General features: G+C 38.7%; 1 protein-coding gene across 1 annotated transcript; it reads left to right on the top strand.

Moving 5' to 3' along the window:
- The first annotated feature begins 3,126 nt into the window (after positions 1 to 3,126).
- On the top strand, positions 3,127 to 41,001 carry LOC121453779 (cytochrome P450 2C26-like). Its single transcript, XM_041660687.1, has 9 exons — positions 3,127 to 3,335; positions 11,449 to 11,611; positions 12,083 to 12,232; positions 23,375 to 23,535; positions 26,829 to 27,005; positions 31,219 to 31,360; positions 36,058 to 36,245; positions 39,467 to 39,608; positions 40,550 to 41,001. The coding sequence occupies exons 1-9, from the start codon at positions 3,168 to 3,170 to the stop codon at positions 40,729 to 40,731; spliced, it is 1,473 nt and encodes a 490-aa protein (XP_041516621.1). The 5' UTR covers positions 3,127 to 3,167; the 3' UTR covers positions 40,732 to 41,001.
- The last annotated feature ends 19,947 nt before the right edge of the window (positions 41,002 to 60,948 follow it).

Here is a 60,948-nt window from a genome sequence, read left to right as displayed (position 1 = left end):
AATGTTGGGATCTGAACTTGGGTTCCCTGCAAAAGCAAAATGTGCTCGTAACTGCTGAACAACATTTCCAGCCAAGGAATTATGTATTTTTAAACTTAGAGAGACATGCACAGAATATTTTCACTGCAGTTGCAAAAAATTTGAACAAACAAGTAAGAGTATCAAAGAAGGGATTGCAGTTGAGATTGCAATTTGCTCACAGCATTTATTATTTCATTTTCCTTCATGTACAATAACATTAATGTGAATTAATTAAAGGGTTCATTTGTGCAAAGAATCCCACTTGTTTTAAATGTGCGGTGCTCAAATAGGGGTTGAAATTATGCTAGGCATGTATCTCAAAAGCAAAAAGAACAGTTTTGAACAAATACAAATTTAGAACAAATTTGTTTTGCATCATTGGCAAAATAAAACTTCTCTTTAATATATTATCCATAGTGAACTATATCTCAGGAATGTTTATCATCATATAACAAAATCTCTATCAAATTTGATCATAATATAAATTAGACTAGTTAGAAACAGTTATTTACAACAACATATACATTTGAATATTGTAATTATTAATCGCATTCATTACGTGATTTGTTTTTAAGATGTGCATATTTTTGTTCTCTAATTAAGGTACAAAAAAGTGTTCAGTCCTTTGAATGCAGCACAGCTCTATTTACATAAATAGCTAGATGAGTTATCGGTTGCTAGGTAACAGTATTATCATAAACTCCATAGCTTTAAAACGACAAATATCAGCACATAGATTCTGTGTCTTAGGAGCAGGTACACTGCTTTATCTGGGCCATCTTCTGGGCTGGAATTAATGTTTCAGCATGGGATGAGGCGTGATCTGATGCATTTTAACTCATTTGATTATCTGAGCCATACTGACACCCAAAGAGGTAATTCATCTACAGGACCACTGTCAAGGGTTGTGATCATGGATACCACCCTAGAATCTTATCTACTATCAATGATGCCTACAAAACGGAATAAACATTTAGAATAAAGTATAGAACAAACTTCTTTTTTGGTTTATTACATATGAATTTGTCTCACATTAGAGAGATGTTTAAAATATTTTTATATATTCATTGTGGAGCATTACTCTTGATGCTTTCTTTGATCTTATTTATTTAATGGAAAGATGTTTGGTGTACAAAACATTTTAACTTCCAATGGCTTTTTAAAAAATTATTCTTGCGCATGTTTTATTCACTCATAATCATGATCATGAATTTTTGGTTGTTCTGAGAGAACACAATATTAAGCATAGATGTGTAATAATGTTCTTTAATATCCTTATTTATTATAAGCAGCTTATATGCTCATACTAATCTAAGAAAAACAAATGCAATTGCATTTAATAAAATGACATTTCGTTCTTTGGCTATGTCTTCACAAGGAAAGAAAAATATATAAAGATCTATCAAGTACAGCAAAATTTCCTTGGAGAGGTCAAAACTATCTGTTCATACTTCATTTCAGTTTGCTTATGAGATGGCATATGCCGCTCTGTCATCATTTGCATACCCTCATAATTAGCTTTAGTATTAGACAAATTTGAAATAAAATAGTCCATTCCAAAGAGCCCTTCAGTGATTGTATACATACCAAAATATAAATCTTCTACATTGCTCCATTTTCTAACGCAATTAAAAATTGTTCTCTATTAATTCTTAAAAGACTAACTAGCAATCTAGTTTCATACCACCATCTGCAAACCTAAAAGGAGGCTCTAGATTAAGTTTAAAGAAAATATTTTTAGCAGCAAAACTGATTTTGTATCTGCCACAATTGGGAAAATTTCAAAAACCAAAAATGTGAAGCTACTTGTTGAAAATCACTAATACAAGACAATTTCTCTGTCTGCGTTATGCACATACACATATTCATGTGTATTTATTCAGGTACACCTATGAGTATGATATGTTACTTTGAAAGACTTTGGGGCAAACACCATGTCCCTGCCTCTGCATTGCCATGGTAAATGGCTCCACTATTTGTTGTTTACTCAAAGAACGCGTTGTGAGCCAGAGAGGAAATGTCTGTAATATTTTTATTAAAAGAAGTTTGTTGTTGAATATTTACATATAAGCCAGGTGAACAAAGAAGGTTGGTCTGTCTTTTGGGGTTGTGGTAGTCCCATACCTTTTCTACAGCCACCAGTCTGTGATCAGGACTTTAAGATTCTGCCTGACTTCAGGGAGGTTAACCATGAAGGTATAACTCTCCAGCATTTTCAATAAGGCCTGTTACCATCTACTGTTTTTTTCCCCACAAAGGATATTTGTGTTAAATTTTGCTTCCTGGCTTTGGATCCTGAATGATGAGGGAAGTCCTAAGGAGAGTCTGCTTTCCACCAAAACAACGTTCAGGTGTATTATGATATAAATAGCGACCTGTTGTTTAGTAATATGATGTTATAATATGTTACTTTTGCTCATGTTTCATTTGTTTAACTTTGTGAAGCTGTGATACTTTATCTGTTTAGAAAACCTGAGAGTTTAATCAAGATCTGAGACAGGAGAAAGGATAGACAGGGTTGTCAGGCAGAGAGATTATATAGAAGAAGAAATCTTGGAGAAAGGAAGGAGTGAGAGATGGAGAAGGACATGGGGGGCAGCCGTCCAGCTACAAACACTTACCTTGGGGTCAGAGTGAAAGTAAGATTTACAGAAGTAAGAGAACAGGGAAAGTCCAGAGGCAAAAGGTAAACAGGATAATATAAGTTAAGAAAAGCTGGTAGGAAACATGCCAAGCTAAAGCTGGACATTTATAACTAACTATAAGCCACCATATGATTTATTTAGGAGCTGGTAGGCAGACTTCCTGCAAAGAGCCAAAAGTGTGAAACATCAAACTGTAGTCAATGGTGTAAGGTGTATCTGTCCCATGGCTGCACAGACTCTATTTTTATTAGCACTATTTGAACACCAATCTGTTCTGTTAACCAGAAATTCAAATGGATACCCTGTAAAGAGGGGAAAGTGTAACGACCATCTTATTTTTATTTCGATCAGAAGGACAAAGTCTGCTTGAGAAAGAGAGAGGTTAAAGGTTATCTGATTGACCAGCCAGTGCTGTTCCAAAGAAGACATATTGATTCAGCAGGTAGTGTTATAAAAGCTCCATGCTGGCTGAGCACAGCTGTGTCAGGCAGAAGGATCTCCATGGATGCAGTTGTGGTCCTGGTGCTCAGCCTCTGCTGTCTGCTTCTCCTCTCACTCTGGAGACAGAGCTCTGAGAGAGCGAAGCTCCCTCCTGGCCCCATCCCTCTCCCAGTTCTTGGCAACTTCCTGCAAATAGATGTGAAGGACATCAGCCAGTGCTTGACCAATGTAAGTATTCTCTGTGCTCCTCCAGCACCTTGACAAAGAAGATAAACTGACAGTTGCTTTAGATGAAAATCTAGTATCAGAGGCAATATAGTTATAAATAATTACAAAGTCAAAACTCTTGCGAAGTATTGTGTAACTTATGACACTTTTAGGTGACCATTGTCGGGAATTCAGTAATGAGTGAGGTTTCAGGTGAAAGGACATTTACTTCTTCACATTTTATAAAACAAAAAATTCCACAAAATTGCAAAATTTGTGAATATTTCCTATCTTAACAAAACAAAAAAAACACATCTTTTCCATTATTTTTGGATGAAGACCAATAGTGAGTAATGATTTATTCAATAAGTCATTAATAATAATGAAATAATAGAATTTTAGAAAAACATTTTATTCTAATTACATCTATTTGATGTTGCACTCTAACAAAGTAACTGATTCCTAATTTAACTAAATACCAAGGACAAGGAATAACACAAGAAATGCAACAGAGAAGCCAAGATTTCAACATATTTGGTGATGTTTGTATCCAGCCAGAGAAGGAAATATTTTTTTCCATGAAATATTGCATGCCTATGGTGCAGCTCCCTTGGTGCCCACTCTCTGTGTTTGTAGTAGCATTATGCCAAATCTGGTTCCTCAATAGAATCAACTGTAGTGACTTACAGATTTGTATTTTGAAAGTAAGTGGGCCTTTACATTGCTGCTTTATTGTTGCATCATTTTGTCTATTCCACTGGACCACTTGCCTATATTTGTGAGTACCAGACAGTTTCTATCAATTATTCTATAATATAATTTGGTATCAGTTATTGTTATATCTCAAACAGCATTTTTTACACCTTAGGAGTGACTTGACTATTCTTGGTCCTTTAGGTACTGTCATCTCCTCTTTATCTAAACCTGTAAATATGGCACCAGATATCTGATGTATAGCATTAAATTCATAAATATAGTAATATGAGTTTAGTAGTATGTGTGTTTGTTATTCGGTTTCTGTTTCTTCTCTGATCTTCTGACTGCAGTGGCCTGTGGTTGAGGAAAGTGTCTCCACCCCTGTGGGCTGGACTTCTGTAGGTCGGAGTGGAATGGCCTCTGTTCAAAGAGGGAGTTTCTGCCTGAGTTGGAGACTGGGACATGGTGGGAAAGATGGGAGGGTTGATGGTAGGTATGTTGGGCAGGCGCTGAGACAGAGGGGGCAGTCAGCAGGCATGTATATTTCCTGTATGGAGTTCTAGTGGTCAGCGTCCTGCTGAATGTTTTGGTGTGAAAATTCATTGTAATCCTTGTATGAGAACTACCTGAGTATTGAACCATTATATGGTTTTCTTTCTTTCTTTTTTTTTTTTTGATGAAAAACCAGTTAGACATTTTATTTATTTTTTTTTTGAGCTTCATTTTTTTTATTGAGAAAAGGAAGAAAAAAAAAACAAGTTTCCACCTCCTCTCAGCCTCCCATTTCCCTCCTCCTCCTCCCACACTTCTCCCCCTCCTCCCATCCTTCTCCCCCTACTCCCACTCCTCTCCCTCTCCCTCTCCAGTCCAAAGAGCAGTCAGGGTTACCTGCCCTGTGGTAAGTCCTAGGTCCTCCCCCCTCTGTCCATATCTAGGAAGGTGAACATCCAAACTGGCTAGGATCCCACAAAGCCAGAACATGAAGTAGGATCAAAACCCCGTGCCATTGTCCTTGGCTTCTCATGAGCCCTCATTGTTCGCCATGTTCAGAGAGTCCAGTTTTAACCCATGCTTTTTCAGTCACAGTCCTGCTGGCCTTGGTGAGCTCCCAATAGATCAGCACCACTGTCTCAATGGGTGGGTGTACCCCTCGTGGTCCCGACTTCTTTGCTCATGTTCTCCCTCCTTCTGCTCCTCATTGGGGCCTTGGGAGCTCAGTCCAGTGCTCTAGTGTGGGTCTCTGTCTCTATCTCCATCCATCACCAGATGAAGGTTCTATGATGATATGCAAGATATTCGTAATGATTGCTCTAGGATAGGGTCATTTCCGGTTCCCTATCCTCAGCTGCCCAAGGAACTAACTGGGAACCTCATCTTGGGCACTTGGGAGCCCCTCTAGGTTCAAGTCTCTTGCCAACCCTAAGGTGGCGCCCTTAACTAAAAATTGTGCTTCGGTGCTCCCCTATCCAACCTTCCTTTATCCCAATCTTTTTCCCCCAAGTTCCCCCCATCCTTCCCTACTCCCTTATCTCTCCCCATTTCCCCTTACCCCCATCCCACCCCACCCCCAAGATCCCAATTTTCTCCCCGGCAATTTGGTCTACTTCCCATAGCCAAGAGGATAACTATATGTTTTTCCTTTGGTTCAACTTCTTACTTAGCTTCTTTAGGATCACCAATTGTTTACTCCGTGACCCTTATTTATGACTAGAAACCAATTATGAGTGAGTACATCCCATATTCATCTTTTTGGGTCTGGGTTACCTCACTCAGAATAGTGTTTTCTATTTCCATCCATTTGCATGCAAAATTAGAGAAGTCATTGTTTTTTACCGCAGCATAGTATTCTAATGGGTAGATATTCCACACTTTCTTCATCCATTCTTCTATTGAGGGGCATCTAGGTTGTTTCCAGGTTTTGGCTATTACAAATAATACTGCTATGAACATGGTTGAACAAATGCTCTTGTCTTATGATAGGGCATCTCTTGGGTATATTCCCAGGAGTGGTATTGCTGGGTCCAGGGGTAGGTTGATCCCGAATTTCCTGAGAAACCGAAACACTGATCTCCAAAGTGGTTGCACAAGATTGCACTCCCACGAGCAATGGATGAGGGTACCCCTTTCTCCACAGCCTCTCCAGCAAAGGCTATCATTGGAGTTTTTTATTTTAGCCATTCTGACAGGTGTAAGATGATGTTTCAAAGTTGTTTTGATTTGCATTTCCCTGATGGCAAAGAGGTTCAGCATGACCTTATGTGTCTTTTCGCTATTTGAACTTCTTCTGCTGAGAATTCTCTGTTCAGTTCAGTGCCCCATTTTTTAATTGGGTTAATTAGCATTTTAAAGTCTAGTTTCCTGAGTTCTCTATATATTTTGGAGATCAGACCTTTGTCTGTTGCGGGGTTGGTGAAGATCTTCTCCCAGTCAGTAGGTTGCCTTTTGTCTTAGTGACAATGTCCTTTGCTTTACAGAAGCATCTCAGTTTCAGGAGGTCCCATTTATTCAATGTTGCCCTTAATGTCTGTGCTGTTGGGGTTACACATAGGAAGCTATCTCCTGTGCCCATCTGTTGTAGTGTACTTCCCACTTTCTCTTCTATTAGGTTCACTGTGTTCTGACTGATACTGAGGTCGTTAATCCAACTGGACTTGAGTTTTGTTCATGGTGATAGATATGGGTCTATTTTCATTCTTCTACAGGTTGACATCCAGTTATGCCAGCACCATTTGTTGAAGATGCTTTCTTTCTTCCATTGTATACTTTTGGCTCCTTTATCAAAAATGAGGTGTTCATAGGTTTCTGTGTTAAAATTTGGGTCTTCTATATGATTCCATTGGTCGACTTCTCTGTTTTTATGCCAGTACCACACTGTTTTCACCACTGTAGCTCTGTAATAGAGTTTGAAGTCAGGGATTGTAATGCCTCCAGACAATCCTTTATTGTATAGGATTGTTTTTTTTTGGCTATCCTGGGTTTTTTGTTTTTCCATATATAGTTGATTATTGTCCTCTCAAGATCTGTTAAGAATTTTGATGGGACCTTGATGGGGATTGCATTGAATCTATAAATTGCCTTTGGTGGAATTGCCATTTTTACTATGTTGATCCTCCCAATCCAAGAGAAAGGGAGGTCCTTCCATTTTCTGGTACACTCCTCAATTTCTTTCTTCAATGCCTTAAAGTTCTTGTCAAATAGATCTTTCACTTCCTTGGTTAGAGTTACCCCAAGATATTTTATGCTGTTTGTGGCTATGGTGAAAGGTGAAGCTTCTCTGATTTCCCTCTCTGCTTCCATATCCTTTATGTATAAGAGGGCGACTGATTTTTTGGAGTTGATCTTCTTTCCTGCCACATTACTAAAGCTGTTTATCAGCTGTAGGAGTTCCTTGGTGGAGTTTTGGGGGTCGCTTATGTACACTAGCATATCATCTGCGAATAATGAAAGTTTCACTTCTTCCTTTCCAATTTGAATCCGCTTGATCCCCTTATGTTTTCTTATTGCAATTGCTAGAACTTCAAGCACTATATTGAAGAGGTATGGCGAGAGTGGACAGCCTTGTCGTGTTCCTGAGTTTAGTGGGATGGCTTTGAGTTTCTCTCTGTTTAATTTGATGTTAGCTGTTGGCTTGCTGTATATAGCTTTTATTATATTTAGGTATGACCCTTGTATCCCTAATCTCTCCAAGACTTTTATCATAAAGGGATGTTGAATTTTGTCAAATGCTTTTTCAGCATCTAATGAAATGATCATATGATATTTTTCTTTCAGTTTATTTATATGATGGATTACATTGATAGATTTCGTATGTTGAACCAGCCCTGCATCCCTGGGATGAAGCCTACTTGATCATAATGGATAATTTTTCTAATGTGTTCTTGGATTCGGTTTGCCAGTATTTTATTGAGGATTTTTGTGGCGATGTTCATGAGTGAGATTGGTCTATAATTCTCTTTCTTAGTTGAGTCTTTGTGTGGTTTTGGTATCAGAGTAACTGTAGCTTCATAAAAGGAATTTGGCAAGGCCCCTTCTGTTTCTATATTGTGAAATACATTAAGGAGTAATGGTATTAGGTCTTCTTGGAAGTTCTGGTAGAATTCCGCATTGACACCATCTGGTCCTGGGCTTTTTTTGGTAGGGACGTTTTTGATAACCTCTTCTAATTCTTCGCGAATAACAGGTCTATTTAGATTGTTCACCTGGTCCTGGTGTAACTTTGGTATATGGTATTTATCTAAAAAAGTGTACATTTCCTTTACATTGTCCAGTTTTGTGGCATATAGGCTTATGTAGTAAGACCTAATGATTCTCTGAATTTCCTCTGTGTCTGTGGTTATGTCCCCTTTTCCATTTCTGATCTTATTAATTTGCAAATTCGCTCTCTGCCGTTTGATTAGTTTGGATAGGGGTTTGTCAATCTTGTTGATTTTCTCCAGGAACCAGCTTTTTGTTTCATTTATCCTTTGTATTGTTTTCTCTGTTTCTATTTTGTTGATTTCAGCCCTCAGTTTGATTATTTCCAGTCTTCTACTCCTCCTAGGTGAGTCTGCTTCTTTTTTTTCTAGAGCTTTCAGGTGGGCTGTTAAGTCTCCAATGTGAGCTTTTTCTGTTTTCTTTAAGTGGGCACTTAGTGCTATGAACTTTCCTCTTAGCACTGCTTTCATAGTGTCCCATAAGTTTGAGCATGTTGTTTCTTTATTTTCATTGAATTCCAGGAAGACTTTAATTTCTTTCTTTTTTCTTCCTTAATCCAGGTATGGTTCAGTAGTTGACTGTTCAGTTTCCATGAATTTGTAGGCTTTCTGAGGTAGCATTGTTGTTGAATTCTAACTTTAATCCCTGATGATCTGATAAGACACAGGCGGTTACTAATATTATTTGTAATTGTGGATGTTTGCTTTGTTACTGACTATGTGGTCGATTTTTGAGATAGTTCTATGGGTTGCCGAGAAGAAGGTATATTCTTTCCTATTTGGTTGGAATGTTCTATAGATGTCTGTTAAGTCCATTTGATTCATTACCTCCATTAATTCTCTAATTTCTCTGTTAGGTTTCTGTCTGATTGACCTGTCAATTGGTGAGAGAGGTGTGTTGAAGTCTCCTATTATTTGTGTGTGAGGTTTGATGGCTGCCTTGAGTTTTAGCAATGTTTCTTTTATGTACGTGGGTGCTTTTATATTACGGGCATATATAATCAGGATTGAGACTTCATCCTGTTGAACTGTTCCTGTTATGAGTATAAAATGCCCCTCTCCATCTCTTCTGATTGATTTAAGTTTTAAGTCAACTTTGTTAGATATTAGTATGGCCACACCTGCTTGTTTCTTAGGTCCATTTGCTTGATAAGCCTTTTCCCAGCCCTTTACTCTGAGTAGGTGCCTGTCTTTGTGATTGAGGTGTGTTTCTTGTAAACAGCAGAATGTTGGATCCTGTTTTTTTTTTTTATCCAATCTCTTAGCCTGTGCCTTTTTATAGGTGAGTTGAGTCCATTGACATTAAGTGATATTAATGACCAGTGGTTCTTAACTCCGGTCACTTTTTTAGTCGTAGAGTTTGTGTGTTTCTCTTCTTTGATTTGTGTTGGTGAAGGGTCTCTATATGTCTGAGTTATTGTGGTCATTGTTGGACTCCTTGGTTAGTGATTTTCCTTCTATTACTTTCTGTAAAGCTGGATTTGTGGCTGTGTATTGTTTAAATTTGTTTGTATCCTGGAAAATTTTATTTTCTCCATTTATAGTGATCGAAAGCTTGGCTCGGTATAGTAATCTGGGCTTGCATCCATGGTCTCTCAGTTTCTGCAGTACATCTATCCAGGACCTTCTGGCTTTTATGGTTTCCATGGAGAAGTCAGGTGTAAGTCTGGTAGGTTTGCCTTTATATGTAATTTGGCCTTTTTCCTTTGCAGCTCTTAATATTCTTTCCTTATTCTGTATGCTTCGTGTTTTGATTATTATATGGCGAGGGGATGGTTTTTTTTTTGATCCTGCCTATTCGGTGTTCTGTATGTTTCTTGAACCTTCAAAGGAATATCTTTCTTTAGGTTGGGAAAGTTTTCTTCTATAATTTTATTAAATATATTTTCTGGACCATTGAGCTGCACTTCTTCTCCTTCTTCTACTCCTATTATTCTTAGGTTTGGTCTTTTTATTGTGTCCCATATTTCCTGAATGTTTTGTGATGAGAGTTTGTTGGACTTGCTGTTTTCTTTGATCAGTGTGTTTATTTTCTCTATGGTATCTTAAGAATCTGAGATTCTTTCTTCTAACTCTTTTATTCTGTTGGTTATGTTGTTTCTGTAGACTCTGTTTGTTTACTTAAATTTTCCCTGTCCAGCCGGCCCTCTGTTTGTGTTTTCTTCTTTGCCTCCATTTCAGTTTTCAAGTCTTGAACTGTTTCCATTATCTGTTTGATTGTTTCCCCCTGGTTTTCTAGGGTATCATTCACTGATTTATTCAATTCTACAAACTTTCTGTTATATTTCTCATCCATTTGTATAAGGGCATTTTTTACATACTGTTTAAGGGCGTCAATCACTTTCATGAAGTCAATCTTTTCTACTTCTTCTTGATTAAGGTGTTCATGTCCTCCCATTGTGAGGTTGCTCGTTTCTGGTGGCTTCAGGTTGCTTTTCAGCTTGTTGGGCAAATTCTTGCCTTGGCGTCTGCCCATCTCTTCTTCCAAATGCTCCCTTATGGATCTTCTTTTAGTGGATCAGGTCTCCTTGCCTACCCACGCTGGCTCTCCCCAATGTTGGCTTTCCCCAACGCTGGCCCTCCTGGTGCCCCAACGCTGGCTCTCCTGGCGCCGAGAGATCAGGCCTCTGTGCTGATGGAGCAGCTAGCAAACAAAGCGCCTACCCTGCTTGGTGCAGGCAGGCCATGGAACCAAAGGAACTCCCACCTGCTTGGCTGCCCTGAGGATTCGGACCCAGTGCCCAGACAGGCTGGGCTGGGTGATGTAATGTGCCGAAAGAGGGCGGTGGGGCCGAAGTGGGGAGGGTTCTGGATGGAAGCTGGGTGGTCTAGGAAGAAAGAGGCGGTATGCCGGTAGTAGAGGCCCTGCAGAGATCCCAAGAAGGATAGGGGAACAAAGAACCTCTGAGCTCCCTGTCCCAGGCTGGCGCTGCTAGGCCAGAATCTCACCCCAATGCTGGCTCTCCTGGCGCCGAGAAATCAGGCCTCCGTGCTGAAGGGGCAGCTCGCAAACAAAGCGCCTACCCTGCTTGGTGCAGGCAGGCCATCATTATATGTTTTTCTGAAGGTGATCAGTAAAACCATTATATGATATAAATAGGCTTCACAACCATTTGAAATTGAGCTTTGCCTGACTAAAAATATTAAAGTACAGTGTGTGATATTATCAATGTGAATGAGGTTGACTCCATGGAGATTAACATGGCTTTTTTGCTAGTATTTACATTTTTCTTTTCTATTTTTAGTTCTCAAAAGTCTATGGCCCAGTGTTCACTCTGTACTTTGGCATGAAACCCACTATAGTGTTGCATGGGTATGAAGCAGTGAAGGAAGCTCTGATTGATCATGGGGAAGAGTTTGCTGGAAGAGGAAGCTTTCCAGTGGGTGAAAGAATTAATAAAGGTCTTGGTAAGTTACTATACATGTTCATATGAGGGATGCAGTGTTTCTGTTGAAAGTGAAGACTGAAAGGAGGGGTGGAACTTCTTCCCCTAGGTACAGGTTGGACCTCTCTGTGGTTTCCACCCATCAAATCTCTCATTTGTTCCTAGAATATTTTTCTAGTGCTTTACCATTTATTTTTTATGATATTTTATTTTTTATAAAAACTATCTTTTTTCAATGTACATACCAATCACAGTTCCCACTTCCTCTCTTCCTCCTACTCCTTCGAACTTCCCCTCCACCACACCCTCATCCACTCCTCAGACAGTGTAAGGCTTCACATGGGGAGTCAACAAAGTCTAGCACATTGCTTCGAAGCAGGACCAAGGCCCTCTCCACTATATGTAGGCTGAGCACGGTATCCCTCTAAAGAGAATATATTTCTGAAAGCCAGTGCAAACAGTAGGGAGAGACCCTGTTTTTCCATTTCTTTAGGCATTATTTTGAGCAATGGAAACAGATGGAAAGAGATAAGGCGCTTCACTCTCACAACTCTGAGGAATTTGGGCATGGGCAAAAGGAACCTTGAAGACCGTGTTCAAGAGGAAGCACAGTGCCTTGTGGAGGAACTGAGGAAAACCAATGGTAAGTGCAGATTTCTGCATTTGCATTTTAGTCAAGGTGTGTGTGTATGTATGTGTGATGTTGATCACACCTATTCTAAAATTTTCTTTGTTTTTAAATCAGAAACGATGAATATATGTTTCATGCTAATTTTCTTTTTAGTTGAATAATTGTGCATTTCCAGGAGCACAAGTGTACTTTGTCTTTGTGGATCGTTCCATCATGGAATAACTGCTATTGATAATAGTGGCAGAGCCCAATCAAAGGATATTTGTTTTCATTTTCTTGGATTACAGAGCTTTGAGGAAGTTAACTAAGCAGTACAGGGACTCTTCTAGGCCAATGTTTACAGTCCTGGGTAACATGCAATTTACACTTTCCTTTTCTTAGCCTGGTATAATAGAATTTTCATCAATTATTTTGTCTGCTGTAGCATGATCTTAAAATTGTATTTTCATTTGTTTAAAAATTATTAACTACATTGAGAATTTTATACAATGTGTTTTTATCATGATCATCCACTATCTCTACTGAGACACACCCTAGTTTTCTATCTATTCTACTTGGTGTTGTCTATTTAATAATCACCTAACATGATTTGTGCTTGACCTATAAGATTTTTTTTTATTGAGAAAAGGAGAAAAAAAAAACAAGTTTCCACCTCCTCCTAGCCTCCCATTTCCCTCCCCCTCCTCCCCCCCTACGCCTCCTCCTCCCACCCTTCTCCCCCTCCCCCCACTCCTTTCCCCCTCCCTCTCCAGTCCAAAGAGCAGTCAGGGTTTTCTGCCCTGTGGTAAGACCTAGGACCTCCCACCTCCGTCCTTATCTAGGAAGGTGAACATCCAAACTGGCTAGGATCCCACAAAGCCATCACATTACGTAGGATCAAACCCCCGTGCCATTGTCCTTTGTGTCTCATCAGCCCTCATTTTTCGCCATGTTCAGAGAGTCCAGTTTTATCCCATGCTTTTTCAGTCACAGTCCAGCTGGTCTTGGTGAGCTCTCAATAGATCAGCTCCACTGTCTCAGTGGGTGGGTGCATCCCTCGTGGACCCGACTTCTTTGCTCATGTTCTCCCTCCTTGTGCTCCTCATTGGGACTTTGGGAGCTCAGTCCAGTGCTCCAGTGTGGGTCTCTGTCTCTATCTCCATCCATCACCAGATGAAGGTTCTATGATGATATGCAAGATATTCATCAGTATTGCTCAAGGATAGGGTCATTTCAGGTTCCCTATTCTCAACTGCCCAAGGAACTACCTGGGACCTCAGCTTGGGCACCTGGGAGCCCCTCTAGGGTCAGGTCTCTTGCCAACCCTAAAGTGGTTCCCTTAACTAAGAATTGTGGTTCCGTGCTCCCCTGTCCAACCTTCCTTTATCCCAATCCTCCTGCTTTCCCAAGGCCCGACCTCCTTCCCTTCTAACTTTTCTCTCCCCATCTCCCTTACCCCCAACCCACCCCACCCCAAGATCCCAATTTTCTCCCCGGCAATTTGGTCTACTTCCCTTAGCCAAGAGGATAACTATATGTTTTTCCTTGGGTTCACCTTCTTACTTAGCTTCTTTGGATTCACCTGTTGTAGACTCCGTGACCCTTATTTATGGCTAGAAACCAATTATGAGTGAGTACAACCCATGTTCATCTTTTTGGGTCTGGGATACCTCACTCAGGATAGTGTTTTCTATTTCCATCCATTTGCATGCAAAATTCGAGAAGTCATTGTTCTTTACCGCTGAGTAGTACTCTAATGTGTAAATATTCCATACTTTCCTCATCCATTCTTCCATTGAAGGGCATCTAGGTTGTTTCCAGGTTCTGGCTATTACAAATAATACTGCTATGAACATAGTTGAACAAATGCTTTTGTCATATGATAGGGCATCTCTTGGGTATATTCCCAAGAGTGGTATTGCTGGGTCCAGGGGTAGGTTGATCCCGAATTTCCTAAGAAACCAAAACACTGACTTCCATAGTGGTTGCACAAGATTTCATTCCCACCAGCAATGGATGAGGGTACCACTTCCTCCACAACCTCTCCAGCAATGGTTATCGTTGGTGTTTTTGACTTTAGCCATTCTCACAGGTGTAAGATGATATCTCAAAGTTGTTTTGATTTGCATTTCCCTGATTGCTAAGGAAGTTGAGCATGACCTTAAGTGTCTTTTGGCCATTTGAACTTCTTCTGTTGAGAATTCTCTGTTCAGATCAGTGCCCCATTTTTTAATTGGGTTAATTAGCATTTTAAAGTCTAGTTTCTTGAGTTCTCTATATATTTTGGAGATCAGACCTTTGTCTGTTGCGGGGTTGGTGAAGATCTTCTCCCAGTCAGTAGGTTGCCTTTGTGTCTTAGTGACAGTGTCCTTTGCTTTGCAGAAGCTTCTCAGTTTTAGTAGGTCCCATTTATTCAATGTTGCTCTTAATGTCTGTGCTTCTGGGGTTATACATAGGAAGCGATCTCCTGTGCCCATCTCTTGTAGGGTATTTCCCACTTTCTCTTCTATCCTTTTCAGTGTGTTTGGGCTGATATTGAGGTCTTTAATCCATTTGGACTTGAGTTTTGTGCACGGTGAAAGATGTGGGTCTATTTTCATTCTTCTACAGGTTGACATAAAGTTGTGCCAGCACCATTTGTTGAAGATGCTTTCTTTCTTCCATTGTATACTTTTAGCTCCTTTATCAAAAATGAGGTGTTCATAGGTTTCTGTGTTAAAATTTGGGTCTTCTATACGATTCCATTGGTTGACTTCTCTGTTTTTATGCCAGTACCACACTGTTTTCATTACTGTAGCTCCGTAATAGAGTTTGAAGTCAGGGATGGTAATGCCTCCAGAATATCCTTTATTGTATAGGATTGTTTTGGCTATCCTGGGTTCTTTGTTTTTCCATATAAAGTTGATTATTGTCCTCTCCAGATCTGTGAAGAATTTTGATGGGATCTTGATGGGGATTGCATTGAATCTATAAATTGCCTTAGGTAGAATTGCCATTTTTACTATGTTGATCCTCCCAATCCAAGAGCAAGGTAGATCCATCCATTTTCTGGTATCCTCTTCAATTTCTTTCTTCAATGCCTTAAAGTTCTTGTCAAATAGATCTTTCACTTCCTTGGTTCGATTTACCCCAAGATATTTAATGCTGTTTGTGGCTATCGTGAATGGTGAAGCTTCTCTGATTTCCCTCTCTGCTTCCCTATCCTTTGTGTATATGAGGGCGACTGATTTTTTGGAGTTGATCTTGTATCCTGCCACATTACTAAAGCTGTTTATCAGCTGTAAAAGTTCTTTGGTGGAGTTTTGGGGGTCGCTTAAGTACACTATCATATCATCTGCGAATAACGAAAGCTTAACTTCTTCCTTTCCATTTCGAATCCCCTTGATCCCATTATGTTGTCTCATTGCTATTGCTAGAACTTCAAGTACTATATTGAAGAGGTATGGAGAGAGTGGACATCCTTGTCGTGTTCCTGAGTTAAGCGGGATGGCTTTGAGTTTCTCTCCGTTTAATTTGATGTTAGCTGTCTGATTGCTGTATATAGCTTTTATTATATTTAGGTATGACCCTTGTATCCCTAATCTCTCCAAGACTTTTAACATAAATGGATGTTGAATTTTGTCAAATGCTTTTTCAGCATCTAATGAGATGATCATATGGTTATTTTCCTTCAGTTTATTTATATGCTGGATTACATTGATAGATTTTTGTATGTTGAACCAGCCCTGCATCTCAGGAATGAAGCCTACTTGATCATAATGGATAATTTTCCTAATGTGTTCTTGGATTCGGTTTGCCAGTATTTTGTTGAGGATTTTTGCGTCATGTTCATTAGTGAGATTGGCCTGTAATTCTCTTTCCTGGTTGAGTCTTTGTGTGGTTTTGGTATCAGAGTAACTGTAGCTTCATAAAAGGAATTAGGTAATGACCCTTCTGTTTCTATATTGTGAAATACATTAAGGAGTATGGGTATTAGCTCTTCTTGGAAGTTCTGGTAGAATTCCATATTGAAACCATCTGGTCCTGGGCTTTTTTTGGTAGGGAGGTTTTTGATAACAGCTTCTAATTCTTCGCGACCAACAGGTCTGTTTAGATTGTTCACCTGGTCCTGGTGTAACTTTGGTATATGGTATTTATCTAAAAAAGTGTCCATTTCTTTTACATTTTCCAGTTTTGTGTTATACAGGCTTTTGTAATATGATCTGATGATTCTCTGAATTTCCTCTGTGTCTGTTGTTATGTCCCCCTTTTCATTTCTGATCTTATTAATTTGCAAATTCTCTCTCTGCCGTTTGATTAGTTTGGATAGGGGTTTGTGAATCTTGTTGATTTTCTCCAGGAACCAGCTTTTTGTTTCATTGATTCTTTGGATTGTTTTCTGTGTTTCTATTTTGTTGATTTCAGCCCTCAGTTTGATTATTTCCAATCTTCTACTCCTCCTAGGTGAGTCCGCTTCTTTTTTTTTCTAGAGCTTTCAGGTGGGCTGTTAAGTCTGCAATATGTGCTTTCTCTGTTTTCTTTAAGTGGGCACTTAGTGCGATGAACTTTCCTCTTAGCACTGCTTTCATAGTGTCCCATAAGTTCGAGTATGTTGTTTCTTTATTTTCATTGAATTCAAGGAAGACTTTAATTTCTTTCTTTATTTCTTCTTTAATCCAGGTAAGGTTCAGAAGTTGACTGTTCAGTTTCTATGTGTTTGTAGGCTTTCTGGGGGTAGCATTGTTGTTGAATTCTAACTTTAATCCATGGTGATCTGATAAGACACAGGTGGTTACTTATATTTTTTTGTAACTGTGTAAGTTAGCTTTGTTACCGAGTATGTGGTCAATTTTCGAGAAGGTTCCATGAGCTGCAGAGAAGAAGGTATATTCTTTCCTCTTCGGGTGTAATAATCTATAGATGTCTGTTAAGTCCATTTGATTCATTACCTCCATTAATTCTCTAATTTCTCTGTTAGGTTTCTGTCCAATTGACCTGTCCATTGGTGAGAGAGGAGTGTTGAAGTCTCCTACTATTAGTGTGTGTGGTTTGATGGCTGCCTTGAGTTTTAGTAATGTTTCTTTTACATACGTGGGCGCTTTTATATTAGGGGCATAGATATTCAGGATTGAGACTTCATCCTGATGAATTGTTCCTGTTATGAGTATAAAATGTCCCTCTCCATCTCTTCTGATTGATTTAAGTTTGAAGTCAACTTTGTTAGAAATTAGTTTGGCCACACCTGCTTGTTTCTTAGGACCATTTGCTTGATAAGCCTTTTCCCAGCCCTTTACTCTGAGTAGGTGCCTGTCTTTGTTTTTGTGGTGTGTTTCTTGTAGACAGCAGAACGTTGGATCCTGTTTTCGTATCCAATCCCTTAGCCTGTGCCTTTTTATAGGTGAGTTGAGCCCATTGACATTAAGTGATATTAATGACCAGTGGTTGTTAACTCCGGTCAATTTTTTAGTAGTAGGGTTTGTGTGTTTCCCTTCTTTGAGTTGTGCTGGTGAAAGGTCTCTAGATGACTGAGTTATTGTGGGCATTGTTGGACTCCTTGGTTAGTGATTTTCCTTCTATAATTTTCTGTAAGGCTGGATTTGTGGCTACGTATTGTTTGAATTTGTTTTTATCCTGGAAAATTTTGTTTTCTCCATTTATAGTGAACGAAACTTGGCTGGATATAGTAGTCTGGGCTTGCATCCATGATCTCTTAGTTTTTGCAGTACATCTATCCAGGACCTTCTGGCTTTCATGGTTTCCATAGAGAAGTCAGGTGTAAGTCTGATAGGTTTACCTTTATAAGTAACTTGGCCTTTTTCCTTTGCGGCTCTTAATATTCTTTCTTTATTCTGTGTATTTTGTGTTTTGATTATTATATGGCGAGGGGATGTTTTTTTTTGATCCAGCCTATTTGGTGTTCTGTATGCTTCTTGAACCTTCATAGGTACCTCTTTCTTCAGGTTGGGAAAGTTTTCTTCTATAATTTTATTAAGTATATTTTCTGTACCGTTGAGCTGCACTTCTTCTCCTTCTTCTACTCCAATTATTCTTAGGTTTGGTCTTTTTATTGTGTCCCAAATTTCCTGAATGTTTTGTGATGAGAATTTGTTGGTTTTGCTGTTTTCTTTGATCAGTGTGTTTATTTTTTCTATGGTATCTTCAGTGTCTGATATTCTCTCTTCTATCTCTTGTAATCTGTTGTTAGTACTTGTTTCTGTCATTCCTGTTCATTTACCCAGATTTTCCATCTCCATTCTTCCCTCGGTTTGTGCTTTCTTCATTGCTTCCATTTCATTCTTCATGTCTTGAACCGCTTCCCTAACCTGTTTGATTGCTTTTTCTTGTTTCTCTTGGTTTTCTTGCGTGTCTTTGAGCGATTTATTCATTTCCTCTACCTTTTTGTTTGTAATCTCTAATTGTTTATGGCAGTTTTTCACCTCCTGTTTAAGGTCCTCTATTATTTTCATATAGTTCACTTTTGAGTCGATTTCTTCTATTTCTTCAGGAGTAGGGTGTACAATTCTTCTTATTTCGGGATCCCTGGTTTCTGGTGGTGTCATGTTGCCTTTCAGATTGTTGGAGGAATTCTTGTATTGGCGCCTTCCCATCTCTTCCTTCAAATGGAGCCAGGAGAGGCCTGGTCTCTTGGTCCAGACGTTGCTGTGATTGACTCTCAGTGTATATCTCTTCAGTGTAGAAGCAGGAACCGTTCCCGTCCTGATGGGATTCCTCAGCAACTAAATAGGGCCGCCGGTAGCCCAATGATCCAGGGCCAACAGGATGAATGGAGCAGGGGGGGGGGGTGGTATCCAGGAGCGCACAGGAAGCCTGGTGCTGGAGCTGAAGGTGCCGGCTCCCTTACAGGGACCCTGAGGCCTGCCGGGCTGGCAGGCACTCACTGCTCTGGGTGGGTCGCCTTAGTTTAGGAGCTTAAGACTGTAGTTGAGCACTGGTCCTAGCATACAGCAGGGCAGGGTTGGGGAGGGGTGCTGGGTCATGCGAAAGAAAGCGACCTATAAGATTTTTGTAAGAAAAACTTTATTAGTGCTTTCAGAATTTGGTACGTGTTTGAAAATATGTTTTAAATAAAATAGAATTACATAATTCCTCCTGTTTTCTTATTCTATCATTTTTTCAGATGCCCTCCCGTGCCTTCTTCTAATGCCTTCTCCACTGTCAAGTTGATAGCCTCTTTTTGTTTGATTATTGTTATACACACACACACACACACATGTCTCTCTGTGTGTTTTTTGTGTTTGTATACACACATATATAAACAACCTCTTGAGTAATCTTTGTTGTTGGTTATCATATATATGGTTTTGGGGCTGATTCTAGTTCTTATAATCTTTCTGCCTTTTCTGCTGTGATGTTCCCTAAGTCATAGATGTGGCAGTTATGATGTATTTGTTTCAGTTAATGCTGGGAGCGCCAAAATCTGTTGGTGTCTGCATTATGTCCAATTGTGGCTTTCGGTGATGATCTCCATTTACTGTAAAAAGAGATCTCTTTAATAATGGGCGGTAACTACGTTTACCTATTCATATAGGGTTATGATTCTGAATACAATTAAGAATTTTGACAGTCAAGCAGACTAGGTAGTATAGCCTTTTCTACGGTCTATCCCCTCACTAGCCCTACACAGATGCCTCAATTTTGATCACATTCATCCTTCTCCCTCTAATTCTTCTCAAACATACCCATCTTTTCTTCCAAACACTTTTTTTTTGTAATTTTCCTTAAAAAACAATTGTGCTTGTCAAAAGTTCTTCTATGTGTGACCTTCCACCAAAACATGATCGATTTATTAGGGGCTCTTGGAGGAAATTGGCCCTTCCTCTTCCAGAAGGTAGTAATTGTCAATAACTCCTCCGTTACTGGTAGGACAACATGCCCAAATTCTGTGTCCATGAAAGGATCTTTTCTGGCATTGGTTTGCACAGGTCTTGTACATCCTGTCACATTTTCTGTGAGTTCAATCGTGCTCTGCCCTGCTGCACCCAGAGGACACCATTTCCTAATAGATATCTACCACCACTGGTTCTTAAGATCTTTCTGTCTCTTCTTTTTCAGTCATCCCTAAGTCTTCTGAGGAATCGGTAAAGTACATAATTTATATTTAGGGTTGAACTGAATTTAGCCTATTCTCAGCACCTTTATCTTTTGTAGCCTCTGTATTTGTCATCATCTACTGTAAACAGAAACTTCTATGATGGTGTATGAGCAATATCCTGTATGTGTGGATTTCTTCTGAATTATGTTTGACTTATGAGAAGTTACACGTTTAAAGAAAAATGACTTACCTTCTCTTGAGAGCTAAGAAGTGCCAGTAGGTTCTTAACTACTGATGGGACTTTGTACCCACCTACCCTCTTCATACTGTGATATGGTCTGGCTTAAACTTACATGAGTCTTGTGTATATATATTAGTTGTAGTTGATTAATACTAACAGATTCATCTGTTAATAATCTGTTTAAAAAGCCATCATCTGTACTTCTCAAATTATTTTGTAAAATAGAAAATGATGAAACACTTCCAAAAATCTTTGTACAATGTTGGTATTTTCATGATATCAAAACTAGACAAAGCATAAAAGAAAGGAAAAAATGAAGGAACAAAGAAAGAAAGAAAAAAGTAAAGGAACAAGGAAGAAAAAAGTAAAGAAAGAAAGAAAGATTATAGGCTAACATTTCTGATGAACATGAAGAGCAATTTTTCAATAAAGTACTTATAACCAAATTCATATTGCATCAAAAACGATTATCCAGTGTAATCTAATTGGATTTATTCCCAAGCTCTAGGAATGGTTAAATGTATGTAAACCAATAAATGTAAACAACTTCATTATTTCTTCTTACATGGCACATCTGTTTTGAATTACATTCTATCAAAACACATATGACAGTACAAATATGCAAGATGCACAAAGAGAAAACAAGAAAATTATTTATTAATTAAATTAAGTCTTTAACTAAACATGAACTACTTTTGCTAACCTGTTGACTCTGTCTTTTATCCTGCCAGTCATTCCTGCCCAAGGTCAAAATTCTTTTGTATGTGTTTGTAGAAAATGAATCACTTTCTTTTGCTACTGCTATAAATGCTACTTACCTAAGAAGTTTTTTTTTGTTTTACTTATTATTTATTTATTTATTAAAAATTTCCATCTCCTTTCCTCCTCCCATTTCCCTCCCATGACCCCTCTCCCAAACCCTCTCTAGTCCTAAGAGAAGTCAGTGTGCCCTGTACTGTGGGAAGTCCAAGGCTCTATCCAGGTCTAGGAAGACCTAAGAAGTTCTTGATGTGAAAAATTGCATTAATTATTTCATTTCTAAGGATTTCAAGTTTTTTCCCCCAAATAAAATGAAAGGAAAGACTAAAAATCAAATTTAATCTGTGAACAGCATGTTTACACATAAGAAAAGTTCTTTCATCCTTCACTGTTTTTGACTTAAATAAATCATTTCCTGAGAGCATATAATATAATCATGTTTTTATACCCTGGCATATGTACAGTAATATTAAGGAGCTTCATGTTATTCAACTGTTTAATAATTTATCCAGAACACTGTTTTTTTATTTGATCCTTATGTGAGGTCTACATATTTAAATTTTGGATCTGCTTGGATGTAAAGTCTATTTATGATATGTTCAAAGTCATTTTACTATAGAAAAGAGATCAGAAGAAACTGTCCTGAGAGCTGGAGAGATGCTTTATCACTTGAGAGAGAATGCTCCTTTGAAGAATCAGTAATGGGTTCCAAGTGCAGGTGTCAGGCAGCTCCATGAGATCTGACATGCTCTCCTAGCTTCCACAGATAACACACACACACACACACACACACACACACACACACACACCTGTGAATTCATGCACACAAATGAAAATAAGTCTAAAAAAGAAATTTTATTATGAATTTTGACCTGTAATATCATGTGTGTATGTATGTTACAGAAAATTTAAGCATTATATTGCATAGTAATCTAATAATGGTGATTTTGAGAGATGTTTATAAATCTATAAACTGCACTCTTTCTCAAATATGTTGTGTAGAGTTTGATTGAGCATAATCACTGTTTACTTCTTTTAAACAATAAACATTATTGTTACTAATACTGTATATATTGTGGGCTTCATATAGATATTTCACATGAGGGTAACATGTGCTTCGAACAAATCTTCCTACCATCACCTTTCTGGCCACCCCATTCCCATTTTTTTCTATTGTATCCTTCCCTGGGACTCTTCATTTTAATTAAAAAGATTGGTTTTTTATGTGTATAAATGTTAGCCTGCATATACATGTGAGAACCACTTGTGTACCTGGTTCCAAAGAAATAAGAAAATTGTGTTATATTCCTCTGGAACTGGGGTTACAATAAGTTATGAGCCACTGGGAGGCTCCTCAGAACTGAACTTTGGTCCTCTAAAACAACAGAGAGTACTTTAAAAGCAGAGCTCTCTGTCTAGCACTGACCTTGTTATACTTTGTGTCTACTTTTCGAATGTTGTGTTTACTTTTTCTGGATAAGATTCCTTTTTTTAAATGATGAAATGAGAAAAGGGAAGTCTCTATCACTGCTCTCTTGTTGTCTCCCCTCTTGGAATTTAACTGTAATAAGAAAGTTTTCATTTTATTTAGTAATGCAAACAAATCCACATGGAAGTTGCTGTTCTTGAAATTACACATTATTCTCAAGTAACAAGGAAAAATTCTCCACACATTTTTTCTTCTAATACCAGAACTCACCTGCAGTGGGGTTCCTCCTTCCTAGGATCAATACTTGTTTTTTTGGTTTACTCACTGTGGCTGCAGACCTTCCAGGTGTACACTCTTCTACTTTCATCTGAGTGTTACATGGAAACTAGACATTCTAGTAAGAAGTCGTTCTGTTCTGAACACTAGAAATTTTAGGTTTACAAAATCTTTTGTTTTCTTGCAAGTACCAGATAGTTTAAAGTGTAAACATTGCTATATCAGATATGGTCTGTTTTTCTATAGCTACTGAGGATGAGGCCACCTCAAATTTAAGATTAAAGTGATACATTGATTCTACATATAATGAATGCTTAGCTGTTAAAAAAATTGTAGATAGGATATGGTTTACAACTTCTAAAGACTCCTTACATGTTCACAAAACCAAAACAATCTCTTTGTCCATTTTAATGGTATTTTTTTTTACTGTTTGTTCAGGTTTACCGTGTGACCCCACGTTCATCTTGAGCTGTGCTCCGTGTAATGTCATCTGCTCCACTGTTTTCCAGAATCGTTTTGATTATAAAGATCAGGATTTTCTTAACTTGATGGAAAAATTAAATGAGAATGTCAGGATTCTGAGCTCCCCCTGGATGCAGGTGAAGTCAAGATCTTTTCCTCCTAAAATCATATTTTTGGTCTTTCATTATCACAAATCAAATTCAATATGTACTGAGAATTGAGGTGGCCTGACAACATAGTTTTGAATAACATATTATGGACAGAATATCAGGAAGGCCGGTCTACATCCTTTGTTATACAAATAGCAAAACTAAATGGCAGTTTCAGATTGGTTCAAGGCTGCTAGTTTTGTACCCCTTGGTTTTCCACTTGATATCCAGAGAAGTTTTTGTATATTGCATTCATATCTGGAAGTGTGGCCAGTTGTTCACAGGACATTCTTCTATGCATAATTCTTATCTTTTTGACTATTAAACACATCCTTATCATATTACTAGGCAGGAATATTTTAGTTTAGAAAGAACATTCCATAAAAGGAGAAAGAATATTAATGACAATGAAATCTGACAGGAAACACTATTTCCAGTGGTTTCATGTGTCTGCTGGACACATTTGCCCTAGTTGACAAATAGACAGGTTGAAATGTGAAGAGGAGTGTGGCCCACATACATCTTACCAGAGTTATCCTAGACTGAACTGGCATCTCCTGAACTCTCCACAAGAATGGCTGTATTCCAGACTGCCCAGTAAATCAAGACACCAGGCAGTCAGGCACTACTAAGGTGAGCAAATGTATGGTGTGGTATGGGAGAGACAGAAAAACAGTTCATGTTTTCTGGAGAGAGAGGCACACCTGAATAGGGGAAACAGTGAGGAGTGGGCTGAAGTGGGTGACTTGGTTGCTAACCAGGGCTATGGTGATGTCTGGGACTTGGCTGCCGCCAAGGTTCATGTCTGGGTACATGAACATGCTGCAGCCTTGATCTGTGTTGATGTCCATAGCTCCTGAAACCACCTAAGGCAAAGAGGAAAGGGCTGTACTGGGTTGATTCTGTCACTCACTGTCTGAAACACTAGGAAGAAAATGGGTCCTGCACCTCCTCCTGGCAGCACAGTAGATCAGGTCCTGTTGATAGGAGTGTGGGTGAGCCAGGTCTAAGAAGCTGAGCTTGGTGGATTTTACCCTGACTGCTCCTTATCTTCCCTATGGTACAATGGGTAGGGGAGATACGCTGCCATCTGCCTCTGGCAGAGGCGAGAGCTGTCTAGGAGGTCACAAGATTGTGAGAGTTGCCTTTGCCCCCACTACCTGCGGAGTTCAAGAGAGTGGAGCCAGTACATTGTTTGGGCAGCACAGTAGAGTCGACATTGTTTATAGGGGTATGGGCGAATCATCCCCGAAGGTCTGAGTGTGAGGGAGCTGTCTTCACTACTCATCTGTCAGGGCGTGATATGGTTGGAGGAGAGATGTCCCCTTTATCATTATCCCCTCACTGCCGGAGGCACATGAGTGAGCTGACCCTCCCCTTTACGAGCTGCAGCACTCATTGAAGCAGGCTGTGCTTCTAGCCTGGGCAGCACACTAGAGTGGACCCTGTTTACAGTGGCACAGGTGAGCTGGCCCTGAGGTTGTGAGAGTGGAATAGCTGGCCACACCCACTAATCTGCCATGTGGTGGTAAGGGCTAGCTAAAGATGTCCTCCTCCCCTTGCCACCGCCACCTGTGGTGTGCAAGAAACCTGACACTCCTCCTTACCAACCTCAGCACCTTCTAAAGCTGGTCCTGCATCTCCACAGGCAGTACAACAGAGTCGACTCTATTGCCCCTATTGATTGGGGTGCAGGGCTGCAGGTGAACCAACCTAGATAATGTGAGTATGTGAGATTTGGCTTCTCCCCTCATCTGTCTTATGAAAGTATGTGTGGAGGAAAGATTGCCTCCCCTCCTTTGTAGCCTGTGGCAAGTTGCAGCACTGATCCTGAGGTCATAATATTAGGAGAGTTGCCTCTGCCCCTTATTAACTGCAGCACTTGGGAGATTGCCCCTGCAGCTAGCCTGGGTAACAGAGTGGATCCTGCTGTGATAGTGTAAGTGTAGGAGAGCCAACTCAGAAGGTATGAAAGCAGCTCTTCCATTATAAAGGCTGAACTAACCAGAGCAATGCCAGGGAATTCATCCTAGTCATGAGGATAGGGGAACTGGCCAACAGTGCAACTACCTAGGCTCGGATCTAGTGTCATGAGTTGATGCACCTCAACATCCATCCCAATGGTATTCTGTTGGAGAATGTGGAGGAGCTGGTCCTACAGATTAAGGCTGCAAGATCGTCACAGTGCAGGGCAGCAGCAGGATATCTACAAAGTAAGGGCCAGTATTGCTAGTGTAGGAGAAAGCAGAGACCCTGAGACAGTCAATGACTCTGTGCAGTGAACACTTGCCAAGCAATATTATATGGGTAAAAGGGTGTACTGCCTGACTCACTTTGTCACAATACAGCTTCCATGATAAAACTTTTTCTTTTTACTCTTAAATTTTATTCTGTTTTATTTTGGGGTGAGTTTAAGGACTGAGGTTGGATATGTGGGGTTATGGGAGTAGATGGGTTTGAGATGTATGGTGTGAGGGACACAAATAAATAAATAAATAGCAAGTTAAAAAAGGAATACCTGTGAGCATAGAGAAACCCCTACAGGCTATGTCACACTTTTGCTTTCAAAGTCTCTTGGAGCCCCACCCACTTCCGATTATTTATTCCATGTCATAGTCTAGTTTATAAGAGTTAAATATGCATGTGCTACTTTTTTTCTATAAATTAAGTTTCATAACTCTTTTCACTACAGCCATCATCTAAAAAGTGTAAACGACAATTATTTACATAATTTCATACTTGAGACTTGTAGAGAATAAACGGTATAAACCATCAGTCAGTTCTCACAAATAGCCTTTATGTCAAAAAATGATTCATACATGTTGAAACTTGATCATTATCTTTCCTCATTCAGACAGGAATACCCTCCCACCCCAGGTCTCTCTGTTATCACAAAGAATTGCTATATGTATGAAATAAAACAACTCTTCCTTTTGCTGAACTTATTTTTCATTCATTTCTGAATCTACAAATCCATGTTGGTCTTGCTGTATATTGTGGATATGTTTCCTTATTTAAAAAGTTCTTTGTCAAGGACTGGAGAGATGGTTTAGTGGTTAAGAGTGTGTGTTTATCTTCTAAAGGACCTAAGTCCAATTCTGAGCATCCATTTTAGATGGTCCAACACCACTAGCTTCAGGTGATCTGATATTTTTGGCCTCCAGTGTACCCACACACACATGCCACACACATGTATGCATGCATACATAACATATACACGTCACATACATGACTAAAAGTAAAATAATATAGCTCAACAAAAAATTTTTCTGATTTTGTAGGTCTGCAATAATTTCCCTTCACTAATTGACTATTGTCCAGGAAGTCATCATACAGTATCAAAAAATGTTGAGTATATCAGAAATTACCTATTGGAAAGAATAAAAGAGCATCAGGAATCATTGAATGTTGCAAACCCTCGGGACTTCATTGATTATTACCTGATTAAACTAAAGCAGGTAAAATATTAATATAAATTTATTTATTGTCTGAGTGTGTTGTGGTTTTTTGAATCCTGAAATGTTTGTCAGAGATGGTTTAAGTCATTATCATTTGAAAAACTGTTTTAGTATTTATTATGTGTTGGGATGCACCATATGGATACTGATAATATAAAGGGAATTTGTTAACTAGAACACATTGGCTCTGTTCTTTAAAAACTGTAGGGGAGAACAGTCATACAAAGGGCAGGTAATGTGGGAAAAATTCTAATCAAGTGAAAATAGCCAACTATCATGGCAGTGTGAATAGTTTCACCATAAATGTGCATATTGTGTGGCTAGAATTCCTGCATAGCTAGTGAGTTAAAATAGATCTGGCCAAATTTTTACTTTAAAAAGATAGATAGAGGAGTTATTTTCAGAAGGACTGAGTGATGTATAGAGAGGTATGTGGTGGGAAGAGAAGGTGTATGGAAGAATGAAGCTTTGAGTACAGTTCAAGTTAATTTTCACAAAAAGGGGTTAAGGATTGGTATCTATTAGGTATCCTGACAGCATGAACTGCATTGGCATTGTGTAGTTTATTGAAAAGGTAATTTTCCATATAATTTTCTTGGAACTCAGAAAAAACACTTGACTCTAGATTATTGGGTTTGGTGTGGGCATTGATTCTATTCCACTGGTCTTATGTGTAGTAATACTTAGTAACCTGGCATCTGAGTGACCCGTTCTTGCTGGGTTTTCTAGACCAGACTATTTTTTCTAGTTTTTGCATTTTGTCTGGCTTTTAGAGACAGGGTTTCTCTGTGTAAAAGTCCTGGCTGTCCTCGAACTTGATTTGTAGGCCAGGCTAACCTCAAGCTCACTGAGATCTGCCTGTCTCTGCTTCCCAAGTGCTGAGATTAAAAGCATGCACCACCACTGCCTGGCTAGTTTGTAAAATATAGCTCACAGAATTAGTCCACTGAGTGTAAAGTGGTATCTCAGGATCCTAGCCACATATCACTTACATTATGTTGGTACCATATGTGGTTACAAAGTACTGCAACTTCCAGCTCCTTTTAGTTGGAAAGCAATTTCTTACCATGATAAAACACACTACACCACTACTGGTCAGTCCTTTCCATTCACACCATGTTTAGCAGTTGTTAGTGTGGTTTCTGTATGTCCAGACTTGCCTACGATAAATGGATCATCTAAACTGGCTCAGTATATGTGGCATCTAATTTCTGTTTTCTTCCATTTGAATGAAATCTTGGACATTCATCTAAGGTCACCTTGTTTCACTACTTCCTACTTTTTTTGCAACAAACTTCATTTTCATGCATTAATAGAACAATGCACTCATTCCTAACTGATGGATATTTGTTTTATTTCAGCCTGAGGCTTCTCTAAGCTATATATATGAACAAATATTGGTATCACTTCCTCTGACTATATCTCCAGGACTGGGGTTTCTGAGTCAAATAATAATATCTTTATTGTTTTCTTTTTTGAGAGGCTGCTTAAAAAGTTACATTAATACCATATTTCATATCTTTAAGATCCACTATTTTCCAAATAGCTGGCGAAGTTGTGATTTTGAAATTTAATTATTAACAATTATAGTATGAAGTGGTACCTCAGGACTGATTTGATTTGTATCTCCTTAAACAGTGAGAATGGACACCTTTTAATGTGCTGTTTTGCCTTTTCATGTCTTCAGAGAATTTTAATTCTAAAATTTTTGCCCATTGGACTGCTTGCTGCATGGAGCTATACACTTATGTATTTATATAGGTAGAAACCTTTCCACATGATAGCATAGAAACATATTTCCATCCTGTAGGTTGTCATTTGCACATTCTTACTTATGTCTTGAATGCATTAACATTCTGTTATGGGTGAAGTCGTGTTTATCTAGGTTTTGATGTTTTGATCTGTAATCTATGAGTACAAATCATAAAGAATGAGGCTTATCCTTGTCCATGTTTCTTTACACTTCTAGCATCCTTCTTTCATGTAGGTATTCTGTTGTTCTGTCATCATCTGATATAGACTCTTCCTTTAGATGGAGCAGTCATGGAACTCAGTTTAAAACATTGGCTGTAGGTGTTTAGGTTAACTCCTTGCTATCAAAGCTCGATTGGTATTGATATTGATTTGTGTGTCAATACTTCATTACACTCATTACTGTAGTTCTGCAATAAGATTATTAAACAATCATTCTATGTTTGATGCATTTTTGTTTTTATTTTTTGCAATATTTTTTTTTAATTCTTTGACAATTTCATGAGATGTAATTTGAACATAATCCTCAACTTTGGTTACCCTCCTCTTTATCCTCTTAACTCTTCTCACCAAACTTTGTGATTTCTCTTTTCCCCTTTTCAGCATTGAGTCCAATGTCTGTTGTTCACCTAGCCTCAGGCCTGACATGTAATCAAACTACTGGGGAGGCACATTATTGGAGGAAATTTACTACCCCTTCCCATGAACTAATCATCTAGAATTGGGGGGGGTCATATTTCTCCTCAATCTTTGTTGTATTTTTATCTGATGGAGCCTACACAGTTTTTGGGCAGGCTGTCACAGTCATTGTGAGTTCTCATGTTCACCTGTCCTTTTGTATCCAGAAAACACTGATTCCTTGATGTTATTGATCACAAATGAATCCTACATTTCTGCCCCCTCTTCCACAAAGATCCTTAACCTTCTGGGGAGGAGTGTGTTCTTGGTGCGGGACAATTGTCTATATTCTGTCAATTATATTTTAAATGACCCATGGCCAGGCAGGAACTATAGAAAAGATAGTAAGACAAATAGAGGCAGGTCAACGAGAACAGGGAAATTCTGGGAAGAGGGAAGCTCCCTCTGCAGTCCTGTTTAAACACAGAAGCAAGATGTGACTATGCCACTGAAAAAGGTATTGACCCATATGGCCAACACAGATAAGAATAATGGGCTAATAATGTAAGTTAAAAGAGTTAATAAGAATCCTGAGCTAATGGGCCAATCACTTTATGATTAATGCAGACCTCTGTGTGATTTTTTTTTTTTGGATTTAACAACTGTGGGAATGGGTCAGGACTTAGGGGTAATCATGATTTAGGGGTAATCAAGAAACAATGCTTTATTCTGTGTACATTTAACCATTGGGTATCTCTGTATTAATTGCTGTCTCCTGAAAGGAGAAGTTTTTCTGATCAAAAGTAAGAGATCTATGTTCTATGAATATAGTAGTAAGTCATTAGGAATCATTTTAGCATTATTCCCATTAGTCTATTAGAGTAATAGTTTTGACCACCAATTCTTAGACACATAACTGTGACAGATATGGGTCTTATGTAACATGGTGGCTCTTAGACCCAATCTGCGCTTATATCCAAAGAATATCAGCATAGGAAAAGGCACTTGTACATTTGTGTTTGTTTCCTGCTGTGTTTCTCAAAATAGCTGAGATAATCAATCCAGAAGTCATCAACGGATTGATGGGTGGATAGATAAGAACTGTGGGATACACATGCAAGGATATGTTACTTTTCAAAATAAGAGAAAATTTAGTAATTAATGCATTAAGATTGAATAGGTTTATTTAATTCAAGAACAAAAAATCTTATTACAGACCTATTTAGTTTAATAGAGAATGCTCAGAGATAGAATCAAATGTATTCCACTGTTCTTTACCATATTGAGAACACAGGACTTCAATTTTATGTATAAACCTGTATATATCCCCAAATTAGACCTATCTCACATTATTCTTCTTACAGTATTGAGAGGACAGAATACATAATGAATAAAATGTTTCCTTTATGTTTTTAAGGCATGAGTGTACAAAACCGTATATGTTTAAGTGCAGACAATCACATCATTGCAAGAGTTAGGCTAGTCAGGAATTTAGGGTGAAATAGAAATTTATGAAAACCTGTGCCACAGATTTTGAAATTATTTGTTAATTTCTTCTCTACTCTACATTTAAGTATCTTTGTTGGCAATAAAATAAAATAAAGTTTTTTGTTGAAGTCCTATTATTAAAAAACTTGCTCATAAATAAAACATTATGCCATTAACTAGACCCAAAATCTATACGACTCAGTAAACTTCTATACAGTTAGAATAACCATTTGGAATGAATGTTACGGAGTTTTATTTAAATTTTACACTTCCAGTAAACTTGAAACTATAAAGTCATTGTAATTAGATGTTGCGATAAAGAATTTATCAGATCATTGCATCAAATTATTCATAGGCAAGCCACAATGAACAATCGGAATTTACACTTGAAAATCTGCCAGTGACTTTGTTTGACCTGTTTGCTGCTGGGACAGAGACAACAAGCACAACACTGAGATACGCTTTACTGCTCCTGCTGAAGCACCCTGATGTCACAGGTGAGGACTAGGTGGTGACCACAGTGTTCTTATAAGATGGTAGAAAGACTCTGCTAGTGTCTGTGTGTTGTTTTCCTTAGAGAATTCTCAGTCCTTCACTGTCTATGCCATTCACTGACTGTGGTAAACAGCATGACGAAGAGAAACAGACTGTAAGATAAATAATCAAATTCTAGTCAGTGTGTGAGATTTCTGGAGGGTAATATGAAATAGGCATGACCAGCATACATTGTCCTTCAGATACATGTCCTTTTATTCTTAAGTCATGTTTTTAGGTCAGCTAAAATCTTCTAGATTTCTTCTTTCATTCTTATGAATCAACTTTGGGAAGGAGAAAAGAAAATTCATCTCACTGAAACCTAGACTTTACTGAGTCTGGCTGGGATAATGTGCATTCTGAGAAGATTTCAAAACATTTAGATTCTCTAGTAAGATTTTGATCGATGAAGAAAATGTAGATTAAGAAATTTTGTCAGTTAAGAAATCCATTTTCTTAAACTTTTGTTGAACAATAATCTTTTCAACTGTACCAATAATGTTTTCTTTCGCATTGCAGTTTAAAACAGATCCAGTGGTCCAACACATACAAAACACACCCTCCCTTCTGTGCCCAATACATGATAAAAGCACAAACATGAATCATATTTTTTAGGATAGGAAGAGATAACAAGCAGCTAAGAATGCTTCACTAAATTACTAAAACATTACTATGAGGGAATAGAAAAATATAAAACAGGAAAGATGATCTTGAAACATAAATGTTAGATGAACATACATGAAGTAAGACACACAAGCTGTGGATATATAACTACAGACATGTAAAGATTCTGATTCCAAAGGAATAGCAGCTTAAGAAGAGAACAAAGTTGAATATAGGATGCTGGACTTGTTGAAGTTCCCTTCCTCTTCCCATTCAGCATGTTACACCCCTCCAGGAAAATAAAATTCTTAAAAGAAACTGAGTCTAAGAAGCCCTTTAACTGATACATTGATGAATGACAAAGGACTGAGCAATACATAGGGATGAACGTGGAAGCTGGCAGCATTTGAGTCCCCAAATTCTAGATCTTAGAGCCCCTTCTCTACCTTGTTCCATGAATGTGAGCAGTGGCATCACTCATCCAGACAAAAGGAATAAATCAGCACTCCTTATTTCATCAATATAATAGACAACATTTTCCATGTATTTACCACTATGGATTGAAAACACCAATCCAAGACACAGACTCATGGTGTTTTCAGGACTGAACAGAAGCATGGAACCTTTCAGGGAAATACCTGAGTCACACATAAACTTTTCCCATTGAGACTAGACCAGAATTCTCAAAATCATCTGGCTTCTTTTGTGTTTATAAAATAAAAGGCAGAAGAAACTTCTAGGTCAACCGTTAGTTTTGTTCATTTTTTCATTTCTACATAAAATTTGAGAGATAATATTTTATCCTATTATCTGAAGTAAAGTAACAGGAAGTCATAAGATCCAGGAATCTGAATAGCAGTTGTCAGAGGGTAATAGTATCATAGCAGTTGTTGGGTACCACCTCTGGGAAGCTCCCAATTCAACATTTCCCATATGGGTGCTGTAGGTGTGAACATAAAGAGGGAATGAAAGAGAAACAACTGTAGTGTAGTGCTCTGTTAATTGAGAATATATTCCCAGCATTTTAAAGTATCTACTAAAATTTCCAATAAAATTACAATTCAAAAAAGGAAAATTACAAAAAAACCTCAAAACCCCCCTAAAAACAAAAAAAAAAAACAATAAAGGAAAATTACAAACAGGTAAAATATAATCAGATATAAGAAGGCTGCTAAAATTCAAAATAATTATACTTCTATGCTAATAAATAATATTTATGTAAGTTTAATTAATCTAACAAAGAATATTTTTATTCCAAAGTATTATAATTCAATCTGCTGTTTTTCCCTTTTAGTGAAAATGGATTTTTTTCACATAATTTATCATGATTGTGGTCTCTTCTCCCTCTACTCCTTCCTGAAATTTCCACCTTCTTTCACACCCATATACCTTTTTTTCTGCTTCTCATTAGAAAACAAGCAGCCTTCTAAAGAATAATATATAAAATAATTGAATGTAATAGATATAATATGACAAACAAAAATAATACTTTAAAATTAGACAAAAGAAAGGGAAAGAACTCAAGAGAAGGCCTAGGAAAGAGAAGCCATTTCTTTTGCATGCAAAGAATTCCACAATAACAATAAACTGGAAGCCATAATTTAATGCAAAGGACCTATTACATACCTGTACAAGCTCTATTCATGCTGCCTCGATCTCCACGAGTGCGTATGTCCTTTGATTATTTTGATTTTAGAGAGCCTTTTATTCTTAATACCCTCCATCCCCTCTGATTTTTGTGCTCTTTCTGCCTCCTGTTCCACAGTGTACTCTGAGCACTATGGGAGGAGTTAAATGGAGACATTCCATTTAGGATAAGTATTCTGAGATCTTTCACTCTGTGCATAATGCCTGGTTTAGGGTCTCTGTACTTCTTGCTCTCTGCTGCAAGATGAATATTCTCTAAAATGACTGAGCAAGATGCTGATCAATGAGTAGGGCAGAATGTCATCAGGATTCATTTTATTGCTATAATTTTTGTTTTATGTTTTGTTGTTTATTCTTTTTGTTTTAATACAGAAGTATTTGGTTTTACGATAGGTTTCAGGGCTATCTAGTCTCCCATTATAGCCACCCAAGCAGTTTGAGGAATGGGTGTGATATCATGGCGTGAGTCATAAGTCAGATAAGTTCTTGGTTGGTTTTGTGCCACTATTGCCCTCGCATATCTAGGAGGCAAGACACCATTGTTGATTAAAGACTTTGTGGCTGGGTTGGTGTTTGTTTCTCTTTTGACAGTAAGCAGAGCATATTCCTCTACCAAAGATCCTGGAACATATGGGTGAAGTTTCCTTGTAAACATTGACTTGACTTCTCAATGTCCCAGAGTTTTGTACAATGAGACCTTGCTGTCAGTTTTGGAGAGCAACCTATGTCTTGACAATAGCCTGGGTTGTTTGGAGATTTTCTGGGAACTCCTTTGATCAAAACTCAATTAGATGTAACCTAATGCTGGTGTTAGAAGTTTCATTTGGTGAAAAGTGTTGTTTAGTTGGGACTCTACCTTACCTTCATATTATTTGGCTATTTCATTAGATCACCTTTGTATATGTTTCATATATATATATATATATATATATATATATGAAGTTTCCTCTGTATTAAGATTCCATACATTCCCTCAAATGATGCTGAAGTTTACATGTCTCTACCTGTATTTCAACATATACGTCCCGTCTCTTCACCACTTAAAGCCTTGATTTGAGCACCACACCCAGTACATCCATAAACATTTATTCTATCTCTCTTCCTAACAAGGTCTTTCTGTCCTTCATAGTTCCATACCTAACCTCAGTGGTTCTACAGGTTGTAGCTTGGTTATTATTGATTTAAGAGCAATGTCCAAGTTTAAGTGAATACATATAATTGTCCTTGTGTGGTGTGGGAAATTCTTCTGTATATTTGTGACTTTATTGGTTAATGAATAAAGAAGCTGTTTTGTCCCTGTGACAGGGTAGAATAGAGTTAGGCAGAGAAGACTTAACTGAATACTGGGAGGAAGAAGGTAGAGTCAGGGACATGCCGTGTAGCCCCACCACAATGGACAGAATATTGCCGGTAAGCCACAGCCATGTGGTAATACATAGATGAATGAAATGGGTTAAGTTAAGATGTAAGTGCTAACCAATAAGAAGCTAGAGCTAATAGGCCAAGTAGTGATTTAATTAATACAGTTTCTGTGTGATTATTTTGGAGTTGAGCAGCTGTGCGATTATTTCAGGGAACAAACTAACAGCCTCCTACAACAAATTGAAACTCCAATATGTGCTAGTTAAATCCACATAAAAACTGAGAGGGCATGCAAAGGAATTCTAGACACTAAAATCAAAGTTTACCTGCAATTTTCTGGATTGGCTCTGCTTGCTGGCAGCATGCCACAGCTTCTTTAAGAGAGTCTTCCTGATTCAGTGGTAGTAAAAGAAAAATAAAAGGCAGTTTTGAAATGGTGTCTTCCTGGGTCATGCTGCCAGCAGAAACTCTGACTCTTTCAGGAGGCCCTGATATGGAGCATTTAAATGGGGTTTGTGAACAGAGTGATACAACTTGCTTAATAGCATCACAGACCTACTGCAACCTGACCCAAGATCTGGGGTTGAAAGAATGGCTCTCAGAGGCAATGAATGGATCTCTGACATGCTGGACTGGGCAGAGACAAAAGGCAAAACAGCATTAGTCCTAATAATAGTGCTTAACATTTTGAGAGGCACTCCTGGACAAAAAAAGTATTTGAGATATATAATAAGACATATTCAGACATAAAAGACCTCCAAATAATTATATTGTTTTATGATATTTTAATTACTTACAGTTTATTTATTGTTACAGCTACTAAGTAATAAATATATCCTGATCTATCCTAATATCTGTAGGGGATAGTGATATAAATCCACAACACAGCATTTCTGTATAAATATATGTTTAAATACTTTTATCTATGAATGAAAAACGCACATTTACACTTATTTTGGAATATTCACATAGTGCTGTATATGGCCTGACATTGTGCCAAAAATGTTACTTTTCTCCTGTTTTCCCTTTTGTCACTCTGACCATATAGCTAAAGTCCAGGAAGAGATTGATCGTGTGGTTGGCAGAAACCGCAGCCCCTGCATGCAGGACAGGAGCCACATGCCCTATACAGATGCCATGATTCATGAGGTCCAGAGATTCATCAACCTCATCCCCATCAACCTGCCCCATGCAGTGACCTGCGACATTAAATTCAGGAACTACGTCATCCCCAAGGTGAGCTTGTCTCTTCTCTGCTGCACCTCTGTGCTCTTGATGCTCACAGGTTCACAGTGTTGTTACAGTCCTCTGAGTTATCTGGTGCTGCTGATGGCTTCTACTGCTTCACGGTGAGGGGGCAGCTCTACCGCAGGTGCAGCTAGAACTGGTAATGACACTTCCACATTTGCTCTCTTCCGAATACTGTTCGGCAACGTTTAGGCATCTCTGTTTGAAGGTCCACATTCTGTCAATTTTCCAAAAGTCCTTTCTGACTTTTTTTATTTTTTTATTAAAAAATTTCCGCCGCCTCCTCCTCCCCCCACTCTCCTCTTTCCCCACTCCATTCCCCCTCCCTCTTCAGTCCAAAGAGCTGCCAGGCTTCCCTGCCCTGTGGAAAGTCCAAGGTCCTCCCCCCTCCATCCTGGTCTAGGAAGGTGAGCATCCAAACAGCCTAGGCTCCCACAAAGCTAGTATGTGCAGTAGGATCAAAACCCAGTGCCATTGTCCTTGGTTTCTCATCAGCCCTCATTGTCCGCCACGTTCAGCGAGCCGGTTTGATCCCATGCTTTTTCAGTCCCAGTCCAGCTGGCCTTGGTGAGCTCCCAATAGATCAGCACCACAGTCTCAGTGGATGGGCGCACCCCTCGCGGTCCTGACTTCCTTGCTCATGTTCTCCCTCCTTCTTCTCCTCATTGGGACCTTGGGAGCTCAGTCCAGTGCTCCAGTGTGGGTCTCTGTCTCTATCTCCATCCAACGCCAGATGAAGGTTCTATGGTAATATGCAAGATATTCATCAGTATGGCTATAGGATAGGGCCATTCCAGGCTCCCTCTCTTCAGCTGCCCAAGGAACTAGCTGGGGACATCTCTATAGACACCTGGGAACCCCTCTAGAGTCAAGACTCTTGCCAACCCTAAAATGGCTCCCTTAATTAAGGTATGTACTTCCCTGCTCCCATATCCACCCTTCCTCCATCCCATTTCCCCAAGCTCTCCCCATCCTCCCCTTCTCACTTTTGTTTCCCCATCTCCCCTTGCCCCCATCACACCCCACCCCCAAGTTCCCAATTTTTGCCCGGCAATCTTGTTTACTTCCAATAACAAATTTGAGGAAGAAAAACAATGAAGAGAATTTTCTTAAACTAGAAGTCATAAGCAATGTGTAGTGGAGAAATCCATTATAAATATGTGTTTATACCATATACAGTCGGTGATCAAAAGTATACAATACATAGAACCATAAAATGAGCATAAAAAACAATTTTGAAAATAATGTACAGACTTTTGTGAATAAAATTCATCTCAAAGTGAAAATCAGTGTCCCTGGGCCATACTCAAACATAATTGGCTCCACAGTAAAGTAGCTCATATTCCATTCTCTTCATAGTTTTTCTTCCTCAAATTTGATAGAATTTTTACATTAAAACCAAGCTTTTGCCTTAAAAAGGAGTTTAAATTGATTCCTGATGTCATTATGTTTGTACTTATTTCATTTCTGTGGCCAATTATTGCTATTTTGAAAACATCACAAACTGCAGATGAAAAATGTAGAATTTTTATAGTAGTAATTTCTTTCAGAAAGTATGACATTGGTCCTCCTTGGATCCTTCTCTTTTGCGGGGAGGGTGGAGTGGGGCAAAACGATTTTGGTAAGGTTCCAGTTACTAACATCATGTGCTGATAATAGAACTTACTTCTCCAATTGACAGTAGGTTTTCTGTATCATAACAGACTTAGTATATGGGTTAGTGCATCTGTTTGGCTAAGGGACATTCTCAAGGTAAGATTGTTGATGTCTATGGTTAATATACAGAACTTAGTTATGTTTATATACTTAGAGCTAACTAACTAATAAGTATAACAAAGGTCAAAATAGGAATGGCACATTTACTCATATCTTCCTTGGGTTTAAAGCCTAGTTTGAGGTGAGTGTTGTATCAGCTAAACTTATACTCCATCATCCCTCTCCTTCAGGTTCATGACATGACAGGTTTCTTTGTGATGTAGTCAAGTAGAATATTCTATTGTTCTACTTTATGAAACAACCAAGTTGATTCTTCATTCTGAGAAATAGGATAAATGATTTCATAGATGAGAATAGAGCCACTGATCTCATCAAAACAAATAGGATAAGAAGGAACCAATGATCTTTGCCATATTCTGGCAGATTTTAGCCTTTCTAGGCCAAGAAGATTGTGCTGCCCCTTCAGAAACTCTCTTGTAGCAGAGAAGCAGTCACAGGCAACATGTAAACAAATGATTATGAATATCATTCATATCAATGTTCAATGCCTATTGATACTAGAACTTAATTTTCACATAATTTACATATATCATTAATGGTCTTTTTAGTTTTAAAATTTTAGACATAATTAGATAAACTGCTTTCTAATACGTGTTGGCAGCCTTGAAAAAGATTGTAGACCACATTTCTAGAAAGTGTAAAATGATATGAGGTTTGTTTTTGTCCTAGTTAAAGAGAACTTGCCTGCACCATCTCCCTGCAATTTCTGTGTCTTCAGAAGTTTTATTGCTTTAGCTGTCACCAGATCATCTTACCTTCATCATACATTGTTTTATTTTATTGTCTCCCTCTTCTCCCCATTCCATTCCTCTTTTTTCTCCCAAATAATCCTCATCTTGCATTTCTGACACACACATATATATTTATGCATATATATGTATGCATTTCTATATTTATGTTTGTACATTCACATAGACAGATTATATATAAGACTGAACACATATACTTCTGCACATAGCATTGCATTTTCTTTCTTATAATATAAATACAAAGATAGATTCTGTGAGAGAAAAGGAGTGCAGTTTGTCTTTCTAAATCTTCCTTTTTGTACTTAATGAATGGTCCCCTATTCTGTTCAAAACACTCAATGAATTTTTCTACTTATAACCTGATTCACATGAAGGGTATGTAGACATAGGTGATGAAGTAGAGCAGTCGGTGTTCAGAGAAGCATGAATTCAATCTAAAGGAAAGGGAGAAGAGTCTTAGAAATTTTAGTCCAAGCACTCATGTGAACATCACTGAAGTCACATCAGCTACAACACTGTGACTGACTTCCTCCCTGCTGCTTACTGTTCTGCCTGTTGAAATGTCCTTACTGTTCTTTGTACTTCATCCCAACTATGGAGCAGAAGGTAAATCTGGATATTTTCATGATTTTTATAAGCTCCATGATTTCTTTTAACTTTATTTGTTTTTATGTGTTGTTATAGGGAACAACGGTAATAACATCACTGACATCAGTGCTGAATGACAGCAAGGAATTCATTAACCCAGAGATATTTGACCCTGGCCACTTTCTAGATAAGAATGGAAACTTTAAGAAAAGTGACTACTTCTTGCCATTTTCAACAGGTAATAAAAATTCATTTCCATGGATGCAGGGACATGAGGATCTGTAGCGACTTATCTAGTGGCTCCTTAATGGCCAAAGATCAGGAATATGACTTTCGTATTTATGTGTGTCATGATAAAGAGATTTCTTCTTTGTCAGGTTATGAAAGTGAGGCTTTAATTGTTAATCCATTGTTCAAAACTCAGAAAGCTGGAGTACAGTGTGTTTGTATTCTTCCTTTAGCTACATCACAGAAATACCAAAGAAAGCAAAGGCCATTTACACTTTACTCACCGTGAAAATGGAGACGTCATAATTTACATTCAGGTCTTCTTTGCTGTGTTACTCAGCTCCATACTCAACTATGTAATTACAAGTCTCCGCAATACCAAAAATTACTGAAACACCCCAAATGCACTTGGTAAACACACAAATGAATAATGCTTCTTAAATTTCAGTTAAAGTAGGCCAATGAGAAAGACTCCCAGATCTCTGGGTTATTGGGGGATATCAATACATTTATCTTTCCAACTTGATATCTTAGTGCAAAAAATGGAACACCATTCTAATAAATGATTCCCTAGTTGCCTCAAAATTCATGGGTTGTGGAGAATCATAAGAAGAAATCACTTATCATTAAGAGAATTTCATGAAGAGATCAGAGAGTTATTTGTGTTAACACAAAATTCCTCCTCAGTCTCCTAGGCAGCCTGATTATAGATGTGAATAACTATAACTAGTTAAAAAGTATTTTTGAACAATGTATTTCTTAATAGTATAGGTTATCTGAGAAACAATTGTGTTCCACATTTTTCTATTTGCCGAATTATTTTTTCTTTCATACAGCCAAACATCTATCCATCCACCTAAAACTTACCCTTCATTTATAGTCTCAGTTACAAATGCAGTCATTATCAAATTTACAAATAAGCATAGTAATCTTTGATTTTATCCCCCCTAGGAAAACGGATTTGTGCAGGAGAGGGCCTGGCACGAATGGAGCTGTTTCTATTCATCACCACCATTTTACAGAACTTTAAGCTGAAATCGCTGGTTAATACTGAGGATATTGATACAACCCCGGTGCTCAATGGATTTGCCTCTGTGCCACCCCAATACCAGCTCTGCTTTATCCCTATCTAAAAAAGAGAAGATTGCCTAGCCCAAGCTGCTTTGTTTTCTGTAATTCTCCTCTAGATCATCATTCACCTCCTTCCCCATCTTGGACAAGATGTCCTTCCCTCCTCTCATGTATTCCCATTCTGTACCCAGGAAACACCTGTTAACTATTTTGCAACTTGTTGAATCACAGTAGAAATACATTGTTATATTCTGTTCTCTGCAACTGTGTTATTATTCCTTTTGCTAATGTGTATTTGGTCTTTAATTAAAATAGAACTTTACTGCAAATCACATAATAAGAGAATCCATAGTCATTTTCTTCTGTATGTTTTCAGTAATAAATAAGTTTGATTTGTGCACCTGTTTTTAGACAGTTTAGGTAAGAAGCAAAATAAAATAAGAGTTTCCTACACATCATGTTGGTCCACATATCATGAAGAATAGAGAATGTAAGAGTGAGTGCTAGAGAGATATTTCATTCACAGAAGTGCTTGCCCATTAATCCTGAAGACATGGAGGTGTGTTCTTGTTGTACCAACACTGGGTAAACAGAACAAGAGATCCTGGGAGCTTGCTAGACATCCAATCCAGCCCAATTAGTGAGCCTTGTTCCCAAGTGTTATGCCCTGTCTCTGAAAACAAACTCGTCAGCTCCCGAGAAACAACATACAAGGTTCATTTCTGACATCCACATATGTATGTGTACATGTATAGACATTCTCTTACATATAGGCACTTGATTATGCACACATTCACATAACCACATACATACAAGAAATACAGAGTATGAAGAGGAAGATGATACAATGCTCTTTGGCTGAACATCACTTAGACTCACTGGAAGTATTTGTATTTGAAACAAATAACCAGTGTCCAAGAGTAGCTCCAGTTAGAGGATAAGTCACAGGGAGGGGTGCAATTGCAGGGTCAGGTCATGCCTTGCTTTGCAGATAGTGTCAATAAAAGATAAATGTTTAAACACACTTTTGCCTTGATGTTCTTAGGTTAGAACTGAGCATGCGTTTTTTTTCTCTATTGTTAACCATGAGTTCCATATGCATCACTTCCCTTCCCCAAAAAATAATAGTCCCAGGAGGAATCAAATTTCTATAATTTCTAGATGAATTATTCCCTTGTAGCGGCGTTAAGGAATGCAGACAGATTGTAAAAATATATATATAGCTTTAATGGCGAAATAGACTTACAGAACCACTGTTCCAGTGGAGACCAGGAAAGCAGAAGAGACAGCTGGGAGCAAGCTGGCCAAATTTATAGGCAGACATTAGCCCGAGGCGAACACGCCCCCTAAGGGGCGGGACTTATCCCTACATCTCCCCTTTTTGTCTAAATAAGACAGAACTAAACCAAATACAACTACATACAATAACAACAAATAATAAATATAACAAACAATATTGAGAACAAAATCTTTGCTAAACATTCTATCTCAAGGAGTCCAAATAATGTAAAGAGTAACTACAATTATATAATCTTTAACTCAGTCAAAGATCTGAGAAGGGAATAAACACTACTCAACAAACGAGATATATCCAAAATGTGCAACAACTGACAGAGACAACTGACTACCTGGGCAATCACCCAAAGTCTCGTTTGCAATGTTGAGTCAACCAATTTTGGCTAAGGCCTAACATAACTGACATACCATTATTAAAGGCAAGGAACTTTTCAAAACTATCTTACCCTGTCTTGGCAGGATATGACAGTCCTGTTTTATCCATTGATGCACGCTCTGTATCTGTGTCAGTGGTTGAGGTATGGGCATTTCTTTGTCCAAAGGCCAGTTCTGCCAAATAGAAAGGCTCCAGATGGAGTGTCTTTGGTGCTCAACATTCTCTCGGGAATAGAGCGCTGTTGCCAGGAGCAATTGTGTCTCACTATCACGAAACTCTGAGTTAGATTAAAGGCCATTTTCTACAGCTCTTTGAAGAGGTTGAAGATTATCTATCTATACTGAGTATAATCTCTATATATCTAAAGAACCTGATTAGTCTGATTATAAATGACAAACTTAGATGACTATTTATCTATATAATTCTCAATATCTATCTAACTTAAAGACTAAGACAATAAACAACTGTGTAACAAATGAGGATAATGACCTCCAAATATAAACACTGTACAAATATACATTGCAATATGGCAAATATATATCAATACACAAACATTATATAAGTATCTTAATCAAAGAGAGAAATGTACATTGCAATATGGTAAATATATACAATATATATATATATAAATACAATATATGTCAATACATAAAAATGTTTTAAACAGACATAGAAACATGCATGCATACAATAGTCAATATAATTTAACTTTGTTTCAATATATAATAATTGATACCAATATATTTGTCTAAAAGCAGTAACTCACAATTATAAATCTATTATCCCATCATTCCCTCTTTTTTTTATGATCCCTGAGCTTATAAAATTACTCCCCCAATCTCCCAACCCCTAAATGATGTCCCTAAACCCAGGAGTAAACTTTACTGGGAGAGGGCACATCGTCTTCTAGAATTACTTCCAGCTGTCATGGGGGCGACGTTCTTTCTGGGGGATCCTGTGAAAGTAAAATGATGGTTAAATTTCAAGATCAATGTCTTTTAAAATTGCAAATAGTCTCTGAGTATTTTGTGGAGGTCTGGCCAGAATGTTGTACAAGATGTGCACCATTTCAGCTAACCAAGTTGGGACCGTCTTGTGCAGCTGGTATCCAAAACAGGTCTTGTAGTAGCGCTATCAGTATCATGACGTCATATCAACCAGGTAGAGTTGTTGTTGTGGGGCCCCATCTTCTTCCTGGAAACTTCAAATGTCACTTCAGGAAAAACTCATTGTTCATTGTGAAAAACTTAAACATTAATCATATAGACATATATAGACATACATATATATATATTCAATGAAAGGCATGATAGATATATTCAATGAAATGTATGATAGATATGAAGAAAAGCAAAGATGTTTTCTAAACTCATATTTCTTTCTGTACCCATATCATGGCTCTTGACATGAGACAGAAACTCCAGAAACTCTGGGTTTTTCTCTTACTAACAGGCTTGGAATTGGAGAGGGACTGAGCCAGAGTCCAACTTCAAAACCAGCTCTATATATTTATAAAGAAATGTTTAATAAGACATATATATATATATAAATATAAAAATTAATACTTACAAAATGTGTCCATCCATCAGTAATTAAATATTCAGGGTCCCTTAATTTCTTTGAAGAGGAGGATTTTCCTGTGGAGATAAGATAAGAACCCTGCCTCCAACCTATCTTTATTTCTTACCATCAGTATGTTCGCCATACTTATGAAAGAATTGTTATTTATCTTTTCCAAGTGGCTTCTCTTCTTCAAACCAAACCTTTATTAATTTTGATGGTATCCACAATTTTTCCTCACCTGTGGAGATAAGAGCAAAACCCCTTCCCCAACGTAGCACATATCCTGGCTTCCATTGTGAGGTCAGCACATCCTTGAAATAAACTGGTTGATTTAGTTCAGTAGACTTTTCCATTATCCAATGTCTTTCTGCAGCTGTTGTTCCCTTCTCATTAGCGTTGAGAAAATTCAAGGTGAACAAAGCATTATGTAACCTATTTCTGGGAGTGTTTTCCACCCCTTTCTGTTTGTTCAACATATCCTTTATAGTTCGATTTTATCTTTCTATGACTGCTTGACCTGTAGGATTGTATGGTATACCTGTAACATGCTTGATATTGTAATAATCAAAAAAACGTTTCATTTTCCTAGAAACATAAGCAGGACCATTGTCCGTTTTTATTTGTGTAGGTATACCCATGATAGCCATGACTTCTAATAAATGAGTGATTATTGAATCAGCTTTTTCTGAACTTAAAGCAGTTGCCCACTGAAAGCCTGAATAAGTGTCAATGGTGTGATGAACATATTTTAATTTGCCAAATTCTGCAAAGTGGAACACATCCATCTGCCAGATTTCATTCCTTTGGGTGCCCTTTGGATTAGCCCCTGCAGGCAGTGGCGTTTGGTTATAGAAAGAGCAAGTAGGGCATTTCTTTACAATCTCCTTAGCTTGTTGCCATGTAATTGAAAACTCTTTCTTCAAACCTTTGCTATTAACATGATGTTTTTTATGAAATTCAGAGGCTTGTAGCACACTACCAATCAATAATTGATCAATTTCTGCATTACCTTGTGCTAGAGGACCTGGCAGACCCATATGGGATCGGATGTGTGTTATGTACATAGGGCAAAGCCTGTTCCTGATCAAATCTTGAACCTGGAGGAACAATGAGGTTAGTTCTGTATCATCAGGTATAAATTCAGCAGTTTCAATATGTAAAATAACTCTTTCTGCGTATCGTGAATCTGTAACTATATTAATAGGTTCTTTAAAATCCCTTAGCATCATAAGAATGGCATATAATTCCGCCTTCTGGACAGAATTATACGGACTTTGTTCCACCTTATCCAAGTCTTCTGATTTGTAACCTGCCTTCCCTGATTTATTGGCATCAGTATAGAATGTACAGGCTCCAGTTATTGGAGCATCACGGACGATTCGAGGAAGAATCCAAGAAGTTCTCTTTTTGAAGTTAAGCTTCTTACTTTTTGGATAGTTGTTATTAATGTCTCCAAAAAAATTAGCACAAGCTCTTTGCCATGGTTCATTATCTTCCCATAATTTCTTTAGTTCATCAGCAGTGAAAGGCACTATAATTTCTGCTGGGTCTATGCCTGCTAGTTGACGAAGTCTCAGCTTGCCCTTTATAATTAACTCAGAGACTTTTTCCACATAAGTTTTCAGTTTCTTACTTGGTTTATGTGGTAAAAAGATCCATTCCAAAATAATATCATCTCTCTGCATTAAAATTCCTGTAGGAGAAATTTTTGATGGTAGTATGACGAGAATACAATCGAGCAAATTTTTCTCTATCTTCTTTTTGTAAAGGTATAGTGAAAAAACATTCCTTTAAATCAGTAACTATGAGAGGCCATCCTTTTGGTAATAAAGAGGGCAAAGGAATTCCAGATTGCAGAGGGCCCATAGGTTGAATAACCTTGTTGATGGCCCTGAGATCTGTCACCATTCTCCATTTACCTGATTTTTTCTTAACCACAAATACAGGAGAATTCCAAGGGCTGGTAGATTCTTCTATATGTCCAGCATCTAATTGTTCTTGTACCAGCTGTTCTAAAGCCTGTAACTTTTCCTCAGCTAAAGGCCATTGCTTTGTCCATATTGGTTTCTCAGTCAACCATTTTAGAGGCAAGGCTGTTGGTATCTCTGAAGGGACATCAATTGCTTGTTCTTGTACAGCCCGAATGGCCGGTTTTCTCCGTTTGTAATATCTTTTAATATTATTCTCAGAAATATAGGCTCTAGAAGTAGCAGGAATGTTAATTTGGTATTCCATTGTTGTAATAGGTCACGACCCCATAAATTCATTACGATATTGGCTACATATGGCTTTAGTTTTCCTATTTGTCCTTCTAGCCCTATACATTCAACCCATCTCGTGCTCTGCCTTTCTCGAGATAGGGTTCCAATTCCCAGAAGCTGAACATTTACATTCTGAAGAGGCCAATATGGATGCCAAGATTCTTGGGTAATGATACTTACATCAGCACCTGTGTCCAGCAGGCCAGTAATAAAAATGCCTTTTACACACACTCTCAGTTTAGGTCTTTGATCATTTATAGAAGTTTGCCAAAACACACGTAACTTATCTTTCTGATCATTATTGCTTGTAACAGTAGGCATGGGGCTTCCTAATTGTCCTGATGAGGCACGTTCTCTGCAGAAACTGGAAATGACTGAACTATGTTTGCCATGGGGGCCTGTGAGGCCCTCCTCTCACGTTTCCCGACTGTATCGGGTTGCCTTGTCTATCTCTTGTAGACCTGCATTCATTCGTCCAATGTCTGCCTTTTCCACATCTTCTACATAAACCTGAAGGGTGAGTCCTCCTATTTCTGTTATTTCTAGAAGATGCATTATTATTATTATTTCTGAAAGATGCATTATTATTATTTCTGAAAATCCGTTGTCTACAATTCCTTTTCATATGACCCATTTTGCCACAATTAAAACATTTGGTATTCTGGTGTCTCCTTTTACCATTGGAAATTGCTTCTTCTACCCATACTTCAGTGCCATAATCAAATGTGTCAACATTGAGTGTATGCAAGACCCATTCTTCCAAAGGCGCTGATCTGAGCTTTAAAGGCCCCAAAATCCTTTTGCATTCCACATTTGCATTTTCATAAGCCAAAGACTCAATCATTATACGTCTTGCTTCTGGGTCAGATATCCCTATTTGTACAGCCTTAGTTAATCTTTGTAAAAAGTCACTAAAGGGTTCTCTCTGACCCTGTTTAACTCTGACAAATGATTCCATTCTCTGTCCTGGGTCTTGTACCCTGTCCCAAGCCCTTAAGGCTGCTGTAGTACACATGGAGAGTGTGTTTTCATCCAAATTAGCTTGTTCCTGAGGGTCGGAAAAGAGCCCTTCACCTAGAATTTTATCTAGGGAAATGTCAATTCCCTTTGCTTTTTCCTGCTGTTCTAAGAGTCTAGCCTCTTGCCTGAATAAGCATTGCCATTTCAATTGCAGTCCACTCTCAAGTACTGCAGAGCTCAGCTGGAGCCAGTCCGAGGGAGTTGCTCTGCTTGTCATGGCCCAAGATCTTAGCATCTCTTTAACAAAAGAGGCTTGCATCCCAAAAGTCGTGACAGCCTGTTTAATTTCCTTGAGGTCATTCAAGCGGACAGGCTCCCATGTATCCTCCTTGATGACCCTAGGGTTTTTGGAACCAATCACCTTCTCTGTTGTTATTACTGGAAAGGCAGGTAGAGCTGTAGGTAGAGCTTTGTGGAAATTGTCCCAGAGAGATATACCCACAGATGTAGTTATAATTTGCCTTTCTACCCTTTGCTCTTCTTCATCAGAATTTAGAAATTCCTCAATCTTTTCAATTCTATTCACCATTGCCTTCTGCAATGTCTGAATCTCCTGTCCAGAATTATGTTCCAAAGCCTTCATTGAGGATTCTAAAGTATGAAGTTTGTCCGTTAGAGATAACACCTCATCTTTGGACATAATTTTTATGGCATTAACCGTGCCTTCTTGTATTGACAATCTTTCCGTCAATCTGTCATAAGCTTTAGACAAAATCCGATTGTCACATTCAGCAGTTTTGATTCTCTCAGTTAATGTTTCATTTCCTACAGAAAGGGACTGACTCTTATGGTCCAGATCAGCTGTTCCCTCTTCCATAGTAATGAATTTCTCCTTAATATCAGCCACTAATGTTTCAGTTCCTACAGAAAGGGACTGAACCTTATGATCCAGATCAGCTGTTCCCTCTTCCATAGTAATGAATTTCTCCTTAACATCAGCCTGGAGAACTTCAAACTGATTCTTGAGAAGATTGTTATCAGCCTGGAGAACTTCAAACTGATTCTTGAGAAGATTGTTATCAGCCTGGAGAACTTCAAACTGATTCTTGAGAAGATTGTTATCATTCTCAATCGTTTTTAAGCGTTCAATCTCTTCCTTAAGAATCCTGGATTTGTCTCGTAAAGACTTTATCATATTTCTATTATCAAACCATTTGGTGCCAATGAAAACTACGAATCCCAGAAGGATCCATAGATGTGGGGTGATAGACACCTCTTGTAAAATCTCCCACATGGTACAATTAAAAAAACTGTTAAATTCTTGAACAGTAATGTGTTCAGACATTTTATTTATGAAAGAAAATTTTTTTACCTGCAATGATCGGTTCCTGCCAGTGGTGGTTTCTGTGTTTTTGGAGCCTGTCCTAGAACTAGCTCTTGTAGACCAAACTGGCCTCGAACTCACAGAGATCTGCCTGTCTCTGCCTCCCAAGTGCTGGGATTAAAGGCGTGCACTACCATGGCCTGGCAGGCCTCAAACTCACAGAGATCCGCCTGCCTCTGCTTCTCAAGTGATGGGATTAAAGGCATGTGCTACCACTGCCTGGCCGGCCTCAAACTCACTAGATCCACCTGCCCTTGCCTCCCAAGTATTGGTGTCAAAAGCTTGTGCCACCACTGCCCGGCCAAGTCACTTTGTATCAGACCAAATCTGACGCTGTGGCAGCTTTTGTTGCAAAACCGCAGGTACTTGAGCTTCTGCTAATTCAGGCAGTGGGGTTCCGCTGCAAAACTTAGCCAAGGCAGGCAGAATGGGCCTGTGTTGCCGAGTACGTCTCCGACTCGGCACTGGGGCCGGAGTCACGAACTGAAAAACAGCACCCGGGAGGGTGCTGTATTAGCTAGCGGGCTACCTGCTTGAGTCGGGGGCAAAATAGCCCGATGTTGGACGCCAAAATGTAGCGGCGTTAACGAATGCAGACAGATTGTAAAAATATATATAGTTTTAATATAGAAATAGACTTACAGAACCACTGTTCCTGCGGAGACCAGGAAAGCAGAAGAGACAGCTGGGGGCAAGCTGGCCAAATTTATAGGCAGACATTAGCCCGAGGCGAACACGCCCCCTAATGGGCGGGACTTATCCCTTCATTCCCTTCCCACTGCATTACAAGTAATCTAATGTGAAGTGTTATTACTGATTATCCCTTCTCTAACTTAATCTTAGATTAGTCACTTTGTCTGGAATTGCTAATTCCTACCCTGGGTTCTACTGCAGATTTATATCTGCACATACATTAGTGCACAAGCACACATTCACAATGCTTTTTGATCTATAATACAGATTGTTGTGCTACAAAATGTGACTTTTTGTTAAAGTGGGTCAACGTACTAATATTTTTACGTTTATGTATTTTCCTAGTTTCCTAAGAACACTTTATACCACTATTCTCAGGCCTTTAAACCTGCATTCAGACTTGCAACCTGTTTTCCTGAGTATTTGTGTTGCAGTCAGATAACATAGGAAATTATCAGTTATAAGATCGTGTATAGCAATTGCTTTAATAAATTCTCATTCATCTATTACCTTTATGTCTCTCTATCATCCCCCCCTCATATATGTATGCATTTTGTCCTTCCTCTGTCTATCAACTTCTGCTTCTGCTTCTTTTTTTTTTAATTTTTTAATTTTTTTTATTGAAAAAAAATTTCCGCCTCCTCCCAGCCTCCCATTCCTCTCCTCCTCTCCCCACTCCTCTCCCCCTCCCTCTCCAGTCCAAAGAGCAGTCAGGGTTCCCTGCCCTGTTGTAAGTCCAAAGTCCTCCCCCCTCCATCCTGGTCTAGGAAGATGAACATCCAAACTGGCTAGGCTCCCACAAAGCCAGAACATGAAGTAGGATCAAAACCCAGTGCAATTGTCCTTGGCTTCTCAGCAGCCCTCATTGTCCACCATATTCAGAGAGTCTGGTTTTATCCCATGCTTTTTCAGTCACAGTCCAGCTGGCCTTGGTGAGCGCCCAATAGATCAGCCCCACTGTCTCCGTGGGTGGGTGCACCCCTTGTGGTCCTGAATTCTTTGCTAATGTTCTCCCTCCTTCTGCTCCTCATTGGGACCTTGGGATCTCAGTCCGGTGCTCCAGTGTGGGTCTCTGTCTCTATCTCCATCCATCGCCAGATGAAGGTTCTATGGTGATATGCAAGATATTCATCAGTATGGCTATAGGATAGGATCATTTCAGGTTCCCTATCCTCAGATGCCCCAGGAACTAACTGGGAGCTCGCCTTGGGCACCTGGGAGCCCCTCTAGGTCCAAGTCTCTTGTCAACCCTAAGATGGCTCCCTTAATTAAGATATGTGCTTCCCTGCTCCCCTATCCAACCTTCCTTTATCCCAATCATCCCGTTTCCCCAAGTTCTCCCCATCCTACCCTTCTCACTTTTCTCTCCCCATCTCCCCTTTCCCCCCTACCCCCCCCAGCCCCAAGATCCCAATCTTTTGCCCGGCAATCTTGTCTACTTCCCATACCCAGGAGGATAGCTATATGTTTTTCTTTGGGTTCATCTTCTAATCTAGCTTCTTTAGGATATCAAATTATAGACTCACTGACCTTTATTTTTGGCTAGAACCCAATTATGAGTGAGTACATCCCATGTTCATCTTTTTGGGTCTGGGTTACCTCACTCAGGTTAGTATCTTCTATTTCTGTCCATTTGCATGCAAAATTCGAGAAGTCATTGTTTTTTTACCGCTGAGTAGTACTCTAATGTGTATGTATATATTTCACACTTTCTTCATCCATTCTTCCATTGAAGGACAACAGAGAATTCTCAACAGAAGAAGTTCAAATGGCCAAAAGACACTTAAGGTCATGCTCAACCTTCTTAGCTATCAGGGAAATGCAAATCAAAACACCTTTGAGATATCATATTACACCTGTCAGATTGGCTAAAATCAAAAACACCAATGATAGCCTCTGCTGGAGAGGTTGTGGAGGAAGGGGTACCCTCATCTGTTTCTGGTGGGAATGCAAACTTGTGCAACCACTTTGGAAAGCAGTGTGGCGGTTTCTCAGGAAATTCGGGATCAACCTACCCCTGCACCCAGCAATGCCACTCTTGGGAATATACCCAAGAGATGCCCGATCATATGACAAGGGCATTTGTTCAACTATGTTCATAGCAGCATTATTTGTAATAGCCAGAACCAGCTTCTGCTTCTTAAGAAACCTGAGTGTAGTGGTATTTCATTTTTATTTTAATAATTAAAGATTGTCTGATGTTCAGGAAAAATAAAACAGCCATACTGGCCACCCTTACAGACCAGGCAGCAATGACACACACCTTAAATCTAGTAGTCACATTGACACACACATTTAATCCCAGTAGCCATACTAGAATTCCATAGAAACCAGGTGGTGGTGGTGTACTCCCTGAATCACAGAACTAGAGAGGATTATAAAATGGAAGGAGACAACTGTCAGTATCAGTCTCATTTTGAGGTTTCCTGTAGGCAGGTTCACCATTTTTGGACTGAAGTCAAGGTAAGAGCCAGTGGCTGACTGCTTACTTTTTCGGTCTTCAGGTTGAATTACAATATCTGTCTCTGAGTTTTTATTAATTGTGTGTCACCTGAGCATTTATAGAGATCATTTTCTTGACATTGTTTTTATTGTTTCTTTTGAAGTTAACTGGGCATACACTTCTAGAGTATAAATAATTTATATATTTGGTATTCTTTAGGAATTTTTAAATGTGCTATAAAGTGCCGTGTTGCTTTTGGGGAATTAGATTATGTACTGTTTCTATGCCCTTCATTAGAATTATAGTATTCCCCTTGATATCCTAAAATATCTTTTCTCACTCTTTTGTAACAAAAATTTACTGTAAAATTCTTCATTTACTTGTAGTGAGACTCTTCGGCTCATGACATATTTCCTTTAATTGAAGAGAATCCTACTGAATACTTTGTGGGCCTCAACTATTATTCCCCATCGCTTTCACAGTGTTTACAATTTTTAATCCTTTTATATCAGATGTATATTTATGTATTTATACATGTCAAATCATAAATTTCATCATACATATTATGTGTCTCTGGTTAACTTACACATTTTCATGTAACACTATATTCCTAACTCTTATGAATTCTTTGATTTATTTTTACTGAACTAGAAAGTTCAGCAGGTGAAAGCACTTATGCCCCAAGAATGAAGATCTGAGTTCAGATTCCCAACTTCCATATGAAGACTTGGCATGTTTGTACATTTCTGAACCCCAGTACCTTGATTTAGCCACTCCTTATGTCTGAATCCAAACTTCCATGCACTGACCAAGACACACACCTCAGCTGCTTCAGCCTACAGGTTCTTTGGGCCACCTTTCAACTTCAATGTTCAGTCATCCCCTGCAGACCTTAACAGAGTAATTCAGCCTGATAATCCTTTCCAAACACCCACCACAGCCTTAGATAGTCTCCTTAACTCCAAACTTGAACCAGGACACGTTTCCTTCATATCAGCCAATCTCCATGTATCCACCATCTGTGTTCATTCCATTTAAGCCATATTCAGTCTTTAGACTCAACCTACCCCACACTTTCCGTATTCAATCCCAATCTTCTCTGTCGATTTCAGACAGGACTAAAGAAGTCAACATACACAGATTATTATTGCCAAAATAGAAACAATATGAAAGATAAAGGCAGTATATCCCCTACAAAAGTCACCAGTCCTATAGAACTTTATCCTATGAGAATTACCTAAGATGAACCTCAGGACAAAGGATTTAAAAGAAATCTCATTTCATTTTAAAAAATCAAGGATGGAATGAGTAGATGACTCAGTGGTTAAGAGCATTGAATACTTGGTCGTCTAGAGGTCCTGTGTTCAATTCTCAGTGCCTACATCATAGTTTATAACCATTTATAATGGGATCTGATGCCCTCTTCTGGTAGTAAGTTTATATGCATAATATATATCAACAAAATTTCAAGTTTAAAAGGAGACAGAAAGAAGAAGCTCATGAACTTAAAAAGAAGGAGTTAAAAATATAATCTACACCTGAGTGGTTTCCACGAAAAACCAAACAGAAACCTGGTGAAAATGAGCAACAGGAGTTGAAAATATAATTCAAATATAATTCAATCAGGAGATGGAATTACTGAAGAGGAATAGAGATGAAATGAATTTGGAATTGCAAAGCACAATAACCAAGTAGAAAATTCAAGGGAAAACCTGACAGGATCATTAATAAATCAGAAAATAGAATGCCAGGACAGAAAGATACAGAAAAGGATTAAGACAAAATGAGAAAAGAATATGAAAAAATTAAAAAAGCATAAAATGAATATGTAAGGAATGTGATATTGGATTTTTGAGTTATAGGAATAGATTAGGAAGAATATTCATAGATTAGTGGCATACATCAGATTCAATAAAAAAATAGAAAACTTCCCCAATAGTACAAGAAGCACACACAACACCAAAAAGAAAAGATCAGAAAAGAAACTTCTCACAGCATTTCATGATTGGAAAACTAAGTATAAAGAACATAAAAACAGCATTGAAAGCTATCAGAGAAAAACACATATCATATATGAAAGAAACCCCATCAAAATAATGGTTGTTTTCTCAAAAGAAATGTTGAAAGCCAGAAGAGCTTAGAGCAATGCATTCCAAATCTTAAAAGAGCACAGCTGCCAATCTAGAGAAAGTATGTAACAAAACTGTCTGTCACAGATGAAGGAGGAAACAATCCACCTTGTGAATAGCCTAGAAATGTTTATCCCTCATTCTGTTCTTTTCCCAGTAAGTCTCTTGGCTGACCTTGTGACAATTAGCCAGGTACTGCCAAGGCTGTCTACCTTTCCCAGCTAAAAAAGTGAAGTGCTTTAGGAACAGGGTTGCTATCTTATATTCCGACTGACATATGTCTACTCTGCCATGTAAGTCTGGTATCTCTGTGGAGGATGCTCACAAATATATTCCTGAATTGGGTATTACGACAGCTAAATTATGTGTTTATAATAGGCATGGGGGGGGTGGTAAAAAAGTTGCACTGTGCCATATCTCTTCCTGATAGCACCAAAGAATATTAGACTCTCAAGGAAGGATGATGCCTTCTGGGTTATTGATGCCAAATTTTCCATGGAGAAAAACATTAAGGAGCTGGTACGTATTTCCAGGAGACTGATTGAAGGTGAGGATGATGAAGAAAAAGCAGAAGATAAAGATGATGTGGATAATGCACAGAGACACTACAGAACGGCTGCTTACCTGCTAAGGGTAAAACTGACAAAAGAACCCTCTGTCTACAAGTCTCGATCAGGACAGTTAAGAAATAACAGATTGTAGGGCCTGTGTTCTTCCTTGCCACCTTCAGATCGGCTTTCTTCTATTGCTCCCTGAAGAGATAGAAAGTACCTTGTTCTCGTTGCCCGATCACCTATAGCTTCCTCTGGGGCATCTTCTACCTCCCGCCCCTCATGAATGCCTTCTTGTACCCATCCCCATTTTTAATTGCCTCAAGGTCTAAGGAATACACAGCCTCAATTGTGAAGTGTTTCACATGTCACTGCACAGATGCTACTGCTACCCACAATGTTTGTCACCAGTACTGGCCATCACAAGTGCTAATGTTTATCTAAAACTGAGTTATTAACAAGACATCACTGGAAAATATAAATTATTACTATATACCCATTCAGTAATTTCCCTTTGGCACGCTCCTAATAACAAGTATTCTTGATTGTTGGACCAGTTGCAGCTGTGATCTGTATTGATGTCTGTGGCTCTGAACACCTCAGAAGGCTAGATGATAAAGCTGTACAGAGTTAGACCCAGTCCTCATTGGCTGTACCACTAGGGAGAACTAACTGGTCCTGCCCTTCACTGGCTGAAGCACGGAGGAAACTATATTTATTTTTTTTCATTTTTTTTTATTAAAAAAGAAGAAAAAAAACATAAACAAAAAACAAGTTTCCACCTCCTCCCAGCCTCCCATTTCCCTCCCCCTTCTCCCTCCCTTCTCCCCCTCCTCCCACCCTTCTCCCCCTCCCCCCACTCCTCTCCCCCTCCCTCTCCAGTCCACAGAGCAGTCCGGGTTCCCTGCCCTGTGGTAAGTCCTAGGTCCTCCCCCCTCCGTCCATATCTAGGAAGGTGGACTTCCAAACTGGCTAGGCTCCCACAAAGCCAGCACATTAAGTAGGATCAAAATCCCGTGCCATTGTCCTTGGCGTCTCATCAGCCCTCATTGTTCGCCATGTTCAGAGAGTCTGGTTTTATCCCATGCTTTTTCGGTCACAGTCCAGCTGGCCTTGGTGAACTCCCAGTAGATCAGCTCCACTGTCTCAGTGGTTGGGTGCACACCTCGTGGTCCCGACTTCTTTGCTCATGTTCTCCCTCCTTCTGCTCCTCATTGGGACCTTGGAAGTTCAGTCCAGTGCTCCTGTGTGGGTCTCTGTCTCTATCTCTATCCATCACCAGATGAAGGTTCTATGATGATATGCAAGATATTTGTCAGTATTGCTCTAGGATAGGGTCAATTCAGGTTCCCAATCCTCAGCTGCCCAAGGAACTAACTGGGAACCTCATCTTGGGCACTTGGGAGCCCCTCTAGGGTCAAGTCACTTGCCCACCCTAAAGTAGCTCCCTTAACTAAGAATTGTGGTTCCGTGCTCCCCTATCCACCTTTCCTTTATCCCAATTCTCCTGTTTCCCCAAGTCCCCCTCCTTCCCTTCTACCTTTTCTCTCCCCATCTCCCCTTACCCCCATCCCACCCCACCCCCAAGATCCCAATTTTCTCCCCAGCAATTTGGTCTACTTCCCTTAGCCAAGAGGATAACTGTATGTTTTTCCTTGGGTTCACCTTCTTAACTAGCTTCTTTAGGTTCACCTATTGTAGACTCCGTGGCCCTTATTTATGGCTAGAAACCAATTATGAGTGAGTACATCCCATGTTCATCTTTTTGGGTCTGGGTTACCTCACTCAGGATAGTGTTTTCTATTTCCATCCATTTGCATGCAAAATTCTAGAAGTCATTGTTTTTTACCGCAGCGTAGTACTCTAGCGTGTATATATTCCATACTTTCTACATCCATTCTTCCATTGAAGGGCATCTAGGTTGTTTCCAGATTCTGGCTATTACAAATAATACTGCTATGAACATAGATGAACAAATGCTTTTGTCATATGAAAGAGCATCTCTTGGGTATATTCCCAGGAGTGGTATTGCTGGGTCCAGGGGTAAGTTGATCCCAAATTTCCTGAGAAACCGAAACACTGACTTCCACAATGGTTGCACAAGATTGCATTCCCACCAGCAATGGATGAGGGTACCCCTTCCTCCACAGCCTCTCCAGCAAAGGTTATCCTTGGTGTTTTTGACTTTAGCCATTCTGACAGGTGTAAGATGATATCTCAAATTTGTTTTGATTTGCATTTCCCTGATTGCTAAGGATGTTGAGCACGACCTTAAGTGTCTTTTGGCCATTTGAACTTCTTCTGTTGAGAATTCTCTGTTCAGATCAGTGCCCCATTTTTTAATTGGGTTAATTAGCATTTTAAAGTCTAGTTTCTTGAGTTCTCTATATATTTTGGAGATCAGACCTTTGTCTGTTGCGGGGTTGGTGAAGATCTTCTCCCAGTCAGTAGGTTGCCTTTGTGTCTTAGTGACAATGTCCTTTGCTTTACAGAAGCTTCTCAGTTTAAGTAGGTCCCATTTATTCAATGTTGCCCTTAATGTCTGTGCTTCTGGGGTTATACCTAGGAAGCGATCGACTGTGCCCATCTGTTGTAGGGTATTTCCCACTTTCTCTTCTATCAGGTTCAGTGTGTTCGGGCTGATATTGAGGTCTTTAATCCATTTGGACTTGAGTTTTGTGCACGGTGATAGATATGGGTCTATTTTCATTCTTCTACAAGATGACATCCAGTTGTGCCAGCACCATTTGTTGAAGATGCTTTCTTTCTTCCATTGTATACTTTTAGCTCCTTTATCAACAATGAGGTGTTCATAGGTATGTGGGATAAAATCCGGGTCTTCTATATGAATCCATTGGTCGACTTATCTGTTTTTATGCCAGTACCACACTGTTTTCATTACTGTAGCTCTGTGATAGAGTTTGAAGTCAGGGATGGTAATGCCTCCAGAAGATCCTTTATTGTAAATGATTGTTTTGGCTATCCTGGGTTTTTTGTTTTTCCATATAAAGTTGATTATTGTCCTCTCCAGATCTGTGAAGAATTTTGTTGGGATCTTGATGGGTATTGCATTGAATCTATAAATTGCCTTTGGTAGAATTGCCATTTTTACTATGTTGATCCTCCCAATCCAAGAGCAAGGGAGGTCCATCCATTTTTTGGTATCCTCTTCAATTTCTTTCTTCAATGCCTTAAAGTTCTTGTCAAATAGATCTTTCACTTCCTTGGTTAGATTTACCTCAAGATATTTTATGCTGTTTGTGGCTATTGTGAATGGTGAAGCTTCTCTGATTTCCCTCTCTGCTTCCATATTTTTTGTGTATAAGAAGGCGACTGATTTTTTGGAGTTGATCTTGTATCCTGCCACATTACTAAAGCTGTTTATCAGCTGTAGGAGTTCTTTGGTGGAGTTTTTGGGGTCGCTTATGTACACTATCATATCATCTGCAAATAACGAAAGTTTAACTTCTTCGTTTCCAATTCGAATCCCCTTGATCCCATTATGTTGTCTTATTGCTATTGCTAGAACTTCAAGCACTATATTGAAGAGGTATGGCGAGAGTGGACAGCCTTGTTGTGTTCCTGAGTTAAGTGGGATGGCTTTGAGTTTCTCTCCGTTTAATTTGATGTTAGCTGTCGGCTTGCTGTATATAGCTTTTATTATATTTAGGTATGACCCTTGTATCCCTAATCTCTCCAAGACTTTTTAACATAAATGGATGTTGAATTTTGTCAAATGCTTTTTCAGCATCTAATGAAATGATCATATGGTTTTTTTCTTTCAGTTTATTTATATGCTGGATTACATTGATAGATTTTCATATGTTGAACCAGCCCTGCATCTCAGGAATGAAGCCTACTTGATCATAATGTATAATTTTTCGGATGTGTTCTTGGATTCGATTTGCCAGTATTTTGTTGAGGATTTTTGCGTCGATATTCATGAGTGAGATTGGCCTGTAGTTCTCTTTCCTGGTTGAGTGTTTGAGTGGTTTTGGTATCAGAGTAATTGTGGCTTCATAAAAGGAATTTGGTAATGACCCTTCTGTTTCTATATTGTGGAATACATTAAGGAGTATTGGTATTAGGTCTTCTTGGAAGTTCTGGTAGAATTCTGCATTGAAACCATCTGGTCCTGGGCTTTTTTTGGTAGGGAGGTTTTTGATAACAGCTTCTAATTCTTCGCGACTGACAGGTCTGTTTAGGTTGTTCACCTGGTCCTGGTTTAGTGTTGGTAAGTGGTATTTATCTAAAAACATGTCCATTTCTTTTACATTTTCCAGTTTTGTGGCATACATGCTTTTGTACTAAGATCTAATGATTCTCTGAATTTCCTGTGTCTGTGGTTATGTCCCCCTTTTCATTTCTGATCTTATTAATTTTCAAATTCTCTCTCTGTCGTTTGATTAGTTTGGATAGGGGTTTATCAATCTTGTTGATTTTCTCCAGGAACCAGCTTTTTGTTTCATTGATTATTTGGATTGTTTTCTGTGTTTCTATTTTGTTGATTTCAGCCCTCAGTTTGATTATTTCCAGTCTTCTACTCCTCCTAGGTGAGTCTGCTTCTTTTTTTTCTAGAGCTTTCAAGTGGGCTGTTAAGTCTCCAATATGTACTTTCTCTGTTTTCTTTAGGTGGGCACTTAGTGCTATGAACTTTCCTCTTAGGACTGCTTTCATAGTGTCCCATAAGTTCGAGTATGTTGTTTCTTTATTTTCATTGAATTCCAGGAAGACTTTAATTTCTTTCTTTATTTCTTCCTTAATCCAGGTATGGTTCTGTAGTTGACTGTTCAGTTTCCATGAGTTTGTAGGCTTTCTGGGGGTAGCATTGTTGTTGAATTCTAACTTTAATCCATGGTGATCTGATAAGACACAGGTGGTTACTAGTATTTTTTTGTAACTGTGTAAGTTAGCTTTGTTACCGAGTATGTGGTCAATTTTCGAGAAGGTTCCATGAGCTGCAGAGAAGAAGGTATATTCTTTCCTCTTTGGGTGGAATAATCTATAGATGTCTGTTAAGTCCATTTGCTTCATTACCCCCATTAATTCTCTAATTTCTCTGTTAGGTTTCTGTCCAATTGACCTGTCCATTGGTGAGAGAGGAGTGTGGAAGTCTCCTACTATTAGTGTGTGCGGTTTGATGGCTGCCTTGAGTTTTAGTAATGTTTCTTTTACGTACGTGGGTGATTTTATATTAGGGGCATAGATATTCAGGATTGAGACTTCTTCCTGATGAATTGTTCCTGTTATGAGTATAAAATGTCCCTCTCCATGTCTTCTGATTGATTTAAGTTTGAAGTCAACTTTGTTAGAAATTAGTATGGCCACACCTGCTTGTTTCTTAGGTCCATTTGCTTGATAAGCCTTTTCCCAGCCCTTTACTCTGAGTAGGTGCCTGTCTTTTTGGTTGAGGTGTGTTTCTTGTAGACAGCAGAATGTTGGATCCTGTTTTCTTATCCAATCTCTTAGCCTGTGCCTTTTTATAGGTGAGTTGAGCCCATTGATATTAAGTGATATTAATGACCAGTGGTTGTTAACTCTGGTCACTTTTTTAGTAGTAGGGTTTGGGTGTTTTCCTTCTTTGATTTGCGCTGGTGAAGGGTCTCTAGATGACTGAGTTATTGTGGTCATTGTTGGACTCCTTGGTTAGTGATTTTCCTTCTATTATTTTCTGTAAGGCTGGATTTGTGGCTACGTATTGTTTAAATTTGTTTTTATCCTGGAAAATTTTGTTTTCTCCATTTATAGTGAACGAAAGTTTGGCTGGATATAGTAGTCTGGGCTTGCATCCGTGGTCTCTTAGTTTTTGGAGTACATCTATCCAGGACCTTCTTGCTTTCATGGTTTCCATAGAGAAGTCAGGTGTAAGTCTGATAGGTTTACCTTTATAAGTAACTTGGCCTTTTTCCTTTGCGGCTCTTAATATTCTTTCTTTATTCTGTATGTTTTGTGTTTTGATTATTATATGGCGAGGGGATGTTTTCTTTTGATCCAGCCTATTTGGTGTTCTGTATGCTTCTTGAACCTTCATTGGTACATCTGTCTTTAGGTTGGGAAAGTTTTCTTCTATAATTTTACTAAGTATATTTTCTGGACCGTTGAGCTGCACTTCTTCTCCTTTTTCTACTCCAATTATTCTTAGGTTTGGTCTTTTTATTGTGTCCCATATTTCCTGAATGTTTTGTGATGAGAGTTTGTTGGACTTGCTGTTTTCTTTGATCAGAGCGTTTATTTTCTCTATGTTATTTTCAGAATCTGAGATTCTTTCTTCTATCTCTTGTATTCTGCTGGTTATGCTTGATTCTGTAGTCTCTATTCGTTTACCTAGATTTTCCATGTCCAGCCGGCCCTCTGTTTGTGTTTTCTTCTTTGCTTCCATTTCAGTTTTCAAGTCATGAACTGTTTCCATTATCCACTTGATTGTTTTTCCTTGGTTTCCTAGGGTATCATTCACGGATTTACTCAATTCCTCGAACTTTCTGTTATACTTCTCATCCATTTCTATAAGGGCGTTTTTTATATGCTGTTTAAGGGTGTCAATCACTTTCATGAAGTCAGTTGTTTCTACTTCTTCTTGATTAAGCTGTTCATGTCCTCCTGTTGTGAGGTCACTGGCTTCTGGT

This window comes from Microtus oregoni, unplaced genomic scaffold, assembly GCF_018167655.1.
Source record: "Microtus oregoni isolate MIOR12 unplaced genomic scaffold, Mior012 000012F_ref0000307, whole genome shotgun sequence".
In the NCBI taxonomy this organism is placed as follows: domain Eukaryota; kingdom Metazoa; phylum Chordata; class Mammalia; order Rodentia; family Cricetidae; genus Microtus; species Microtus oregoni.
The sequence above is the reverse complement of the archived record's forward strand: the minus strand, read 5'-3'. Positions and strand labels throughout refer to the sequence as shown.

Excerpts from the sequence above, each read along its gene's own strand:
- LOC121453779 (XM_041660687.1), top strand. The coding sequence starts at position 3,168 with ATGGATGCAGTTGTGGTCCTGGTGCTCAGCCTCTGCTGTCTGCTTCTC. Across the intron at positions 36,246-39,466 it reads GGAACTACGTCATCCCCAAG|GGAACAACGGTAATAACATC; the intron begins GTGAGCTTGTCT and ends GTGTTGTTATAG. Across the intron at positions 39,609-40,549 it reads CTTCTTGCCATTTTCAACAG|GAAAACGGATTTGTGCAGGA; the intron begins GTAATAAAAATT and ends TATCCCCCCTAG.